This window comes from Callorhinchus milii, unplaced genomic scaffold (genome assembly GCF_018977255.1).
Source record: "Callorhinchus milii isolate IMCB2004 unplaced genomic scaffold, IMCB_Cmil_1.0 Scaffold17, whole genome shotgun sequence".
Taxonomy (NCBI): Eukaryota; Metazoa; Chordata; class Chondrichthyes; order Chimaeriformes; family Callorhinchidae; genus Callorhinchus; species Callorhinchus milii.
Genome location: NW_024704758.1, coordinates 11,038,273 through 11,101,461, shown reverse-complemented (window position 1 = coordinate 11,101,461; position 63,189 = coordinate 11,038,273). Strand labels below are relative to the sequence as shown.

The 63,189-nt window shown below is 39.0% G+C and overlaps 1 protein-coding gene across 1 annotated transcript; it reads right to left on the bottom strand.

Annotated features, from left to right (window-relative positions):
* Positions 1–18,369: 18,369 nt before the first annotated feature.
* On the bottom strand, positions 18,370–58,604 carry bbox1 (butyrobetaine (gamma), 2-oxoglutarate dioxygenase (gamma-butyrobetaine hydroxylase) 1). Its single transcript, XM_007887664.2, has 8 exons — positions 58,467–58,604; positions 56,313–56,822; positions 55,467–55,581; positions 38,842–39,040; positions 31,441–31,546; positions 22,415–22,611; positions 20,376–20,542; positions 18,370–19,763 (listed from the first exon to the last, which is right to left on the bottom strand). The coding sequence occupies exons 2-8, from the start codon at positions 56,682–56,684 to the stop codon at positions 19,603–19,605; spliced, it is 1,317 nt and encodes a 438-aa protein (XP_007885855.1). The 5' UTR covers positions 56,685–56,822; positions 58,467–58,604; the 3' UTR covers positions 18,370–19,602.
* Positions 58,605–63,189: the final 4,585 nt, after the last annotated feature.

Below are 63,189 nucleotides of genomic sequence, written 5' to 3'. Positions count from 1 at the left end.
TCTACATATTTATCACTTCTTAACTGTATAGAGCAATTTACAGGAAGTAATGTTCGGTTGAAGATTTCTGAGACTGATCCTGGATCTTATACATCTCATAAAGGTAAATCTACTTTACTTAGTAAAGTAGTCTTACTTCAATAGAAGCAGATATCAAACGCTTTTAATGCTGGAAAAAAAAGTCAACTGGGTTTGATGAAATCCAATTTTAAAATTTTGCTGAGGACCATTCTCGGTTTAAAAATTGTTTCTTACTGCACCACATTTCACTTATGTTGGACACTAGGAGGGCACTAAGCTTTGATCAATTTAATTGAATTGGCATCTAGGTCAACGTGTGCACAGTACAGGTTTTAGGTTTCATGGTTTGGCGATATGTACTGTGTGATTTATGTATTTACTATTGTTCAAGTGTAAAAGGTAACATGGTTATGAAGGGCATGCTTCTGGGTAGTTACATTAAATAAACTGCTTCCACTAACTTCCATAAGCAATTACAACTTATGTTCTGTAATGCTTTCACGTTCGTGTCACTGAAGTCAAAGATTATCATCATTATTTGTGTCAAATCACCTTGTTGCTATAAAGCTGCACTACTACTTGTGTCTGTTAGAGGGAGATTTACTTACTAATAGAAGAGGATATGATTCCCCTAATACTATATCAACCATCCACATATCCCAAGTTATTAGAAACGCAAGAACAAGAGAACGTTCTTGCTTTCCATAGATAAAAGGAATGTGCCATTATATGAAAAACTTTTAATTTATTGGTTTGAACTATATATTTTTTAAAAAACTAAAGGGATTAAGGGATACGGGGATAGGGTGGGTAAATGGAATTAGGTTAGAAGATCAGCCATGATCTAATTAAATGGCAGGGCAGGATCGAGGGGCCAACTGGCCTACTCCTGCTCCTATTTCTTATGTTCTTATGAGCTACTTTTCTACATATTCAAAATACACAGAAATCCATATAGCATGAGTTGAGAAAATTCTTTACCTTTTTCCTGGAATTAAATCACCCATCACATTTATTTCCCTTTGCTTTTTGGAGCCAACTCAGTCCCAAAGAAATCTCCCCCACCCCCACAGAATTGAAGTTCAGAATTTGAAAGAGTTAGTGTGTGCAAACCAAAGGAAGAAGTCAGTTGGTACTCTGTTTTGTACAATGATCTTACACGAGTCAAAAGGTCAGAATATTAATGCTGTTATTCTAGGTTTTTTATTGGCCCTGTTTACATGCAATGTGGTTTCAGTTATTTTCCATGGATTCGGTGATAAATTGGCATGCATGGGGAGGTGGGTGGGGGAGAGTCAAACAAGTTCATAAGTTCACTCGGTGATAGAATCATTCTGCTTGAGAGTGTGATTAATTAGGTCTAGGCTGCTTATTTTTTTTAGCCTCTTGAGAACCATACGCAAACTAATTTAGCACAATGCTCAGCAGAGAATCCATTCTCCAGTCAAATACAGATGAATATAACATACAGTAGATGACAGTGAATGGTTTAGCTAATTACCTTATTTACCTGAAAGCTATATATGTTTCTTTTGCTGTAAATTTATATACCTGTTACATTGGTGTAGAGAGATCACTGCAAAGAAACCATTGTTAAAACTGGCCCTTATCCACAACAACAACTTGCAGTTATATAACACCCCTCATGCAGGGTAGAGTCCCAGAGCGCTTAAGATTTAAAACAAATTTATCTAAAATGTATGTTGAATTCTATGACTGTTCCATGACAGCTTTCTACTACCTTTCTCAAGCAGCTATTGATGTGTGAGTCTCAACAGAATATTCCGTATGGAAGACATGTTAGCAAGAGAATTGAGGACGAGAGGCCATAGTCTTGAACTTGAGGCTAAACCATTTAAAAGTAAAATAAGGAAACTCTTTTTTCACATAGCAGGTGGTGTGAGTGTAGAATTCACTCCCCACAGGCCAGTGGAGGCAGAGGCAATTGAAAAATTTAAATAGTATTTGACTTTTAAATTTATTTTAAATAAATTTGAAAAGCAAATATTTGATAGACAGGGCTGTCAAGGGATATGGAGAGAGAGTAGCAAAGTGGAATTGAGATGCAATTCAGCCAGGGTCTTGGAAAATGGTGGGACAGGTTTGATGGGCCAATTGACCGTCTTCTCTTCCAATGCTCCTATTAACAGCTGAGCCTGATCCTACTCTCCCTTGACATCGACATGAGCACTCTCCATATCATCTCTTCTCTGATCAGGCATTGTAATCAGTCACTTGTGAATTAGATGATCCAATAGAATTCTGTCTACCAATTTTTAAAAAAATAGGCAATTTATTCCATCTGAAGTTCCAGGCCATCCTGAGTGAGTTTCTCCATATCCTAGAAACCGTGTCCTCCATGAACTACAAGTCTGTCAGAGTTGATGATAATAATTGGGTTGGCAACAGACACATTTATCATCTGAGAAGAAATTCACTTTAGGATGGAGTGCGTGGGTAGCTGGTCATCTAATTTATACAAGTGATACAATACGTGTTTGGCAAACTAAGGCCCTCTGTTTTCCTGTGGGAGCATCAGATTTCAAATATTGAGTGCCTTTTTTTCTCCTTAACTCTAAGTAGAGTATTCTGAATCTTACTTAGGTCTGGAATTTTAAGCAGAACCATATTTAACGTGTAACTGAACCCAGGGCTATCATTTTTGTATGGTTTTATATGATACAGGCAAGATTGAATGTTAAACATAATCCTTTTCATGAGGTTTGGATGGAATATGTGATACAATTTAAGCAATCAAATAGCTTATTTCCACAGAACACATGATACATTTTAAGCACTTCACTCATTTGTGTATGCTGTGAAACATGATGCTTCTGCAGGTTTATTCCTTACACAACATACAGTTTCAAACCGAAAGACACATTCTCAATGTGGCTGGGTGAGCCCACTTCATTGTATTGGTGTTGAAAACCTTCCTAAGGTGCAGAGTTGCTTATCCCTCCAGAACAGAGGAGAGACCTACACACACCTCCTCCTAATAACTTGTCTGAATCTGAGGGCAGCTGCTTGTCTCCCAGACTCAATGTCGTGTTACGTGAATAAGGCAATTTTAATAAGGCGCCTTTAGGGCACCGACAGACGAAACTCAATCCACAACAAACTTCCTCGACTGGTCTGAATGTATTATTTTAAATCATAGTTTAATGCATTTGCCCAGCAGACCCAAATCAAATTCTAATGCTACATTTATATTGCTGGGGGGAAAAAAGTTAATAGTTCACAACAACAACTTGCATTTACATAGCACTCTTCACGTGCGGTAGTGTCTCGGAACACTTATGTTTAATGGAAGTTTAAAGGACAGCTCCAGTTCCGGGGGTGGGGACGGGACATAGTATGAAAATCATGGTTGCTGAAACCACCTCTTCCAGGTGATGGCAGGATAAGAATTCCAGTTGGATTCACACAAGCTTAATACTGATTAATACTCTACATTTCAAAGCAAATTGCAACGATTTACCACCGACTGTAAAGTATAAATGCAATATTAAAAATTTGGAGCCTGGTGATTTTGCAAAGTGAAGTTGTAAGATGGTTTACTGTATTTCTGGGAGGGGTGGGTGGGGGGAGTTTGATTTTTCTAATAAAAAAACAGCACCAATCTCCAGCGTCTTTCCTGGAGTCCTGTTAGAGAAACAGTGAAACTGACCCCTTATACTCAAACCCATGCTGAGGTTTTATACTGTTTATAATTAGGCTTTTCTCAGTGAATAAGCATGTCTGATAAAAGTGCTTCATTGTTTTCCTTCTGATGTGTTTCTTAAATGCTGAATGTTAAGAATTTTCCATCTTGCTGAGCAGGCTTGCCACAAGCCTCACTGCTTTCCATATCCTGTGCCCAGTTTTATTTTATTAAAAAAAGTGTAATTTAAATAATGTTCGCCATTGCATGTACATTCAGTGCAGGAGACTGAAAAACCCAGTGTGAATGGCAAGTGCACCCCAGGCCAAGTGTAACAACACAGCCAGATTTGGAGTAAATCTCCCGTTACCGAGTTTAATGATGTGCCTTATTCCTCAACCTCCACAGGGATGCCTGCTGCATCTCTAGTGTGAATTTTTCCTTTCCCCAAACCAGCAATCTTTAAGGACTCTCCAAATTGCATCCTATTTCTGCTAGACCAGAGACGGTTCTGTGCTGTGAGCTTCCGTCCCCTGGAAACAGAGTTGAAACTGTGCAAAGTCCAGAGCACAGAAGTAAGGTTTTCATGCTATCCATCAGCTTGGATTGTTTCAAAGCCTAGAGGTGAAGGTGTGCTTGACCTGCTGTGTGACCCTGCCTCACATTTGATTCTATCAATAGTTTGTATCAGTGGAACTTCATGGGTGATCTTGTAAATAAGGAGAGGGAAACTCTGAACCTCTTTATCTTTTAGGAGTAAATATTCCATTCTTAACTCAATTTGGGTCCGTCTTTCACCCCGTTCACAGATTCCATCTTTGACCTTTTCCCGCCTGGTCTCTATTTTGTGTGGACTTTTTCGTCTGAGATATTATTCGAGTGCTTATGCTTCAAAGGACGAATGCCCATTTTAGTCAGAATCCAACAAAGGCTTGTCATTACAATGACAAATACTGCTGCTGTAGCTTGAGGATCGCCTAGACTTGGAAAATAGGCATTAAGAGTGTTGCACGTCCAGACATGTGATTTTTTTTACACACAGAGATAACTTGCTGTTGCTGGGGCTATGTGCTACTGCAATAGTTTTTGCTGGCTTGGGGTTAGACTACTTTATTTCTTGTGCTTGTCTTGTGGGAGTTGTTTTGTGTTTTCCACACCTAGCGCTACTTTATTGGTGCGTAGCCATGCTTCAGTCACTTACTTTTGTGCTGCTACTCCCAGACAGAATGAATTGCTGTGTAATGAATAAGGGAATCTGAGCACATAGGGCAGACACTCAATTTCAAAAATGTCACTCGGCTGCTGTGAAACACAAGTAATTCTTTCATGACCAGACTAAACAAGAATTACATACATCTGCTAGCAGCTAAATCAACAATGTCAGAATCGTCAAGTGTGTACCTTTCACATTAGGTAAAAAAATCACAGCAAAATATTACCAATTATTAGTGTATGCACCATTACAGAGTATTAGCCTGTTGATATAGGCTAATTTATTTACATATTTACATAACTCGGGTCAATTGTTTTTCATTCTCCAAGTACTGCTTCACTAATTATTGTCAGAATCAATAGCCAAGTTCCCTAAGATGGGTCAAAATTTATGTGAATTTACTTACTCCGCTATCTAAATATTAACAATCTCCTCACCAGTCTCCTCAACTTGGCTCACACATTTTCATACTCAGCCTGATCCAACACTTCACATAAGCTCACAGGATTACAACTTGCATTTATATATCATGTGGGGTAGCATCTTGGAGCACTGAATTTATGGGTAAAAGTGGGGGGAAAATTCCTAAATGTTGTAAATCAGACGATAGATGATGAAAATCAACATGGCCTCGGCTTCTTTTGCATCAAGCTTTGCCAAACATGCTCAGACCAGCCATAGTTACTCAATAACTGGTGCAGAGCAAGAGTCCAAAACCTATTGGTACATTCTCCTAGTTGGACTGTAACACTCTTCATTTGTGTAATTCTCTTACTCTTGGTGGTGATAATTCTTCTGCTGACTGTCTCTCTCACACACACGCACACACTCTCTCTCTCTTACACACTACCCACCTCTCCACACACACAAACACACACACCAAAAAAAATCCCTCTGTCCTTTATCTTAATGACCAAAGTTTATACGTCATCTGACAGTGTCGCAATGTTTGGTCAACTCTTGGCAACACCGAGCGCAATCAGTTAAGACAGAGTTTGCATTGTGTTTGAACAGAACATAGAGGTGTAGCTTGCAGATTGTTTGTTTTATGGAGAGCTGCCTGTGCTGGAGCCATCCTGTAGTGGAGTCCTGTAGCTCAGTGGTTAGAGCACTCGCTTTGCAAGTGAGAGACCTGAGTTCAATTCCAGGCAGGGCGAAACCTTGGGCAAGTTTCCTTACTCCACACGCCTAATAATAATCCCTCCAAAAACCAAAAACAATAATAAATTGGTCATTTTCAATCTACGACTGTTTGTAGGACATTGCTGTGCGCAATTGGCTGCCGCGTTCGCCCACAAATATACAGTCAATTCACTTTACAGTGTGTTCTGTGAAGCGCTTTGGGACGTCCTCCTGACGTGAAAAGCGCTATATCAAATGCAAGGATTATTATTATTATCCTGTTGCTCTTGTTCCTGTGACTTTGAGCTATGAAAGCACACAGACTGAAGTCTTCAACATTTTGAAGGTGGGTGTCTAATGTACCAAACGAATGAAGGTGATTAATAACGACAAGCAAACAAAGAATTGGCAGTGGGACAAAAATGTTAATTGAAGGTTAGGTTCCAGCATTTCGAATCTTTAGTGCATTGCACAATAAAAAATTAACATTTGCAGCCAGCAAACAGACTGAAACCAACAAATAAAGGCCTTACCTAACAGGAATTTTAGTACAATGTCCACATAAAACTATACCCACTGCATTTGCGTTATCATAACTAAGATTACAAATTAGTTAAATGAGAGCACCTCAGCTAGGTTCAGCACAAAACCTTTTTAGAAAGGCAAAAAGGCCTCCAAACCCTTTCTTTTTGATTGGTGTGACCTCAACTTGCCTGTTGTCTCACTGTATCCTGTAATCCTTTTTCTTTCCGGAAGCCCATCTATTTGCCTCTTGAGGCCCGTTCACACAGTTGGCTTCATTGACCTTCTTTGCCTAACATTCATTGTCCAAAAACGTGTCATCCAACATGCCTTTCCAATCAATTTTCAACCCGTCTCCTGGTACTTGAACCCTTTGTCACAGTGTAGAATTTGCTTGGATTGACGATATCAATCCCCTTCATAATCATGACATTCCACAGTATTTCAAAAATCTATTTGTCTCGTGCATGCTGCCAAAAAGCCATTTCAAGTTCTATCAAACTGGCAAGTCATGCAGGCAAGTGACTGTAATTATCACATGATACAACTTGCACTGCATTTTGCTGGTAAGTCCTCACAGTCAAGAGCTGAATTCTGTTGAATAATAATAATCCTTGATATAGCACCTTATCATGTCTTAGACGTCTCAAAGAACGTCACAGGATATACTGTCAAGTGAATTTTACAGAATATACTGTAAAGTGAATTGACTGTATATTTTGTGGGCAAAATATTATTAAAGACATAAAAATGGAATTTAAAAAAAATAATGTGCTGCCTCACCTACAAGTAAAATCTCAAACTGTTTCTTACAGAACTCCAATTCACTTTACCAGGGGCGGACCACAATGTCCCTCAAACAGCCATGATGTGAATGATCCATTTTATCTGGGGGATCCATTCTGCCACAAAAAGTAAAATTATACCATTGTTTGGTTACTGATATGAAAGATTTTAATTTCTAATTTGTGGCTTTGTTAGCGTCTACTCCTGTGTGGCCTTCAGCAGAAGCGTAAATATTCTCAGTAGTCAATTATCACAGGGACTAGCAGCAATCTGATTAACTGTAAGGCCCCCTCTGTTTGACTGGGAGCACTCTGGCACTTGAAGTATATACACACACAAACACACACACACACATGCCAAACAGCTGCACACTGACAATTCTCAGGGGCACTGTCTAATTTGTTGAATTACAGGGGTTGTGCTTGGCCTGTTACAGCAGCTCATGTTGAAAATTGTACTGCTGATGCCTTCCACATGCTGTTGTTTTTGCTTCAGTCCTTTCGGGGGGCTGCTTAATTGAACTTCTATCCAGCCGCCAAAGGAAGCCAAATCCTGAGCTGGAAAGACCTACCTGCGTTACCTGATTAGTTTATTTTTATTGGAACATTCTGGCTTGATTGACGCCAGCGAGGCTGGACCACAATAACAGGAAGGCAGACAGGTTCCTCTCTCAGTCGCTTGCCAGCAGTTGAGTTTGGAGAGATCATAGCCAGTTTATTCACTTGGTTGATATTCTCTTATAGTACTGCCTCCCTAAATGATGAATTTAGATCCTCGTTTAAGCTTTAGTGATGGAATAATAAGCCAGTTTGAACTTGAGTCACTTGATTAAATTACCTTTACCCAGCGATTAGTCTGAATTGTAACCAGCATTTTAAACCAAGTGATGTTAGTGGTTTCTTTTGTATTATGGTCATTCACGACTGGAATGATGATAAAATCTGCTTCCTTTGGGATTCTTTAACGAAAAATCTGGATGTTGATTACTACAAAGGGGAGTGTTCTGCAGATTTTAATAAAATTAAATGTTTGAGACAGAAAACCAGGTTATCACAGTCTGTACGGCCAGACTGCAAGGTGTGCCCTAACGCAACTCACACAATAAGCTTTGCATTTCACGTTGGGAGGATGTTTCAAAACGATTCTAAGAATTTACTGTAAAGTGTAGTCACTGTGTATTTTGTAGGTGAACATATAGATTTAATGGACCTGCTTTAATACTCTGCAAACTACGAGCATGGCAATTTAACATGCAAGGAGCCAACATGTATCAAGTAGTAAAGCCATCAGCATTGACTGATTGTCAAGCATCTGTATTTTTTTTATCCTTTGGCTTTTCCTCATCTGAAAATGGCTGTAGGAAGCATTGGCAGTCTGCAACAAGGCCACTTCTCTTTCATTTTAAATACCTAAAACCTCAATACTTTGCCCCCTTCAACACATTGCAATAGTATAAACAGACTGTGAGCAAACCAAGAACGTGCTTTCTAAACCATGGCATTTTCTATTGCTCAATCTGTCATTTGGTTGTATGACAATTAAATTAGTCACAGGAAGGCAGCACCAGAAATAATAAACATTTTGACAGTAATGCCTCCAAGTTTCATTCACATGTATCAATTAAAGTCTTGAGTGTTCTGTGAGGTTGCTGGGATCTTTCAATGGTGACAACTAATACTTACGTAAATATTTCTGTCAACTCATTGTGTGCCCTGTGGCATTTTGTCTTTTTTTTCCCCCCCACCCAAACCGTGTAAGAAGACACTTAACTGGCATGAAAAGCATACACTTTCACGCAAGAATAACTGAATTAAACTTTGATTAATTGATGTTCCTGATTTTAAAAAATTAGAATAATTGGGACTAATTGTTCACTGGGGATTCCTTAATAATGACTATTGAGTCACAAATGGAAATTCCTCCAGTTAAATGGAAATAGGACGTGCCAAAGCATGGGAATTCCGCACTGTAAATAAATGTTGGGAGCACAGTTCTGTGCATTGCACTGGGTCTGTTGTGGAGTTCTTCTGGTGACTGGAAACAGTTCCGATTTGTGATTGTGGAGTCTTTATTAGGGAATCGTGTTCGAAAATGACCGCAAATTTACACTCCAACATGCACAATTTGAAAACAAACTTGCTCAGAAAGGTCGCAAGGTTTTGTAATGCATGATCCACCAAAGCTGAAGGTTTGAGTTGATAGGAGGTGTTCATTATTATTTTTTTACTTAATGGCATCCGTATCTGCCGGTATGATCCGATGCCCCATGCAGAACACAGAATCCTTTTGTCAAGTACTTTTAAGATTGGTCTTTGGTTATTTCAAAGCAGAAATGAGCTCAGTGTGGTGATTCTTTTGAATACGTGTAGGAACAAATTACAGGTACTATAATTTTCTAGCAAACCTTGGCAGTGAAAACAAAACTTTTGCCAATCAGGGAAAGTTCACACCCTAATGTCACTCACTTCTTTCTTCAGTGGTATTTTAAGCTGGATTTGTAGCAGGGTGTGTAAGGATTTAATGAAATGTCTTCTTGCCATAACCAGTCTGACAGATTTTTTTAATTCTCATGACTGAATAAGCTCTTAATTACACATTTCCACACAACGGCACAAAAAGAAAATACATACAACATTATATGTGAGTGAACAATGCTGAGTCTAATCTTTGCTATAAGTTTAAATGAAAAATGGCAGTAATTGCAAAATATAGTATTGTGCTAGTCACCTTGAAGGTAGCATGTGAAAGGGAATCATGCAGATTTCTCTTGAGAGGAATGTGAACCCATTTCACATCATATTGTTTGTGTTTGATCTGTTTTCTTCACTAATTATATTTTGGATGCTGTTTCCTTTTACTGTGTGCAAATGTAAATCTGTGAGCAAAGTTGGCTATTTCTCTACACTTCTTAATAACGGATTTTAACATGTGTGGATTTGTAATATGTAACATAATTTGTGATAAGCGCTCTGGGACGCTACTCCAAGTGAAGGGCGCTATATAAATGCAAGTTGTTGTTGCTGTGCGTGCGTGTGTGTGTGTGTGTTTATGACTGTACCGTTGACCTGGCAGTTAGAATCCAGAGTTCCCACAGATCAGCCTGATGCACTCCCAGTGATCAATGGTATAATAAAATATATGCACTACTGACCACACACCAAACAGAAGTAGATGCAAAGTGTGGAGCTTTTTTAAGAGCTGAACGATGTACAGTACTTGATTTAGCTCCAAACCAAGACACAGATATTAGGCGCGGCCCAAACAGGTTTGAACGTCTTCTCAAATGTCGAAAGCATTAATCCTACATTGTGAGCAAAGTTTACAAATATTTAACTATTAATACCATGAGCTCCATTAGAGATACAATGCACTTCACAAATTTACGTTCATATAGCGTCTTTCATGTCGGGAGAACTTTCCAACCTGCTTAGCAGTGTCTTCACACAGAAGCATGGAGTAAATAAACTATCACTAAATAAATAGATTATCTATATCCTTTTGAAATAATGTCTGCTTTGCCTATCGCAAGTGTGCAGCTGTAAAGGAGCTTGCGAATATAAATACAGAACTTGTTTTAATTCTATTAACATAGGAGCTGGCAAGTTTAGATAAGATTTTCAAACTGGATGCTGAATGATTTAATTTTATCCCTTTTAACAAATGCTGATTATTTGCATAAGGCTAAGATGAACATTAAATACTTTGCACCACTGAATGTTTTTAAATAATTTCTTTTCCTCTCCAGCCTGAATATGCAACTCTTGAGACTGAGGTTTATTTTTGGCAAAGGTTTTCAAGGTAGTTTAAATTGTATGTCAAACGCGCAATTGTTTAAAATGCAAATTTTCCTTTTTTTAATGATAATTTACCTCCAAATGCAACCCTTTGCAAGAAGCATGCCCATCCATGGCAAAATTAATTGGCTGAAATTGTATCAAATTATGTTGATTCCTGCTGATTCACAACATGTGAAAGTGTAGAAGCAAACATGCCGTGTGACACGCCTTGTAATTTGAAAAGCTGAGCATGGCAGTTGTTTTTAAGTCAATTACCGTGTGATTTATGAACCCAATTAAACTCCTGCACTGCTGGTGGCTCGCTGTGCAACTGCAGTTGGCAGCTAACAGTTTGAAAGCATTAATGGCAATCATTGAAAATTGTTTTAAGTATAAATCAAATCATGGCATTTCGGAAATACTCTATGCATTGATCCAGTGGGCCATCCAAACTGGGAAGATCCTTGGTTTGATGTCTGTGTTGTTGGCCTCAGTACCCTAAATTTGGGAGAGGAAAATGAGCAAGGGTTCCTGTTCCTGATCAATTTCAGCAACCCCCAGGCATAGTTATCCATGTGAATCCTAAATGTGGATAGATTGGCGGTCAACTGATAGACTTCCTATTGAATCGAATATTTATTGGCAATCTTTGTCAAAGCCCCATTTAGGTGAAGTTTCTGCAACTTTTATAGCATTTGCTGGAACACCTAGATGATGTTATGAAATACACACAAACTAAGGAATGTACATGACTGGGATTGTTGATCTGGCTGTGGCCCAATGCAAAACCCGACACTGTTCTATCTTCAATGCTCCTACGTCTTATTTAGATAGACATAATCTTGAATTTGTTGACATAATCAGTCTCTCTGGCTGCCTAGCCTATTCTATATACCATATACTGAGGCTTGTATTGCTAATGTCAATTTAACTTGAATGAGTAACTCTCTGAAAGCAATTGAAGATGTATCAATAATAATCCTTGCATTTGATATAACGCTGCAAAGTGCTTCCTTTGAGATGATTGAAGAAACGTAAAAGTTGTGGAGATCTGTAATAATAATAATCCTTGTATTTGGTATAACGCCTTATCACACGTTCAAGATGTCTCAAAGAGCTTCACAGAATATACTGTAAAATGAATCTGGCATGTTTTACCTCATTTGTACAATTCCATAACACTACACACGGCAGGATTTGATTGTTAGTGCTGGGAAATAGAATTGAATTTGAAATTATGCTATTAATTAAAAGAAAACCTAATTATTTTGATTTAACTTAAAAGCTACACATTGTACCAAATCTCATCTGTGCTTGAAGTTACCGAAGCGACGTTTCCACTGAGCTCAATTTCTTTTTATTCAGTAAGTTTTTTTGTTTCTCTAACAGGTGACAGGAAAAAAAACATTTGGCAATAATTTAATTCAAATTAAACGGAACCTTAAATGCGCTATAAATTAAGACGTTTGCACACCATCAGTTTCCAAAGAGGCATGTTCTTACTTTGGACTGTTGTTTGACTTGAGTCAAGCTAGCTAATCCCCCTTGTGATCAGATGCTGTTAAAAAGAAAAAAACTGCTCTTGTCCATCAGTTTCTCACAGTGAAAAAGCTCAACACTGCCAGAGCCTGACAAATACAATCGTCTGTGATGCTTGATGTCTCCACTAATCTCACTGGAGCAGAACATCTGCAAAGCACTTTAAAGTAAAGTAGCAGTCATGGTTAGTGCTGAAATATTCGCGTCTCATTTGAAATTCCAGCATTGTTTTGTTCTCCTGTTGGGTGGATAAAATGAAATAAAGATTTTAATTCAAGAGGATGGTTTTATTCATTCCATAACAAATGGAAAGTTCAGCAACCAACAGGAAATCGTGTTGAGGGTTAAACAGAACAGTCGGGTTGCACAGAGTTCGAAGTGGCCAAACGCTTGCCTCCCAGCTGAACAGTAAGGGCTGGTTTGACTCCCATCAGCTGCCTGTTACTTCAACTCCATTCTTTATTTATCCCCTATTGCGTGGAATGAAATGCTATTCTTTCTCCAGACAAGTACAAAAACTAACCAATCCTACTCGAAGATTATCTCTTACCACCTAATAGTAGTGGTTTTGAGTCTGGAGGCAAAATGCATCTCCCTCAAGGAGGATGTGCTCTGAGATGTGACCTATGTAAGTGGAGGAAGTAAACAACCCTTACTAAACATTCTTGGAGAGAAAGATTTTCCCACTCAATGCTAAGGTAGCACCTGGATTGAATATTGGCTTATTTATTTAAATGTGATGGATTTTTTTTCGATACTACAGGAACCTACTTCAGCTGATGGATGAACGTGAATTGAAAAAAAAAAGTTGGGCCAATTGTTTTCCATGTAAGATCCCCTCCACCTGTGAACTTGAAGTTCGCCTCCAATACATCACTCTCTCTTTCCAGGTGAGAACGTATTCTTTCACTATACTGTATAGTGAAAGTGAATGCTTTTGAGAATGCTGCTGAGTTGCAGTGTTGTATGTTAAAGGACATTATCCCCCAAAAATTGGGGGTGGTTTTCTAGATGTTTTCATCTCTGAGCTGTTTGGATACAAGTTCTATTTCTAAAGCCATAGTATTAGCTCCTGAGAAAGTTTAGACCGCAGCAGGTGAGATATTTGCATAAAAGTCTATTTTAGGTTTTGAATCAACTTAAGAAATACACAGGATCTGCGTGACATGTTGCCATCATACAAGTGGATAGTGATGCTTTTGTTGGGCAAAAGATACACCTTCTTGCCTATCAGTGTGGACAAATGATTTGATGCTGGTTCAATAAAATATATAATTTATAGCAACCAGATCCAAATCAGTCTCTCTCCCAAGAGCAGATGGGTAAGACCTTCATTTGGATATTATATATTTTCTGTAGTTTCATTGAAATATCCAGATATTGGGCCTAAGCAGTTAGAGTACTAAATTTGAGCCTTAAGTTTGCTGGGGGAAATCTTGTGTCTGCAATATCCAAAGCAATCCATTCAGTCCTAGGAAACAATCTTTCTGTTCCCTATTAAAAGGATCTCATTCACAGAGTTGGACAATTTTATTCATGTAACCTCCAGCTGCCAATGTTAAGCTGTCAAATTTCAGGAGAGCAATTAGTGGCAAAGATGGATAGTCATGTTAAGAACCTATCAACAAGACTGGCCCTGTTGCTATAATCTGAATTTTTTTACCCTATGAAGTATTTCCAAAGTTAACTCACTGAGGCTATGATCTGGATTTTTAAGTTTACAGTTAGAGCAATGATTAGACACGCTAGTGCTCTTCCATTTTGAAAGGAATTGTCTCAGAGGCGACCTTACCAAGGTGTATAATAAAATTTTACATGGGATTGAGAAAGTAATTGCAGGAAAATGCTTTAGATGAACTGAGACAGCACAGCAATAGTAGAAAGGCTTAGAATTCCAAGGTGAATTTCTGGACAGACACCAGGAAGTATATTTGGAAAGATAGCAGGGGCGAAGCATGCTGGATATTCAAATAGTGTCGAATTTTAAAAAAAAATCATCAGAATATTTCTTTTGAGCACATTAAGACAATTGCTTTTAAAATTCTTTAGCTCCTTTTTTCAAGGACTTTTCAGGGACTTTTGGAAGCGGGGGTGGGGGTCTTTGACTGTTGAAGTTATTTGAGGACCTGCTTCCAATGGATAGTTTACATTGAAACAAGTCCTTTTACAGCATCATCTGCACCCCTACACATTTTAAAAGCCACGGGAATCACTTTCTGTAGGCTAGATTAATCATAAATGCCTCAGTTGAATTTAGCCAGTTCTTGTTATGGCATACATTGGCTTTACGGTAAGGTTGATGCATATTTTGGGAAATCATCAAAGGGAACATTTTCCTGTGCACTGTTCGTGCTGAGTTCAGCAATAGATCCAGAGGCTCCATTGGAATTATTAATTCCTTGTGTGCGCTGTAAGGCTCCTTCAACAAGTTCAACATCCGACAGATCATTAACCGCGGATCTAACTTCTGTATGTGGCACTGTGTCGAAAGCTCGAGGAGCCTGCAGGAAATGTGCTGATTGCTCAACCACTGATTTGTAAAGAGGTTTAAAGTCGGGACCACTGGTATTGGAGACAACTTTGTTTCCAGAAATCTACTTTGAGTAAAATATTAAGCAGTTAGGTTTTTTTTTGCTCAAGCTGTCTTGTAGACAAAAGTTATGTCTGAGGGATGAACATGTCCCCCCTGGGTATTGCAAGTACAGACAGCTTATTTTTCCTTTGCCCTCCCCCACCAACTCTTTCTGGATAAAATACATCATTCCTAATCTGTGTACCAAACCAGGTGCTGCAATAAGATTACATTTTGTAATTCATGCAGCATCTTTGGCCCTGTATTGCGAAAACTTGGCTGAATTGGTGATGGTCGAAAGTTACACCTTTGCTATTCTAGCCAATAAATGAAATGTGTTTGCAAATACTTATGGAACATGGTGCTGGAATTACAGGCAACTTATGCGATACATGTAATTTGATCATAAAATGTACTTAGTTTATTAATTACCATTTATAAGAGTCTCCTGCACATTCGATGAAACATGTTAAAATCCACTTACTTTTTTTAAAATAACTTGTAATAAATAATGTACCCTAATTTAATCTTCATAAGCAAGTACTTTTGGAGTTATAGTAATGAACGAGTGTTGTATGTAATTTTTTTTTAAAAAATGCTTCTCTTCAGCACTTAATTGGTATTCTGCACATACCTTCAGACGATGTTCAGTTGAAAGAACAGCTCATGCCACCGTGTGGCAAATGTATGCTTCTGCAAGTAATGATAATACATTAGCAGATCTTCCAGAGTTCAGCACTGTTGTTAGGTCCAATGGCTCACAGTTAAGTAACTAAACATAACACAGATGGAAGTCTGGGATGGTTCAAATGTCTGTCTCTGCACCACTGCTGATAATGGCTTTGGATGAAAAGGTCAAATCATGCAAACATATCTGCTTTGATTAGGCCAGTCTGCAACCAGGCTTTAACTGTCTTGCTTTGCATTCCTTGCACAAAACAAACTGATGTAAATCTCAGCAGTTACTGTGTTCTTAAAGAAATGTGAATCTAAACTGACAGAAGTCAGAAAACCCCCCACGGTTGAGCTGAATTATTAGTTTGTGCTTTTGTTATTGGATGTGAAAATCCAGTTGTATTAAAGGGTCAATTCTCAGTGGCCATTTGTATATACAGATAAGTATTTTTACACACTTTTTTAAATGCAGCAGGTGATAGGCTGGAAGCACACATTGAGTACATTATAGGAAAGGGGACTTTATGGATTGTTTTGACAGACATCTGGAATGGACACTATTCTAGATTGTACTAAAGTGCACCTAAATCAGTAGTGGGGTAAAACGAAGGCTTGAAGTGTTTTTTCATCTTGTGTTTTAGACATCATGTGGATCATGTTGAGCTTTGGGAGCCAGATTTATGGACAGCAGAGGAGGTGTGAGTAATTCCATGGATTGGTGCAAGTGTGAAAGTAGATCCAACACATTTCAAAGCTAATTAACTTTCAGTTCAAGACTGGGTCAGCTAGGGTTGAAATCAATCAAATTTGATCTATCTGTCGCTTTGTTCGGCCCCTCTCGAACCTGTACACAGCTCAGAGGTATCAGTTTTATCTTCTATCATTTATTCAGATAAGTAATTGGCTCATGGGCATGCTTATTAAGTGAATATAATAAGGACGTCTTTTAGCCCTTTCATTGGTAGAAATCTCTTCGTAGTTCGAACAAAAGATTGGGCACCTTGAAGGAGCAATACTACTGTAGTGTGGAACACATTTCAAATTATATAAATGCATTAAACAACTGAACAAACTTAGCAGGAGAGCCACATGTGAGCCCCTCCAAAGAAAGGGCTCTGAGATGCTACCCTGTGTGGAGGGCCCTATATAAGTGCAAGTTGTTGTTGTTGTTGTCAATCAGTTCTGCTCAATGTTGGCTGACGCCGAGACAGACAGCCGAGACAAATGTCTGCCTGAATGAAGCTTGATATCAAATGAAGGATGCATGAACTTTAAGGAGGACAAAGTCATGCAATGCTGGTTCTATCTACTTTATGTTAAAAGGTGCAAATATTTGAATGTATAGCAGGCACTTTTCTTATGTAGAGGGTGGTGAGAATGTGGAAATTGCTACCGGAAGCTGTGGTCGAAGCTGAATGCGTCAGTGTATTTAACAGGAAACTTGTATACATATATGAAGGAGCAGAGAATAGAGAGGTATGAAGCAGAGGCTCATGTGGAGTGGTGCAGACTAGATGGGCTGAATGGCCTATTTCTGTGCTATAGTGTTGTAGAAGTAATTCTAAGAACGTGAAATTGAACTCAAATGTTTGCACCATTCAAAGTGAGCTGATAGTTCTCGCATTATTGAACTAACATAATATTTTCCCCGTTAATATGTATGGCGCTGTAACTCAAGCCTTTCAGCAATAAACTGGGGGCTATATTTAAATAGATTAGAAACGACTGGATTCAATAATCGCAATTTACGAGACCTAGATTAAATTCTGTATTGTCAGTTTAACACTAAACCTTGAGGTTTCCGCAATTAATCCTACACAGACATATTCGATGTTGCATTAAAGCAATTAGTACATCAAACATCTGATTATAAATGTTTGTTAATCGGGTTGAACAGTGATTTTTGCATTTTTTTTTCTGGATATTGTTGATTTCAGTGGTTTTAAACACTAGGTACTGGAATCCTTTTCCCCCCAAAAAACGTGTGCTCATTGTAAATTCAACATATGAGTGGAATTACAGCAGGATGCTGAATTTCTAAGTCTTCATTTTTGGGTTAGACTTCTGTTTTCAATTTTGCATTTGGGGTGAAATGGTTCACAATTTGATTACACTGTAAAATGTAACCCAAAAAATTAGTTTGAATAATTGGTCTTAACTTTAAGGTTTGTTATGCAGCTTTGTACCCTTACAAGGATTTGTTTGAACTATCATAGATACAAATGGACAGTTATACCTCAGGAGCTTATTGATCTCTTGGGGAATTGAAAGCTGCCCTCTAGCTTTTGGGAAACAGATGTTTTGTCAAATCAAAGGTGTACAAAATTGCAATCTTATCTCAATTTTGATAGTAAAAATCTGTAGCCGGAGGAACTGATAAGAAAATTGTCCTAGAAGTTTGTTTTCAAGTTGGAAATTAAATGAATCCCTGAGACTTGGACACAATTTGATTGAAATGGAAATTACGCAGCAGTTGAATGAAACCTCAAAAAGTTCCTGATTCCTGTATTTACCCATTGATCTTTATTTTGCAATACGTGGCACAGCAAAATTTCTAAGTGGTACACATAACAATCATGGCTTTACATCAATTGGGAGCAGTTATATCACCGCAATGATAAACTGCCCTAGTCTTTGGTCTATTGATTGTTTTATTGTTCACATTGAAACGGATAAAACAATTAAAACAAGTTGTGTAACATATAGATTTTCAGCCCAATAGGAAACCATTCAACCCATTCTGTACCCTATGAATATTGGAAACCAAAAAAGGATAACCGGAGCCATGAAGTGAATGGCCAGTTTGATCTGGGAGATTGTTATTTGGGACACCCTCTATCCCCCTCCTACTCATTCTCCCACTCATTGAATCTCTTTGGAATGCTTCAAAATGTTTTACATGAAAGGTGCTATTATAAGTTGCAAGATGTTGATTAGAAACGAAATATAAGCAAATATGTGGACCATCACTGTACAACAACAAGCTAATAATATCTGATTTTTTGGGGGGTGAATTTGTATGAAAGAATAAATTGGGGAAAATTCCCCATTTCTTTGAAATATTGGTGAGGCAGAGGCAACCCTTCCTGTTGCCAAAGGGTTATAAAATCTACATGTAGAAATGATATACATGTAGATTTTACTACCCTTTGGCCACAGGAAGGATATCCCTTACCAAAGGGTTGTAAAATCTACATGTACATCATTCAGCTTTGATGTACACCTGAATTATAAGGCTGATGGGATCTCTGTTTTACGACTCATTCTAAAAAGGGATGCTCTGGAATTTTTTTTAATATAATGGCTTATCACAGTGATGTCTCAAGCAACTAGAGCTCTAACAGAAAGAGCTCCTTTGAAGTACGGTGAAGTAGGTAAATGCAAAAGTCAATCTGCGCTGTAAAATAAGTATTGACTTTCTTCGACCAAGCCTTCCACCACCCTCCTACCCTCCTGACCCCCAGCTCGGGTCCAAATCTCTGACTGTCCAGCACCTTAGGATGTCCTTCCGACGTGAAAGGTGCTATACAAGTGCAATTTGTATTGTTTTTAAACTATTTCACTAGAAGGCACTCGGTTGAATTTCTTCTACCTGAAGAAATTTGGATCATTTCTTTTCATATTTGAAAGCGTTAAGATCATTTGCAGTTTTTATTGTGAGCTGAAATCTCAATTCAAATCGATCGGTTCTCTGTCAGAAGACCAAAGGACTGATGATTCTTCAGCAAACTATTTACTTTGTTGCTTTGATTATTCGTTTGAGGCAACGGAGCCGTGACATAACCTCATCCCAATCCACGTAAGCGCCTTCCAGGTGTCGGGTAGAATCCTTCGTAGTAGTGTAACTCCGACGTCCATGAAGCAACCTCCAGTTATCAAAGGTCATCACATCTCCTATGAACAAAAACACCACAGAACAATTGTCAGCCATCTCATTAGTTTGGTTAAATAATCCACTTTCAACAGGAAGGATATCCCTTGCCAAAGGGTTGTAAAATCTAGATCCGAGTCCGAACAATTAATATTGAATCATCAATTACTGTTGTTGGTCTTAATTCGCCCCAATTTTTTTTGAAATACCGTTATGGAGCTGAATGGTATTTGAAACCCAAGACAACCGTAAGTCAAATGAGAAGCGCTGCCCTACACAGAGATGTCTATCGTAAGATTGTTTCTTGGTCTGTAGTTCAATTTGGGGTGAAATTCCAGCTAATTGTTTCCTTCCTTCCCCCTCATTGAAATTGCAAAGCTGAAACGGACTATCCTGTAGGTAAATCAGCTTTGAATCATCTTAAAAAGTGCAATCATTCAGAAACTACTTCAAACCAGTGCAGATTGAGATGCTGGACTTTGATTGGAGATAGGGTTTCTGATAGTTTATGAAGTAACAACATTCACTGCTCCTCTCGCTACACAATGTACAAAATGTTAAACATGCATTATATGTAATTGCTGAATATTGCAGTAATAGTCTGATAAGAACTTCTGTTCTCTGGGTTGGCTCACCTGGTTCCATCTTGAAGGTAACCAAATTCTCTGGCTTATAAATCAGATCCCAGAATTTCTTCAGAGCAGAATAGAACGGGTGCACCTGCTCCACGGGAAGATCGAAGACTGAGTCCCGAATGGCACTGCTATAATGAATCCGAACAACATTTCCTTTATGATCCAACCTGTGCAAAAACAATAAAATATCTTTTTAGAAATAGAGCCTTTTATTTTAATGTTAAAGCCCGTTGTTGGATCTCGTCTTTATAGAGTGTTGCAGAATAAAACTGCCCTTTGCAAGCAATAATTTTGGTGATAGTACATCTGGTAATGTTCTTATGGCCTTAGAAGCTTAATGGATATGAATGAGCAGCTTTTGGAACTGAATGAGACTATTTCTGGTTGCGGGTTTAATCTGACATTACGTATCATGTACTGGACAACCTTCTGAGATGAGGTTTGTATCATATCCAAATCTACATTTTTTTTGGGTGCTTTTTTCCATTTACTAAGGCGAGACGTGTCTGAGTCGGAGATGAATATTTCCCCTCTCATTTTCTGTGCTGAGTTCAGGTGAAGTACAGCACGGGGCAAACAGTCAGCAAAGCTTCCTCTATTTGCCTCAGCAATTGGCTTTAAAGCCCAAATGTACAGCATCTCTCTCCCACCCCCCACCACCACCCCCCATTGCAATCATGTAATTGTTCCGTGTAAAATCTGAAATGAAACTGCATTTGTTGACCTACTGAGGCGAACATTGCAGTTATCATGAAAAAAGGATAGCTTCTTTAGCTGACACAAGTAATCACAATAAAAACAAATCATTAAACTATTATACCACCAGATGGCAGTAACACTGAATTTTGTGAAGTTGCTGGTACTTCGATATTAAGTAGATATTTATGCTGAATGACTTTCACGTTTTAAATTTGTATTGAATAAGTTAATAGATGCAATTGGAATACTTTTAATGAGATCTGACCTTTAAATAAATGCAATTAAGAGTATTTTATCTGAAGAAATGCGCCTTTGGGATATAGTCAGATTTATCTTATGGTTTCACAAGAGATCCATCCGTACATTTGGCCAATCAAAATGTGAAATTTGAATAGAGAGTAATGGGAGAGCAACTGATCAGGGCTGACCTTCCAACCTAATGAAGTCAGGCGTAGGCAGGTTAAAAAGGCTGCTGAAATGGTCTGAAAGGATGCTAATAATAATAATAATCCTTGCGTTTGATATTGCGCCTTGATATCGTGTCGCAAAGGTGCTTTTAACTTTTTTTAAAAAGTGACAAAAAATGAGTACATCTTCAGCAGAGGCTTCTCATTTTGCAAGAGTACTTGTGCATGATTTTAAAGAATACAGAATCCAAATACACTGCTGGAGGATATTTGGAAAGAAAAGCATGGAAGGGACCTTAGCTCGTAGGTCTGTGCCAAAGGGTCTAAAGATGTCCTTGGCGTATCGTATTTCTACTGACTCTTGCATACCAATGTGCAGTGATCTCCCAGCTTGGAGGAGGCTGAAGTAAAGGAAATCTTTGTTTCTTCCAACAAACCACCTTCGTGGGAGGGGTTGTAAGCCCCGGTTTCCAGCACAGAGGCTGACACTGATTACTTGACTATTTAAGAAGGAGGCATTTATCTTGAGTAAATTTTTTGAAGAGGCCTTCTTTGTTTTCAATGGAGTGGAGAAGAGAGGGGAACTACCAAGGCACAGTGTTCCCTGAGCCTTGGCGTGTGTTCCAGCAGATTATTATGATGTAGTCATCAGCACTGATGGTCTGTTGCCTCAGACACCATGCCTCAGCCAGAAACAATTGTGCTCTATTACCATGAGGACCTCAACTGGGAGAAGGGCCAAGAAATTGGGATTGGAAGATTTGAGTATTGGATAGCATTGGTGCATAACTTGAGAACTCATTGTTTTTAAATTGCTTTGCTAAGATAAACATTAATTTCATAGTGCATTAGGACTTTCAGTATTTATTCTGTAAGTATAAGTGGCCACTTGCAAAAAGACACTATTATGTCATCTGTTTGTTCTGCACCTACATTATTGTCTTGTTCTTGGATTGCACAGAGAAATCACAGTAATCAACCCCGCTATCTGTGAAATCAACCAGTGTTGAGGTAAGGATTCGGAAAGCCTCCGGGTACTGTTGTCTGAGTTGATTAGCAAGGTGGAATCCATCAGCGATTTCACTTTCACCTCCAACCTCTGCTTGTTTGATGCAGTGGAGAAACTGTATCTGCGACAAAAAAAGTAAATGTTCACGTATAAAATATATTATCTTTAAATTAATATATCTTTCCATGGTGTCTGTGAAAGCTTCGGGTTTTAAAATAACAATCAAACCTTTGCCAAGGCTTGAACAATTTTCAAGGGTGGAGCTGCCCAAATAGCTTATTGGAGGCTTACAGCAGTGCATTGGAAACAAATCCATTCAGTCGATTTTTGCCTCACTCTTATGAGCCCCAAACCATTGGGTTGGACAGAGCGCAGAATCGTTAATTACACATATTAAAGTGTTAGGAATTCACAAAGCAAAATACATTATGTTTAGAACGCTCAGTACATTCATTTACTGAATACTGTGTCCAGTTGTCGTCATTGTACCGAGAAAAATATTCAGAGAGCGGAAAATTATTCTGAGAAAGGCAATGAAAATTATTTCAGATTTTTTTTAATTGAGCTATAAAGAGAGGTAATAATTGTTTTTTTATCCCTCCAGAGGTTGGAAGGATACATTTTCTTAAATGTACTAAACTGATCGAGTTGGTTGTACTTTAGGGTAGGGTTGCTACAGCTGTTGAACCTAATGCAGTGCTACCAATGACTGCAGCAAATACTAACCCAGTTCAAGCATTAAAATGGGAATTGGAAAAGATCCTAATTCATCAGTGTGTGGAAGCTTAAATGTCTACAGGTGCTTGTAAGTGATATTTTTGAGTCATTGGTGCTTCACACGTAAGGAAACACAGTGTTTACAACAATAGCTTGGATTTATATAGCGCCCTTTATGCAGGGCAGGGTCTCGGAGTGCTTAACATTGGCGGACCTTGAGCCATGGGGTGTGGGGAGGGGGAGGAGGTGATCGTAAGCATGGTCAAAGTGGAAGGTCGCAATTATCATTCGTGCTCTCAGTTTCTCAGTTGAAAATTCTAATGGGAAATGAATCCATTTCTATTTCAGCAGTGAGGATTGTGCCATCTGTGACATTTAAGGCTTATTCACTGGTATGTGAGTAATGATGTGCGGTTATTGTTCAATTGTCGGAATGCTTTTTTCTTTTGCCCTTTTCAATGGTAATTTACCCAAAACAGCTTTTAAGTCTTAAAATGAAAACCTGTTTTCAATTATTTTTTTCAAACTTTAGCTACCTGAAACTGGCATAGCAGTGCACACGATATCATCTTCCAGGGATATTGATAGAACAGGAAACCAAACTCCTCAGCAATGAGATGTGGAGGAAGTGAGACCACAGAAATAAACTAAAGTCAGAGCCAGTAGATTCATAGAATTCTACAGTGCAGAAGGAGGCCATTTGGCCTATCATGTCTGAGTCGGGTCTTTGAAAGAGTTATCCAATCAGTTCCACTCCCCAGCTCTTTCCCCATAGCCTTGCAAATATTTTTTTTCAAGTAAATATCCAATTCCCTCTTGAAAGTTATTATTGAATCTGCGTCCATCACCTTTTCAGGCAAGGCAGTACATTCCAGATAATAACAACTTGCTGCCTAATTTTTTTTGCCTCATCTCCTCTCTGGTTCTTTTGTCAACTGCTTAGAAGAAGCGGAGAAGCAGAGGAATGGACACCTTAGGAGAATCTCATACTCCGAGATCTCTAAGACAGGAACGATGACAGACTTTCTTCTGTTTGTTTGTGTTCCTGGAGAGAGTTGTTTCATGAGATGGGTGATTCCAGCCATAATTCTTTGACCACTATAATCACTGTTTCTTTTAGTTTCAGGTAAGGGGAATGTCCACCACAAACACAATCTTCACCATCTCAACTATAACATGACCGTTCTCATTCTCATCGCCATTCTCTAAGGCAGCACATGCATCCTTCAGTCCAATAGTGACAAAGCATTCAACTGGCAAGGGACTCGTGGACTCTTTTTGTCCTAATATTCAGCAGAATGTAATGGAGACCTATAATAATCCTTGCATTTGATATAGCGCCTTATCATGTTTTTGAGACGTCTCAAAGCGCTTCACAAAATATACTGTAAAGTGAATTGACTGCATATTTGGTGGGCGATGGAGTTTAATGTAGACATTAAACTCCAAGGACAAAGGAGACATAAACTAGATATGCTTTGCAGAATAACGAGGTACAAGACGCTTTAGTTGGATTGGACACTGTATTATAATCTTTGTTTGACGTCTCACATTCTGTAGCAGTGGCTTGGCTAAACTTTCAATCCAAGAATAGAAACCCATATGTTCTTCTGTAAGGCAGAGGGAAACTATTCTAATAACCCATAGTCTAATGCATCAATCAACTGCCCTGTGCCATCAATCTGCCTTAGCCTCACTTTCTTCACTAGCCATTTTATTGCTCGTAAGAGACCAACAACAACTGAAAGAAACACCCCAACCTTGTGGTATAGAAATAATGATTCAAAACTGTATGGTTCGAACTCAGACCTACCTCAAATCCCACTTGTATCTATAAACATTAATTCGCTCAATTCATTGGAATGTTCCTGCTAAGGATTGCTTCTCGTATATTCTCCTACATGTCACAGTTGCTAACTAAGTATACTTTGTGCGCCCATAACTATTATTGCCCCAGGTTACTGTGTTCCAGTGAAATATTGGACTCCTTTGGGGGGAAGGAAATCATATAATTCTTTCACATTGAGATAGTTTACTTGTACATCTTGACTTTAACAATGCATAAACAGGACTATGGGAAAAGCAGGTTTGAACATTATACAGGGGTGTAGCAGGAAGCGAAGCTTACAACCCTTTCAGAAAGTGCGTAGGCCCTCATAAACACAATGGAGGTCTTAAGCTATTGGTCTCCCAGTGTCATAATCATAGTCAACGCCTTTGATCAACTAGAAAATCAAAACACTGGCATAATTACATCACTTCTCAATTTGAATTGTAATCCAAATGATTTTTTTTTTAAAAAACTGGAAAGTGCTTAAGACCATGAGGTAAATACTTTCTTTTCATCGGGGAGCTGGCTGAACAAAGTCACAATCTGTCTTTCATTAAACCACAAAGAGGTTTTCCTGATGTTCTGCTGCGTGGAAACGCATTGTCCTTATATACGTCTGAATTCCCCATTCATCATTTCTGTGACTCTGAACCAAAGACAAGCTCATGAGTAATAAACAGCTTTATTCAATTCCTTAAAAAAAAATTCTAACCCGCTCTGTTTTTATTATAAACCTTACCAAGTGGTGCAATGCAGTTTGAAGAATGCAGACGTTATTGGGGTTTTTTAAGGAGAATTTTTTTTTTTTGCTATTCATCCATTGTACACATCCAGTACATACTGTCTACATAGTGTTGCCAGCAGAAACCTAAACATGTACCACACTATTCGGTAACACAGGTGAACTGAGAATGGATGGTTTCATTCAACAGAAGACTGGAGTTCGATGTGGAACAAGGTTTGCATTAGTCATTTATTTAGAGTTTAGACATTGAGGGGAGCTTGGTAAACTAAGGAATGCCTCTATAGATGCACAAGGACAGTATACAGTTGCAGGAAAAAAAAGCTTGTCAGGAAACTAAAGTTGTTTTTTTTTGCATACTTTTACAAATGTAAACAAGATTTTAAAAAATTTATAAAACTCCATTTTATGACCTGTTAAGTTTCCCCGACTGCCATAACTTGCTGCCAGGCTTCCTCCTTCAGCTGGGAAAATGAGACAGTCTAGGCCACAGAATTCCTGATGGCAGACGTCATTGGCACTGTACCGTCACAGCTGAAAGGCAAGAGGTCTGTGGAGCGTACGGTTCTTGCTACTGCTTGCTCATTCCAGCAAAGGTGACGTGAGCTGGTCCAAAATCTTTCAAAATGATCTGTGACAGAGAAGCAGACTAACAATATCTAACAGGAGTGGTATATTTTCTCAGCTTGTGCAATGCATGGAGTGATCTGCTACTGTGGAGCATTTGGGCTTCGAAGTTTCAGGAGAATTGAAATTTGGGCATTGAATAAATCAAATTTGGTCACAGAAGTCTCTCCTGACTGTCAGTATGCTTGTGAGACTAGGAGTTTTTTTTCCCCCAACCCTTTAGAGTAAAGCTATTGAGCAGGATTCAAACTTTGACCTTCTAATTTGGTGGATTTCACACCACTGCCATTTGAAATGGTAGGGCGTTGTGACGAATGACTGATTTAATTTTAAGTGCTCCGTCTAAGTAGTCAGCAAATAAAGCGTTCTTCTGACAGAGATTAATTTTTCATTTCTGTTTTGCTCTCAAAAGTATTACGCGATTAGGCTTGAACACGAGGAAGGTGTTGTTTTATCAAGCATAATGCTGGGCGGAACCAAATGGTGAAGTAATGGAAAAAGTTGGAATTTTTGTCAATCTTTTTTTTACGCAAGCGCTAAATGCTGGAAAGTATTTTTTTTACTAAACCGATTTTGTTGCACAATGTCTTTGATCTAGAACCACTTCCTTGTCATCTTGCATAACTGGGATACAGAATTTATCGCACATAAGTGAGAGCACAATGCACTGGGGCATTGCCTTCCTGTGAGCCCACAGCTGTGAATTACTCTCACATTTCATAAGTGCTGGATGTACCCTGGCACCCCTCTCTCTCACTATGACTGCACCTTGGTGTACTGAAATGTCCCCTGTAGAAAATCCCAAAAAAGTATAACAAACAACTATGGGATCATCATCAAAGTCCACTTGGCATGTATGATGTATGTATGTCTGGTCTACACATGTTCAAGGGTCTAAATCGTTTTATGAGCTAAGACGCTATTGTTTTTATGAATTTAAAATAGAAGCTGGAGAAGCAGCCAACTGTCCAATTTGGACTGGACAGCAGTATTTTTTTGATGGCTTCCCTCGCCCCCGAGTCAATGCTAGAGCTGTTTGTTTCCCTTGCCAGACTTCTGTTGACCTTCACTGAAGCTGCGGTCATTTCCTTTTCCAGGCCTGCAACCTTCTCTTTGCTTCTCTTCCATACAAACTTCATAGACACAAAATATTTCAGAATTCATCCTCTTCCATTGATTATGCACCTGTGATGCAGCGGCAATCAACAACTCACTGGCATTTTGTGTTTCAATATAGGTTAACGTGAAGACTTGGTTTTGGAAGGTGTAGGACTCTTCTACTCAAACATTAATCATCCATGCTTTACACGCACCAGATGTTGCTGGGCTTTGCAATGAAAGCTTTAATAACAAGGAAACAGATGTTGTGGAAAATCCTTTATCAAAGAAAATATCAAAATGATTAGCAATCCGATTCTGTTTGAATCAAAGCCTTACATTATGTTTAACTTTTAGAATGCTTGTTGCATTTTTTTAATTAAATAATTAATCTAATTAATAAATACACTCTCTGGCGGGAACATGTCTCATTGCAGAAGAATAGAGCTTATTGCAATTGTGCTTGTGCTATGCATCCAAATGTTGCAGAGATTTCAACATCTAACTCAAAGGGAATTGTGCAAAAATTGAATTTTCTGCAAAGAAGGATATCTTTCAGCCCATCATGTCTGTTCCACTGTCGTATGTTTTTCTAAATTGCTTCTTTTTAAAAAAAATCTTACTTCCCATCTCTCTCGCTCTATTGTTTAATTTTTTTTCTGCTTTAGTGATGATCCAGCTTCCTTTTGAACTAACTAAGCACCTGACACCTGCCTTAATGTTGTGGGATGCCATTTTTTTTCAGCTTGTGGTGAGGAAACTCACATCCTATTGTAGCTGTTTGCTCTTGGCATCAACTCAAAAGAATACACACTGATCCATAGTTCACCTGATAGGTTGCTGGATGCACTGCAAACTAATCATAGAGGCAGCCAGTTGTTTGTACACACCACTGTAGCATTCTTTATAGCAGAGGCTTTGTATGATAATATCCAATGTTCCCCTGAAAATGCAAATTCCCTGACCCACTTCCTCAACCTTTTGACTGTTGTGATGACTTTTTGAAGTAAGGACGTTCAATTTTGTGAAGGAGAGCTCTTAGCATCAACTCAAAGAATACATTGAGTTGACAACACCCTCAAAAGACCTTCAGATCGGGAGGGGGATGGGGGGATGTGAACAAAGCCCAGATAACTTGCTTTATCAGAAAATACTACATTATATCTATCTGAAGGTGTCAAAATAATTTACCGTTGGAGAGAATAGTTGCCTCTCCCCCGTTTGCAACAATTGTGAAAAAGTAGCACAAAGGACGTTGAGACTTGCATACAATGGTACAAATGTGCTGAGTGTGGCTCATTGCAAATGGGTAGGTAACCACCAGAATGAAGGTGTTGAATTCCGATGGTAGCATTATAATTATGGTTGTATGCAATTGCTAAATTGAATGCTTTCCTAGAAATACAATGCTGTAAAGACACTTTCAAAAGTGGCAAAAATAATCTTTCAAATGCGTAGATGTAAAACTTGTAGATAGCTGTGTGGTGCTCCACCTTATTGCTGTAGTTGTATATATTTTGAAGAACTGAGAAGCAAAGCAGACTTATGGCTTTTGTTTCCAGAAGCTGGAACAAAGGTGATCAAAACCATGCACACTTATAAAAGGGGCCCCTCAGCTGTAATTAGAAAGTTGGAAAATTCCAGTAAATTCTGTATCTTTAATAGTAAATTATGATGGTCATAAAGCTATGAGTAACTATTTTTAGTATAAACTGTAAGCTTTAAAGATGACTTAAATTGTGATAGCATCTCAGGACCAGATTAAACTCCTAAATATATGGGAATGCTAATGCTTTGTCAAAATTTCCTTGATATGATTAAGGTTATATTTCAGAGGCTCGTGTTTACTCTCCAATTTTCAGAAATGTGTATGTTTATAAGCGATATATATCGCAATACATTTCTTAGATTTTATGAATAATAAAGACTGGTGGATTAAAACCAAGTTTATATAGCAGGAACAATCTTCTGGTAATGCAGCTTATCTTAACTCCAAACAAGAAAATACATGCATTATTAGTCCATATTGTATCTTTTTTGCTTCCCATACAAATTTGTGTTAGAGTATAGTTGCACCTGGAATCCAGCGGCCCAGACATTACAAAACTCCTAATGTGCTTTTTGGCTAAATCCCAAATAGTGTATAAAATGTACTGTACTAAACAGAATGGATGATTGAAACAAAAACAGGCTGGAAATTGACATCAGATCAATCGGCATCTGAAAGGGAAATCTAGGCTAATGGTGAAGAGTTATGCCTGGAACACTCTTTCTCCCCCTCTTCCCCCCTCCCCACCTTCTCCGTGCTGACTGACCTGCTGAGAATTAACAGCTTTTCGGTTTGATTTCACACTTACAATTTTTTCCTACGTATGGACAACTGGTTGGGATTTCATTTCAGCATTCCAAAACTTCAGGAATTGATAAAAGTTAGAAGGCAAGTCTGTAAAAATTCAAGACTGGCGTGTGAGCTTCGAAAGACCGCAAGCATTTATCTCAATCGGTTCCCCAGAGATCTGATGTGCCCCACTGCATTATCAACAATCAGACAAATACTTGACATTAGACCCCAGTTAGGATGATAGTCTTCTTCCTTTGCTCTCTCTCTCTTTCTTCCCCTATTCATTTCCCTCCCTAGTTGACAACAGGATTAATCACTGGACCACATGGTAACATGCCCAAGTCTGACTGTCGGAGATCAGATACATATTCCTCTCTCACCACAACAGTATTCGTTCATCAAACAAAAGACTTAAACAGTGAAGAGTAAAGTAACCTGCCTGTATTGCTATGGCAACAAGCCTTTACCAGTGTACTAAAAGTGCAATCCACCAGATTCTCTCATCAAATTGCAAATAAGCTTTGAGCGCAGCTAGTGGTTGGTGAAATACAACCAGCTGGAATTGTGTCCAGGTGCCAGCAATTATAACTGAGTGTGCATGATTTGAGGAATGATGCGAGGGATTTCAAGCAGACAGTGTTTTGTGGAAAGGAGAACTCAGTGTACCGCAATAAGTGAGGGATTATACCAGAATCTTTTGTTTGAAAACCCTAGCGCCCACTAAGGCAGTCTTCGGATCACGCGGGAAGGTACCTATGTACCAGTTACAATTTAAGATGATAAAGTAATTGAGGGACTCGATTAAATACCTTGAATTTCTCCTGTTAGTACTATATTAGACGATTATCACAAGAATGGCAAAATAAATTAATTTTTTTATATACACTTAAAATTCTCAAAGGTTTTCTCGTCTTCCGTGATGGGAACTCTGAAACATTTTGGCTCATAAACCCAAACCTTCATTACGTATAGTGCAAGGACTTTTCATCAGAATGCCTCTCTCATTCCAAGAATTAGTCAACAAGTTGCAGATCATTTCCATTTCATGCATCTTGAAAGAAATTTATTCAAATTAACTTTCCATCTGGATATAATCCTGTGTCCCCAGCGGTGGAAGGCACCATTACATCACTTTCTCAATCTATTACAGTGAAATACCCTAACCTCTGATCCCTGCTATACTTGCCTTGGTGTACAACATTCTGCTATTCAGCAGTGAGAATACCAGCCTGTCCCTGTACTCCTGTAACAGCAACTGCTTTCCTCTCTCTTCCAACGTGATTGGAAACATTCACAGGACTACTTAGCATCTCTCTCGTGTGTTGCAAATACTCAATTTTACTTTATTTCTTTCTAAACCTTTTTGGGAATGATAGACTGAAGGGGATCGAACTTCTGGAGAATACAGACAAGCTGGCTAATGCTGTGTAAGCATTCACAGACAAATGTTTTCATTAAAAAACAAGAACAAGCTGGCTTTTAACCTGCCTGCCATGTATTGCTGTCTGCTACAGTTATTTTATTTTTTTCTCATTAACAATTTTTACAAGGTAATTTCAATGGAAGGATATCAGGCAACAGCAAAGGTTCTTACCCCCGGGGGATTGTGCAGTGATGGGTAGTCTGTGTGCAGGCTCAGATTCCCAGATGTGTAGGCCAAATTGTTGGCATTAATCTTATCCTCCACTTGCCAGGTATACCTTTTTTTCAAAATAAAAAAGCACATAAAATAAAGTTAGCCTGCAATATGTTCTTTCTATCTTCACCCTCTGAGATTTGGTGTTACTCAATTGAGTCCAAAACAGAAAGACGACAGCATTTCTGTCTCTTTCTTCTCTTTAAACTATTTCCTTCTTGTGTTGGTGCAATCATTTGTGTTGTACAAGATGCAAAGCAAATACATCATGTTAAAAATGTCAAGAAATGTTATACAAACATTTTGGACACGTTTACACCAATTGCATAGAAACTGTTTGAGAACTTCAATAGGGAATCAATTTTTAATTTTCTTATTGTTTTGTAATTTTTCAAAACTGTTGCAGTAATTAAGCTTTCTTCTTGAGAGAGTTCTTTTAACAATTTCTATCTCTGAAATATTTGTATACTTTTTGAGGCTTTTTTGAAGTTAATATTTCTAAACTTTACATTTTCCGTTTGTCTCTTTAACCTTTTCATTTGGTCAGGGTATTCATCCAAAGGAACACAATCTGGCAGTATATATTGTTAGGTAGGGTCAAAGGATGGCATGACATAACTGCAGTCATAAATCTCTGAATGTCAGCATTGCACAGTTCAGTTGATACGTCTTTCAACATGAGAATCAAGTTGATCCTATGTTGAGCCACCTTCAGTTTAAATTTTTACATTACATTTATAGAGCGCCTTTCACCTCGGGAGGGCGTCCGAAGGCGCTGGACAGTCAGGAGTCAGGACCCAAGCATGGAGCCTGGTGCGCGAGAGTACACGAGCTGCAGAGTTTTGGATGATTTGCAGCTTGTGAAGGGAACAGTTGGGAAGGCCGATGAGGAGGGAGTTTCCATAATCGAGCCTTGAGGTGACGAATGCGTGGGTGAGGGCTTCCGCAGCCTGAGGGATGAGGCAGTGGCGGAGTCTGGCAATGTTGCGGAGGTGGCGGTAGGCAGTGCCAGTCATGGCGCGGATGTGGGGGAGAAAGGACAGTTTAGGTCAAACAAGACACCCAGGTTCCTGACTGGCTTAGTGAGGTTGAGAATGCAGCTGTGGAGACTGATGCTGCCAGCGCCCGAGGCGCGGAGTTGCTGGCGCGAGCCAATCAGGAGGGCCTCGAGCTATAATGCGATTGACTGTGCAGCATTAAAGATCAGAGACCACAAAACTAAACTTGGCTGACATTGGTATTCCAACAACCAGAAGGCACAGTTGCTATAATTTAGATAATGTAAGAAAGTTTGTTTGTTCCATCAATATTTATCATCATTCACAGAGACTTCCCTTGTGGATTCCTGGAACATGAGTCTGTGAGGCATGTGTTGCAAACAGTCGAGCAGTTTTTTCTTCTTGTAGGAATCAGAGAGTTAAGCAATATAAAATGGGAAGACAAACCACAGTCCAATAAACGGCAATATAATTACTTTTTTTCTTATTTCAATACTTCTTGCTGGCGGAATAGCAAAAATTCACAAAAGTATTCATCTAAAAAGAGTTTTTTTTCAAATTAAATTGAATTATGATTCTTCAAGCAACATGTAGTGCATTTTGTATAATGACCCTTTCTGTTCAAGTTTGTATTACTAATGATACTCAGACTTGATGTAGCAGGAATGACCACTGCTCACCATGACATAAAGGGGCCACTCAGATTCCTAAGGTAGCTGAGCGATGAACAACTGTGTTGCTTAGCAGTGATTGACGGATGAGGTGCCAATAATAATAATAATAAAATTAATAAACCAATGCATAGCACTTTTCATACTGGGAGGATTTTTCAAAGTGCTTCAAAGGATTTACTATAAAGTGTAGGGACTGTATTTTGTAGATGATGAGGACTGAATGAATAATGTTGGGCTTTTAGCCTTGAAAATAAATGTATGATGTTAAATAAATTGTAGAAAGTAGACGTAAAACAATACTTTCATGTACAGTAAAGTTTTTGAAAACTCATTGCGTGTACTGATGCACAGGGTGGGGGAGGAGGCAAGAAACCAAGGTGGCTATTTATTTTAGTTCTACTTTGTTATTCTTTATGAAGCATAATGTCTGTCTAAAAGGCACTTTTGCTTCATTAAGCATGCTAAATGGTTCTTTCAGTAGTCATTGCAGCTGTGATACAGTATGGTGTATGTATAATGCAATGTCACCACATCTGCTGCACATTTCGAAACTAGACTGCTGCTTTATGCTGCAAAGATTAAGCTCCCAGTTGGTCATTAGTACCCACTTGTAGCAGTTTTATATCGATGGATTGAGTTTTGCACATCTCCCGACCACAGTTTTGTGAACTTTGGGTTTGGCTGCCTATTGCTCTCCAATTTGAATTGCCTCATTCAATGAATTGTACATTTCACAATATGTCTAAGTAGTTTAAAAAAATCATAAGCTACTGTTTTGTCTCCTTTTTCCTTGTAAGCAAGAGAGTAACCATCAACGTTACTTTATTACAAAGAATTTCTAATAAGGTATTTTCAAAAGGCAGGTTTGGTCAGGTCTCAGAACTTAGGTGAACCAAATGAGAAGCACCAACAAAGGGGGGGAAACAATTAGCAATGCAAGAGACCACTCCCAAATACTCTACTTTCTGCTCTTCAGCTCTGCTGCCATCCTGATTTAATGCCTACTCCTCAAGGTTCTCTTCCACTGTGAGGCTCATATTGATAGTACAGAAGAAGTCCATAGTCTTTTCTGTTCCCTCAAGAGCAATCCTTTCACCTGCCCTTTCTCATTCACCAGCACTTTCCCTACACCCCTATACTGAAGCTGTAGACTTGCCACGTAACAATAAAACTATTAATAATAAATAATCCTTGCATTTGGTATAGCACCTTTTATGTTGGGCGTAACTGTCAAAGAGCTTCCCAGATTTATTGTTAAGTGTAGTATTGTATTGACTGTATTTTGAAGGCGAACGTGGTAGCCAATTTGCACATTATGTTGATTAAACGCCATAATCATTATGTAAAGTTGGCAAATCAACTGATACATAATGATGACTATGTTGGGTTGTCTATTAGGATCTCTCACTTTATATATAATATATAACATCTATGCTAAAGAGCATAATCTCTGAGAGCCACCGCAGACTCGATGGACCGAATGCCTCCTTCTACACCTTAAATTTTTGTGAATTTATCAATTTCTATTTACTCAGTCAATATTGTATTTGGCATATATGATGAATTTTACAAGTAGCAATGGCTCATTTACTATCAAATGTGGGCTTCTATAAAAGCACAATACGGCTCAATTTCTATGTCCCAATCTGGAAAGAATGCATTTTTGTGCCAATTTCTTTTGGATTTTTTAAAGTAAAGACAAACAGGATTATTTTTGCTACCCACACTATAATTTTTTCAATTGAGGTGCCACAGAAATTACAAAATATGCTTACAAAAAATCATATCCTACAGAAAAATAGCGATAAAAGTTCTCTGGGAGACCCAGACATATTGGCTGAGGAATCTGGAAAAGATCATGCAAAAACATTTTTTTTTCAAATTTAGTAAATCCAGTCAAGGGGAGTATGGGGGGAGTGGGGCGAAGCGTTCCAATTGACCTGATAAAAAAGACTCGTTGAATCTATTCTAAATTGTAAAAAAAAAGGTTGCACTGCCAAATTCCAAATCTCCAGAGGAAAAGACTGCTATAAAGTATACATCCTAGCCAGACAGCTTTAATATAAAAAGGGAGTCTTATTTTCTGAAAAGCTAAAAGAGTTATGATTTAATTTTAATACTTTTATGCCTGTTTCCATTGCACTGTTTTACAGTTTTTTTTAAAATAAGCGTTGATTAAATTGTCAGAGAAACAAAGAAGTCAAGTCCCTGGCTGTACTGAAAGAGCTGAATCAACATTTATTGTATTCTTCTGTATTCATGGTAGATTTATACTATTATTTTATTAGTGTGTTATACTATTTGCTGCATACCACTTTCAAAATTGGGTTAAAAACACAAGCAAGACTTTCTGTATATGGGTCTTTGATTTTTAACCATATTAAAAGAGTTGGTCACGGTCTGCTCTTGGATAATGTCAAAAATACTCTCAAGGTTTCAAGGCAGTCTGTCCCTTGAAACCCAAACCTTTGCACAGAACAGTGGTGGTAAAGCAAAGCATGTTCTTTCCCTTTTGGTGGAATACGCGCTATGTTAGCTTCAGCTAGGTTCGAGATTTTTTTGAGAAGGAGTCGTCTCAAATTTACAGCGAGAAACCTTGATCAGTAGGTATGCACCTGAGCCGATCACCGCTGATTAAAGTTCATTGCGGAAAAATGCAACGTACTGCACACGGGAAGTAAATTCATTCCTTATAAATCTTGTATATTGGCCAATATGGTGTTTTTTTTTATTCAGGCTTTGTTGGTTCTAGGAAACGCCCTGTTCCAACTCCATCAATCGAGATTAAAACTGGAGGTGGTGGGGGTGGAAAGGACAAAAGAGCAAGTCAAATTTTCTTTTCACTTAGAATTTAGATTGAAGTATTTGTTCTTTGAATTCATGCTGTAGATGTTTAAATAGCTTTTACTGACTGTAATGCTACATTTTCAATGCCACTGTGCGTGTGCGCGTGTGTGTGCGTGAGCGTGTGTGTGTGTGGAAAATTTAAGAAACCAGCTGGCTCCCATGGAAATTATTATTTTCCAGGACCTTCCAATAGCCTAAGGTTTTAATAAAAGCACAGAGATTCATGTCATATAATGTAAATGTATATAGCACTCTCTCATGCTCTATTAGCCACAGATACTAGTACCAGTGAGTCTGGCAAACAGTGATAAGCTGTGAGTATGCAGGAAAAGACCAACTTTTTTGTAACTGATGCTGGCATACTCTATAGAATCATAGTAAGAAGCGATATATCAGTGCTGGTTCTTTCAATGAAGCTAACTACTTTTATCTCAATTCACTATATGTTCAATGCAGCACTAACATTTTCTCATTTTAAAATATTTCCATGTCTTAAAAGGTACCCTGTGTTTAACCTGGCAACAATGTTGGCCAAGAAGCCACAAGAGCTCTATCGTTTCATTCCTATGTAAACAATGGTTAACGTATGAAGCAGTCTTGCAAATAAATGTATTTTTACTGATGGCAATTTTATACTGCCCTACTGATGGGTTTACACAGTAATATAAGAATCAGAAGATATCTGATTGTCACCATATTCATCCAGTATAACCTAACAATACACATCTTTATTAGGACAGCCTCTGATATACTCAAACTTGTTTTTATTTGATCAATACTACAATGTTTCATAGTTCATGCATCTCTGATTCGGTTCACTGCCATTTAATTTTTGAAGTATATTAATCACTTCTGAATTATTTCTGTACATATATTTTACATATATAGCTGCCAGATACATATTTTGAGTTTGTCTTTCTCCTATTTTTTTAAAAAAAGTTTCTTTTGACTAAGTGGAATCCAAGCAACTTTGCAATGACCCTTTAAACCTAGCAATTCAGATGGAATGGTGAAGGAGGATAAGGAATTTTGAAAATAACATGTCTATAAACTGAGATATTCTACCATCTGGAAGATGTCAGCTCATATAATTCATTCTCAGACCTTAAGAATGCCACAAAGATGAATTTCACTTATAGCATCTGTTCACTAGGAGACATTAGTATTTTTTGTATGTCTGCAAGTATTATACGTTCAAGAAATAAGACCTATATTACTCATTACAGAGATCATTTCTAACATTTTCTGTTGAGCTTCATCGGCTCAAATTAATTTGTCTTTGCAATGGACCTCTCCCAACAATTCTCAAACTTAAACTGGCTGTGAACACTGGTTCCAACAAGTCTCACAATCAGTGGTCATCTGGGAGAATGCAGGAAAAATGTAATGTTCTTTCATTACTGATGAAGTATAAATACTCTTTAGGGTGCCATATATTCAATGTAGCACTAACTTGTATGGAGTGACAGAATGTGTCATCACTCATACAGCTTTGCCTTGGCAGCGCCACTGTGATTGAAACCATAGTGAAGGGGAATTCAATCAGAGTGTCGCTACCAACGCAAATATATGATCCTTACAAACAACAAACCCCTCTTCCCCTTCCCAAAACTAGTTGGGAGTGGGACTAATTTACAGGTTATATGCCCATGTTATCCACCCAGAACATAGCTGACAAAATGGTGTTTCAGCCCAGACTATGAACTCAAGTCCAGACATAAGAATGAACCCACAATCTTCTGATTCCGAGGCAAGGATACTACCAGATGAGCTAGGCTGACGCCTTTGATGCTAAATCATGGCTTAGGTATTAGGCAACATTTCTGTCAAATTAACCCCCGAGTGATTCTCTACTTGGTGAGATTCCAATTACTGATTGTGGCATTAGTCCAGGCAGTTCTGCCGAGACAGGGAGAAAATAGAGCAAGTAACCAGAGTACCATTCTCATGTACCTTCTATCAAGATTATAAGTAGTAATAGCTGAGGTTTCAGAATTCACTTACCCTGGTTAGTTGATGCGAGGCTGAGCACAGTAATATAAAATAATGGTATCCATGATCACTATTGAGCAATATAAACCCAATTATTTTTCGTTTCCACCAAAAAATATTGGGACTACTTGACTGCAGTCTGATTTCTTGAAAATAACTTTTAGAAAATATGCTGCAGATGTTAAATGGTTTATTCGTATATTTATTTATATATATATATTCTATGCTATATTCTATGTGGTGGAATACACCCAAGTTATAACTATACTAGTAGAATTACTTAGTAGAATTAAATGGATTATAAACCATTTTTCCTGCGTTATTAATTAATGTATCTTGTCTTACTGAAGAATGAATCCAAAGAAAAATAGCCTGTTGCTTACTACAACAACAACTTGTATTTCTATAGCACCTTTCACGCTGGATAGTGACACTAAGCACTTAACAGCCTGACGCCGAGCTGGGAGGAGGTGAGCGCAAACACAGTTGAAGAGGAAGTCTTCAGGCATATTCTGAAAAAAGAGGAAGAAGGGGGCAAGGCAGAGGGATTGAGGTCGAGAGTTCCAATTTGGGGGCACAGTGGCTGAAAGCACGAGACTATGAGTTCAAGTACCGAAGAGGAGCTTGATCCCTCAACAAAAAAAATTTGCATTTAGTTTTCAGTTAATTTGCATTAACTTGCATTCCAAGTTAAAAAGGTGGGCTGACTCCAAAAGCTGGATTTTTTAAAAAAACGTTTAAAATTTGAAAGAACATATAGATTTACCATTTCATCCAGTGTAAATAAAAGACAGGGTAACCAGAATACTTTAATATTTAATGACCAGTGACATTTTTGCTTTACCTACCCATAAAATGTCATCCTGTGGTAGCCAATCCTCTTGACCAGTTTGTTAACTTGTCCCTTTTCTTTCGGAGTATCTTTCAGCACTGCGATTCCTACTCTCCGAAGATTCCTGAGCCACTGATATGCAGCTTCATCATCACTGAGCACCGCATCAAAAGTGGTTGTAGGAATCTGGAGGTCTGAGCCCCAGTACTGCTTCTCTGTATAAAAATAGATTGGAAATCCAGATCAGCCTGTGCTGCACTATAAACACAAGATGGTAGTTATTACAAGAATCATAAAATACCATCAGCAAACAAGTTAATGAATTCAAAAGGGGAAAACGTACAATATATGAACAATAATCCTTGCATATGATAAAAAAAATCATTATTTTATTTGATATTTTTATTATTTGATAAAAATAGATAAAAATATATATTTTTTAAAAACCCCATTAGGGGTTTGAAATACAATGTTTGTTGGTAGAGAGCTACTGGTGATCCAATGACTGTGGCTTAATAAAGTGTTAGAATATGAATTAAGATAAGTTCTGGATTTTAAACGTTCTGTTCGAAGAGCCACTTTCTTATAGGAACAGAGAGCTTATTTCAGGGTCCTGTCACTCAGCGTTCAGTGGTCTGACGTACGTGCTAGTGGCCTGTTACAGAATAGCATTAACAGGAGGATGGTTTCTTGCCCAGGCAACAATAGGAGTTTTTAATTATGGACTGCTCATGAAGGTCTAACAAATCATTCATTGTGTTCTTCGGAGGGAAATTCCATTTTACAACAAAGAAAGAAAGACTCTGCATTTAGTGAATGGTACATTATAGTGACAACTGTTTACAGGAAGGAGAGTTGAGAAAATCATGTTTATTAATACAATCCTTTATGGCGTTTTAATATTCATTATGTAGTGTAAGAATGTTGCAGCTGACACTACACCTCTGAAAGCCATGGTGAAAATGATCTAAATCCAGGCCAACTATTACATTTGTGAGACTACAGCCCCAGATATTTTTACCAGTGAACCAGAAAGAGAGTAGGAATTCTTGCATCTGTAATGTGATATGTATGCAAAACAACTGAATAGCTTATTTAAGCTTGTTTTTAGCTGCCACCTGGAAGAAATGCTTCCTGCACCTTCAGATCCACATCACAAGCGTATGTCAGAGTTACACCAGTGCTAGGAATGAAATGTATCTAGAACAATGTTGTCACACATTGCAATGGGATTTTTTGGCAGACATTACAATGTGATTTAGCAAATTACAACGCATTACAATACTGCATTATAATAGGATCAATAATCCTTTTATTTATTTCAAGTGTTATGATAGATTAAGAGATAAAATACATCCTGGTAGAGGTTGAGTCTGGCAAACTCTGGAATTGTAGCCACTTTTATTTTTTGTTTCATCTTACATTTCTCCTTTATTTAATTTCACATGACACATAAAAGCAACAGTTCCTACGGACAAAAAGAACCATAGATGAAACCAAGCAGAGAGCAGGTGCGACTCTTAAATGGCTCCAAAATGGTTGCAATTGTGTTTGCTGTGTGCCTCCAAAGTATTCTCTTGTGGGTGGCCCAGTTTGTTTTCATTTGAGACGTATTATTCTCATCACTGCTTCCTTTGACTTGCAAGTAATCAGGATGACGTCATGGAACTCACAAGGTCATTGAACGTCTTTGACTCTGAACAAGAGGAGCTTAGCTCTAGGGATCATATTTGACTGTCTTAGTGCCAATGCAGCAATGATCTGTTTGCCTCCAAGAGCCAAAGAAAATGTTGGTTGGAGCCCGAGTTGGCTCCTGAAACTCCAGTTTGTTCACCTCAGAATGTGTGTTGGAAATGCTGAATGCATTAGGTAAAAAGTGGTTTCTGTGTATTGCAGAAATGTGGTGTGACTGGCTGATAGAGTACATTAGAGCCATTTATAACCTAGTGCAATTGGACATCCAATACATATTATTGAAAACTCAACATGTGACAACTTTTTCTTTCATTTTGACATATGTCAAACCATGGCATGAGGGCGTTCTGAATCTTTGACAGCCTCAGATAAATGATGTCCTGTTATTTATGACTTACACAGAATATGAAAGTTGGCACATTCCCTTTATAAATGTCAATCGCTGAAACTTCAATAAACAAAATTTAGCAAGCTTTAGTGAGTTGGAATAGTGTGGAATGTATACAACTGATGCCTCTAAAGCTGGATTTTTATACAGTACTCTTGAAAAATTGTAAAATAAATAAACGGACGCTATGAAAAATGTTAGGGAGGCCTACAAGCGAGGGACTTAATTGAAAATATTTCACGAGCATTGCAGGGTAACCTGTTCCTCAAAGACACAGTACTAAAATCACTCCATCGGCATCAATTCTTGCCACTTTCTCGTTGGTTTCATTGAGGGGACTTCTGCTTTAGAAGTGGACTGACTTACTGTGTGTTCTTATAAGATGAAATGTTCAATGTTCAATACGTTGAGGGACACCTCTATTGCAATGATCGCCAACCTTTATGGTTGGCCGACAAATACATTTTTCTTTATTTCTTCATTCCTGGCCACTCCATGGGTATTGCAGCTCTGTCACTTCTGTAACTTAGGCGCAACTGGTGAGAGTGTTTGACAAGCTACTTCTTGACCTTCCCCAAAAAGTTGATTGCAATCAACTGGATGGAGACCCCCTACCCTATAGGTTTTGTGAATAAATGTCAATGAAAGCTGTGAAGGCAATATGCGTTTAAAAATAGTTTCAGGCATGAACACATCACATGAATAAAGCTATTTTAATATCACCATTGTAAAGTAGCAATACTCCTATGATATTACATGTGCGTAAATATAGTGCAGTCAGAGTCGATGCTACTATATTTGTAGATCAACTGATAGATAATTTACTTATTTGCAGATGGCATCTGATATCACCACTATAAAGCACTCCAAAATCCTTTTGATTACAATTGGAAAAAGGGTAATAGCTTAACAACACTGGTCCTTTTCACTGCAATTTCCATCTGCTGTCAAATTCAACTGTTGTGAATGTCAGCCTTGTGGTGAGGATGATCTGATCAATTTAGAATGTTGGTCAACAGCCAAACGGTGCATTAAATATGACAAAGGATTCATATGAATATTGTGGCTACGTACACTCAGTTATTTATGATGTATCTTTCACTACAGATACATTTAAAGGACCATAAACCAAATATTTTCTTATCATTGAATCCAAGCTTTCCAGTTATCCAGCTTTTGAACGACTGCGTGTCTGAATTCCCAGAACCACTCGAATCTGGAAAAAAATCTTTCCACTCAGCTCATATAGTTTCTTCACAAACAATGGTGTGCATGTCATAATTTTCTGCATGGCAGACACAAATAAAACATTTTTCATTATTACTGTTCCTAACATTTGGGGAATACACTTCTTCTAAAATTGGATTGGAAACTTAAAAGATTGGCACTTTTATTGTGCCTCAAAAATAATCTGAAAAATTAGATTACTAAAGCTCACAATTTCCCCTCTCTATGCATTGGTTAAAAAAATGCCAAGTGCAACATTCGTGGAAGATCTGTGCCTTCAAGTCATAAGAAGAATGTTCTCTGCACACAAATCTACAGTTACGTAAAAACTCTGTATTTGGAAATGAAGAGCAATACTTTTGAATAACTCCAAACAGGACAATTCTGGCGAATAGATTTTATCCTTTCCTGTGGATATACAAGCAGGAATGTGCTAGTGAACTGTACTCGCTGCGCCATGTGTGTTAACAATTCTACTGTGAATCAGTTGTAAATTTAAACAAATGTGAACTGGCAGTTGTAGTGTAAACTGGGATTAAGTAAAATCTGGAAACCATTAAAGCACTGCAATAATCGCAGAAATAACTGACTATATTCCCAGATGAAGTAACTGATCACCAAGACGCTTCCTATGCTGAATTGTGAACTCACAGGATTTGGAAAACACTTATTATACATCTTGGGGCAGTCATACTGCAGATTTTATGTCAGTTGACATAAAATGCAGAGCAATTATGCAAAACTGCAGTGTAGTTTGGTTTATAATAGCAACCTCAGCATAAAATCTCCCTCCAATTTGGATCATATCCACTAATAATTCTCAAATGGTGCAATTTGAGATACAAATTCAGTTCAGAATCATTCTGGAAAACTAATCTAGTCTCATTTTACAAAGCAAATTAGCAAGAAGGTCACACAATTTAAACGGAGACCAGCATTCCAAACTTTTAAGCCTTTGCAAGCAGGTCAAATATCTTTCACTAACATGAAATTAAGTGTAAAGTTCATTTAGAAGCATGGAAAAGAAAAGTGGTTGCTTTGCACTGGTAGGTTTTATCTCTTCCCAATTCTGAAAAAATATACAAAATGTCAGCCATGGCCTTCCTCTCTCTCTCTGCTTTGCGGCAAAATGATTTATGTGTGAGCGCTGTATAAAAGAGCTACGTTCATTGCTTCATAGTGGCATTGTACGAGATAAAACAAATCTTAAAAACAATTTACATTTGATCTTGTGCACACTGTGGTGGCAGCCATTTTGTTCCTTTTCGACTTTCCTTTTTTTAAAAATGTTTTACCATTTATTTTGCTTTTCAAAAAAAAATACATTTCTTTTCAATGCAGCCCTCTCTTTCAATAACTCAAAATAGCTTAGCAGAAAAGAGACTGCTGCCAGCCTCTCCTTCAATTATTTTTAACTACATTATGTTATTTCTGCTAATAAGAGAAAAATTGGGTTGTGGGTTGTTTACTCAGCAAGCCAAAAGCCTCACTCATAGGGTGGTCCCAGCTCTTAGTTTGGTACACTTTCTCTTTCTTCCCCTACCCTCCCCCATCCAGACTGCTACCAGTCATTATGGTAGGAGTCAGCACCAAGGGAAGGGGAAAGGTGAGCTCAGTGAAGAACATTCTTCTTATGACATGAAAGCACAAATCTTCCGCAAATGTTGCACTTGGCATTTTTTTTTTACCAATGCACAGAGGGGGGAAATCTAGACCATCTGGTCTACATGGGATGTCTGTAATCCCAATAATTAACTGATTTACTTCAGTTCAATTTGCTTCTGTTTTGGCCAGCTTGGTGTCTCGACACACGTGGAAAGCCATAATCATACTTTAGGATCTGCAAATCAAACTCGTGAAAAGTCTACAGAGGTATCGTTTCCATTCTGGCTAGTATGGATTGTGCACTCTCTCTCTCACACCGGAGGGATGCACCATTCACCTCATCATGGAGATTACAGGTAAATCTGAAACAGCCATGGCTTGGGACCTCCAGAGTGTGCATTGAGTACTGTACTGAAGTTTATATTGGTTCCAAAGCGTTCCCAGCACTTTGGGACGTGCTCCTGATGTGAAAGGCGCTTTATAAATATAATTATGTTGTTGTTTAACCACCTCAAAACTTGTTTGCTATTGTGAAAACTAGGAAACATCCCGCTACTTTTCTGGATAGGACACTCCCTACTGGTAAGGGTTTGATTTGCTGGGTCAACAGGAGCTGAGTGGGAAGAATTGGAAGTGACTAGTCTGTTTCTCCCAAGTCTTGCTAATGAGCCAGGCTGTCTGGTCCATTATGATCAGTGATGTGGAATACCTCAGACCTGCCGAGCTCAGGAACTGGACTGCCAAAATCGCTGCAAAGGATTGACCTTAGATTGCATAAAACACTTATAAGCACTTCATTCATTACATTAGATGTCACATAGTAGCTGATTTGCAGTACTACATTTTTTTTTCAAGGATAGATTCAATTTGGATTTAACTTTGGAAAGCAGGATTGACGACGTGCTTATGGAAAACATAACGTTTCGGGAAAAAAGATATAATTGAGTAATGAGGAAGCTGGATGTGTTGCAGAAGGGAGGAGAGCTTGATAGACATGGTGAAAAGGTAGGTATGTGTGGTTGAGAACAATCAGTCAGGTTTGTTTGGCATAATGGTATTTTCCCCTTTCCTAAAAGCCCATATTGTAAGATTGGATTTGTACCAAATTACAAATGAACTTCTCCATCTGGTCATTCTCACATGATTTGACTTTGGAATCAATTCAGTGCAAATGCAGACCAAGAATGAATCTAAACTTTCTCCTCTGGAGAACAATGCTAGAATCATCTGTCAATGGATGGCAATTCAACAATAACAAAATTACATTTGTATCGCTCCTTTCACGTCAGGAGGATGTCCCACGGCGCTGGACAGTCAGAGTTTTGGACCCGAGCTGGGGGTCGGGTTTGGGAGGGTGGAGAGTGGGGAGGGAAGCAAGGTGATCAAAAGCATGATCGAAGAGGAGGGTCTTCAGATGGGTCTTGAAGGAGGCAAGGGAGGGGGCGAGGCAGAGGGACTGCAGGATGGGGTTTCGGAGGGTGGGGAAGGAGTGGTAGAAGTCCCGCCCGCCTATGGTGGGGTGGGCGAGGCAGGGGACGTGAAGCAGGCTGGAGCCCGCTGAGCGGAGGGAGCGGGCAGGATGGTAGGGGGTTAGGAGGTCGCAGAGGTAGGGGGGAACAAGACCATGGAAGGCTTTGAAGGTGAGAACCAGGATCTTGAAATGTACCCTCTGTATGATGGGAAACCAGTGGATGGGGGTGATAGGTTCATGGAGGCTGGTGCGGGAGAGGACACGGGCTGCAGAGTTCTAGATGATCTGCAGCCTATAGTAGGGAGGAGTTGGGGAGGCTGACAAGCAAGGGGTTTGCACAGTCAAGCCTCGATGTAATGAATGCGTGTTATGAGAGTTTTGGCAGCCGGTGTGAGACAGTGGTAGAACTGGGCAATATTGCGGAGGTGGGGGAAGGCAGAACGGATCATGGCACGGATGTGGGGTACATAGGATAGTTGAGGCTCAAACAAGATGCCAAGGTTCCGGACTGGCTTAGTAAGGTGAAGTGTGCAACCATGGATGGTGATGCTGTTAGCGCCTAAGGTGAGGAGGCGCTGACGTAAGCCAATCAGGAGAGCCTCGGTCTTGGCGTTCAACTGAAGAAAGTGAGCTCTCATCCAGGACTTGATGTCCGACAGACATTCTCTCATGACAGCAGTGGTCCTAGAATCAAGGGCGGAGGCAGAGAGGTACAGATGGGTGTAATCCTATACATGAGGAAGTTGACCCCACATCTACGGATGATATCACCAAGAGGGAGCATATAGATTTTGAAGAGGAGGGGACCAAGGACAGAGCAACAACAACTACTATAATAGTAGTATGTTTGATTGGAATATTAGGGCACAACTAATGGTTCATGCTTTGAAAGGTTTGAGATCTGCTGCTTCGTAAAATGTAGAAAGCCAAAGAGCAAAGTGGACAGTGGCACATTATTAAATGGGCTTGTGACCTGAGTGCAGAAGAAAGTTTTTGAGGTACAGCAAAGTGTTTAAATGCAGAGAATGCTTCTGTTGTGCATAGTATTTTATTAATTAGTGATTCTTAAAAAGTCTTCCCAAACCGTAGCAAGCTTTGCAGCATTTTTTCCTTCTATTCTTAACTTAAGCCTTCCTTAATAAGTTAACCTATTGGAGTTTGATGACATTTCAAAACAGCCTTTTAGTTTACATCTCCACTGCTGCTTCTTTTTCAACTGTGAACTAAATTGTGTGTGTGGGGGGGTGGGGGGGGGGGGGGGAAGGGACCTTTGGTTTGCTCTTTATCCCAATAATTTCTTGCGTTTTACTTGGTTACAATTTTTTATAATCTCACAATAGTATTTTTCCAACATCCATTTCAAGGAAACAAGGAACGTGTTCTTCAAGATGCTTAAATTGCTGTTTGTATTAAAGAGCGTTTCTAATGCTCTAAAAATTTCATTCCATATTGATGAATAACCTTTTGCCATAAGCCAGATATTGTATCACGACAACTCTCATGTAAGCCATTCCCGAAACCAATGTGTCTGGCCAATTCCTATACAGTTACACAATCCAGACAACCATGAAATAATATGGTCATTCATCTCCAATCTCTCTCCTTGGCAAAACAGACCCATAATGTAGTTGATCTTACAATTTCACAGTTGTCAATGGCTTATATATTTCTCCTAAGGAACTTTCAGAAGACAGAGACTTCAAGTAATTGCTCTGATAGAAAAGAGAGTACACATAACATTTTGGTAATCCACCCCCAGAAACAGCACATGCAAACCATGAAAGGTTTAACGTCTGAATAATAACTGCACAAAATCAAATGTGATTTCTAATTCATAATGTTTTACACAAAATCCCCATAAAAATAAACAAAAGCGGAAACTACTATTCATATTTCGCATATCTGATTGTAGAGGGAGGCAGATCAAACAATTTCCTCTATTTCATGCAGGACACAATTCGAATTGTTTGTACGCATTATACTGATTTCCAACAAACTTTTCTGTTTACCCAGAATTTGAGAACAAAATAGCTCTTTTTTTAAGTAAATATTTTGCACTTTTTTCTTCAGAACTAACATTTCACACAATTTCGAAGCAGATATTGTGTGGATGCTCTCCCCGTGTTGCCAAACAGAGCAAAGTTTATCTGGTTCAAAATACAGTTGGTTAAAAATTTAACACTATGTAGCATTCTGTAGCAAAAATAATAGTTTAGCTTTTCAGAAGAAAATAAACATTGTGGCTTTTTTTTTTGAACTGTAACATACTCAAATTTGTTTAATCACGCTTTGTTCCAATTTTCAAACAAAAGTGTTACCTTTCTGCCTTGAGGTTATGTTTAAGGTACAATTAGGCTGACATAAGCAATGATTATCTAAGAAAGGATATACTCGCCTTCGAGGGGGTGCAATGTCTGTTCACTAGGTTGGTTCCTGGGATGAGGGGGTTGACCTACGAGGAGAGGTTGAGTAGACTAGGCCTATTTTATCTAGAATATAGAAGAATTAGAGATGATCTTATAGAAACCTATAAGATTCTTAAGGGTCTTGACAGGGTAGATAGTGTGACACTGTTTCCCCTGGTTGGAAAATCTAAAACTAGGGGTCATAGTCTCCGGATTAAAGCTCAGGTGAACTTGGTTCCAGGGAAAAAAAATGTTTTACATGAGCAAATAGATAAAAGGAAAGGAGCTGATGCAGGGACATTAAAGTCTATGAATATTTATTTACATTTTTTGACATCTGGAGATGTTTCAAGTGAAACAGAAGTACTGTTCAAACAAATCTTTCTTTAATTCATGACAAGGTAAGGAGAGCTCAAGCCTGTCTAGACTGATTGGCACATCAGGGAAATGCAGTCAGACAACTGGCTGAATCTCAAGTAGAATTCGTTTCATTTGATATCACACATTATCATGTCTTAAAGCGATCTTAAAGTATCTCAAAGCGATTCACAGGATATACAGTAAAGTTCAATGACTATATGTGGGCGAACACAGCAGCCAATCTTTTCGCACAGCAATGTCCCACAAAATGCCATGATGAGTGTTCAGTATTATTTGGAGGATTGCTGGGCATAATACCTGAGAGATTCCAATCTCTTTTCAAATATTGTTACTGGATATTTAACATCCACTTGAACAGTCAGACGGTTTTAACATCTTCTCCGAAGGTCACTTTGTGAAAAGCAGTAAAGAGATCAAAGGATACGGTGATAGAAAACATTGATAGACATATATTGATAGAAAGCAACAGATGGGACTTTGTGATTGCAAAGTCCATGCCAGTCAGAATAGAATCACATGTACAGAATCCAGGCCAATCAGGATTATATTACATGTACAGAATTTTGTTTACACTGTGTACGATACACAAATTCCCCCAAAAGCTTATCCAAATAACTCTTTGCTCTACAAATACCATGAGCTGGAACTGCCACTCAGGCTTCTTACGCTGTCTGTTACCAACCATTAAGCGCTCTGCCCCCCCATGAAATTGTTGTTACGTATGCGAGAGATATTTGGACTACTGGCCTGCAGATTTTCCTTCCTTGCCTGACCAAGATGGCAAAGCTGAGGTGTTAGAATGAACCCATCTACAATCACCACTCAAAGGGCACATGCGACAAGTTGTCTCATTGGTGGTAAGAATTAGTTTCTCACATAGGTGAGAGTGCTATCAACTGAGCCAGGTTGATGCCTAATTATTTACATACACATACAGTACTTGATAAAGCATATGTTGTACAATAATGTTAGATTGCTGAAGGTTGGACTCCTTATGGAGAAATAAAAAAAACTAGTATAGTAGTAGGAGCTATAAATGTGGGAAAATATGGCATGTGAGAAAATATCTACACTCCATTTACAGGCACTTGGGATTCCTAGAGTACAGAAGGAGCTCTGTTTTATCTCTCATCATCAGTCAATTTATCAGTAACTCTTTTATAATTCTGTGAAGTTCCTTATTAAATTACTTATCGTAAATGTATGTGCAACAACGGAAAACAATGGTAATGTGAAACTCTACCAATTTGGACAAGGAGTTGTAAGGGTATATGTCTAGGGCCAAAGACAGAAGGTGGAAAATACACATGGGTGTGATTATTCAACATAGCGCCAGATCAAAAGGAATAAAAACAAGTAATCAATCAGAATTAATATTTTAATTTCTGTCATTTTATTGCTGCTTTGTATTCAATTCAGGAATGGAGCACTGGGCGATTACTGAATGTAGTCCAAGATTTATAAACCACTGCACCAATTGTTTCAATTATTTCCCCAAACTGGCTATTTTTAACTCATTCTCCAGTATTTTATTACAGACCTAGAAGAATGTTGAAAAGGACAGTTATGTGAATTGATATTTTTTTATTGCACTGAAATGCAGCCTAAACTCAGAGAAATAGGAATACAGTCAACAATAATAAATTGGTCATTTTCAATCTACGACTGTTTGTGGGACATTGCTGTGCGCAATTGGCTGCCGCGTTCGCCCACAAATATACAGTCAATTCACTTTACAGTATATTCTGTGAAGCGCTTTGGGACGTCCTCCTGACGTGAAAAGCGCTATATCAAATGCAAGGATTATTATTATTAGATTAAGATTGTGACTTGGAAATTTAATTCATTAATAGATCACGCATTTGACTGGACAAAGAGATGCACAAACAAGGGAGCGGATATGGTACCACAGGACCCTGGTAAAGGTGTCTATCTTACAAATGGTAACTAAAATATATTCACTGCAAATAACAACAAATTATATTTGTATAGCGCCTTTCATTCGGGAGGACGTCCCAATGCGCTGGGCAGTCAGGGATTTGGACTCGAGTTGGGGGTTGGGATCAAGAGCGGTGGAGGCCGGGGAGAGTTGTGATAAAAGGGTGACCAAAGGCACGGTCGAAGAGGAGGGACTTGAAACAGTGCTTTAATCATGGTGATGGACACCATTTTCATTCCTTTATTTTCTACCTGGAAATTTTATGCCACTTCATTTTGATTCCTTTGATTATCTTGAATAATATAACCATGGTTATCACAAAATATATATTTTTTTATATAGGCCATTTGTATAATAGAGTATGCATCAACCAGACATGGCTTCGGGTTAAATCAGCAAAAGCTGCAGTATAACAGTTTATTAGTCTGATTCACATTACAGGAAATGTTTTGAGACGCCCTTTAGGATGCAATCTCCAGCTGCTTTTTAAAGGTTAAAAAGTTCCTGAAACCTCAAGATTTTTAAAACAGCAGGCAATCCCACTATGGCTTTAAAATTGTAAATGAAATAGTACTTGGGTGTTGGTTAGAGATATATATAAATATAATTCTGCTTTCGGGAGGGGGTATACCCTTGCTATTGGTTGACATTCGCTAGTCATTGAGAACTGACAATTTAACTACTGATCATCAAATCATTGATATTTCATCACAGAAGATCATCATAATTGCATCCTCTTACCCCAGTGAATCTACTTGGAATTTCTCCTTGGCTCCAATATTTATTTTATACTGGAGTGCCCTAAATTATATAACATACTCCAGCTGCAGACTAACTAATGTTTTATGGCAGGGCTATTTATTGGCCATTACATTCCTTTTTAAACAAATGCTTAGAGCAAATAAAGCACTTCATTAAAAATGTATCGTTCTTTCTACATCTCCAAACGAGACAGCGTTTCAAGATTGGTCTCCTTCATTCCAGTGTTGAGGCTTGGTTTCTGCATTCATTAATATTTTAATTATATAACGACAACTAGCATTTAAACTGCACCCTTCATGTAGGATGACATCTCGAAGCGCTTCACAGTGGCATAATTGGACGCCAAAATAGGAGGAAGGCAGATGACCATTGGTATAGTCGAAGAGTTAGGTTTTAAGGTGGAATTGGAAAATGGAAACATATTTTGTCCACTTGTCCACTGAAGCTAACTCTAACCCAACATTCCTTTCCGCTAGCTATTTTCCACTGGATTAAAATGCTGTGATCCAGTGCAATGACTGGCCCATATGTTTGTGTGAAGTCAGGTAGACCTGGAAACTTTCAGAAACACTTATTTTCAATCTGGCATACACACACAACGTCCCAGTTGCTCAAGGCAGGCAAGACCCTGGCAGTTTCCTCAATAGTGTTCACAGCACTAAATCAATCTTGCATGTTCTGACAAAGGAAGTTGAACAAAACTTTCCATACAAGTAAGTTGAAGTCATAAGCCTGAAACGAATTTTCAACTAAGACTTTATTAAATATGAAGTGTTTTGGCATGTGAAATGTAGTTTTATAATCAACCACGGGGCACAGAAATTGCTTTTGTAGCAACCAGATGTAATGCTTTATATAGATTTAACGAAACCTATTTATTAAAATACTGACACTTTTATCATGAATTAGGGTACAATTTAAAAATCAATTCATTAATTGACTGCAAATTTGATCCAGAAGGATGGTGATTAAAATGATGGTGGCAGAAAATTCAGTTCTGAAAAGTTGCAAACCTTGGCATGTGCGCTTTTATAGAAATGAGGAAATCCCATTGAATTACACCCATTACACCACCAAGGTTAGTAATTTTCCCAACCATCAGAATATCACCCTATCATTTTATATACATATTGTCATTGATCATATAGCTAGAGGCATTATACTATCATATATCCTGATTTTTTGTTTCCAACTGGATCAATATTTGGTGTAATACAATGAGCACTGGCCCTGGGACCAGAAGGTTCTGTGTATAAATCTAATTTGCTAGGTTAAAAACTTGCTATTGATTTCTGAAATGGCTACTGTGTTAAGTTTCCAACACTAATCTTTGGTAAACAAAGTCCAAAAGTTTACTGCATATTAAAAAAAGCATATGTACGTAACTCACAAGAAGGTTATGCTGATAGGCTTAGTTGAGGAAGGGCAGGAAGAAGCTCATCTGGAGCATAAATGCTGGCATTGACCAGTTGGGCCGAATGGCCTATTTCTGTGCTGCATATTCTATGTAAGTATCAATAATAATTTAAAAAAATATGACTTAATGTTTGTTAAAAGTAATATCAAACAAATTGTTTGGATGTTAATTGGTAGATAGACCAAACTGTAATAATATTGTCTAACTTCCTAAGCCTTGGGGAAATTTCCTAAGTTGTCAATCAAGTAAAAAATGAATGGGACTATGTATATTCACGGATGAATACCTATCTGACCTTTTAAAATATCACCGTGTTTGTGCATTTAACCATAACATGGTTTGTTTAATTAAGTAGCAGAGAGAGACTTTAAATCAACAAATTTGGTATAACTCCGAAAACATAAAGGCTTTTGATTTCATCAGCAGACTGACAGGACGGTAATAGCTTGAGTGTACAACCAATGTTCCAACCTAATATTATACATCTTTTTCCCAAACAGGTTGGTATCCGATTAAACTCAGTGTGTTTTCTATATTACAAGAGTAAGCAAACCAGCCGCTACCTTCTTCCTCACCTCCAACATATACTTTAAAATCTTCTTATATACTTTTAAAAGGGTGCAGTCATTAACAGCAGCGAGTTTGCTTATTGCACAGTACCCAGTTCTGATAGTTTCCAACAAGAGGTTAATGCCTCATTTTTTAAAACTTTTATTTAAATGTGTTATTTTGTTTTATTTACTATTTGAAACTAATTTCTTTGAAAAAGGATATTAATAGTAATAATAATCGTTTGCTTGTAGTTTGTCCCTTAAACAGGGAGTCAACAACTCTGTACTGTTGAGCATCATCTCCAAAGAGAATATCACTTTTGACAAATATTCACTAGGTTTCTGATGAAGACGCGAAAGAAAGCTAAGTGAAACAACCTCCCATGAGGGTACAGGTATCGTATAGAAACGCTTTGCTGCGGAAGAGTCTTCGCACAATTGTTTATACAGAGAACACGTTAGTGATTCAGTTGGAAATGATGTATTGATGTCAGAAATAAAAATAATAAATATCTGGGAGACTATTTGGCAAAAAAATAGTTTCTTTTTACTTTTGGGACTTGGGTTCAAATCCGGCAGAGTAAGGGATGAATGTCTCCACTCTCCAATGGCTACAGAAGTCTTAAGTGAAGTAAATTATGGGCAGTTCAACACAGCCGCGTCCTAATTGGCATAAGTCCGTGGTACAAAAGTGCTTGAAAGCAGTACTAATTAGTGATAAATTGCCTGTCTCAAGCTGAGATGTACGTTTGAGAAATAAAATGTGTTGCATCAAAGCAGTAGGGGAAGCAATTCTGAATATGGGGTTAGAGTAAAATGTTGAGGAAAGTAAGGCTTGCTGAATTCACCATCCAGCCATCGACATAGCTGAGCTGAAAGCACTGTATACTGTATGATGCTGGGTCTCAAAACAGGAACAATTGTTCCATTCCCCAGCCTTGACCTCAGTAACTTTAATGAGCCCCAACATCAAAACACTGAAATGTTATACTCAGAAATAAAATTATTTTACAGCCCAGCTTATTGGACAGATCAGTTATACTGGATGCTGATATACGGACCAAACCATTAGCAAAGAAACCTATTGGGCTACATAATAATCATAGAGGGGAACGATTCGCCCAAAAAAATAATGACAATTTTTATCTTATAACAATTCTACAAAATAGTGCTGGAGCACATCCAATAGTAGTTAATATAAGTTAAGCATAATGGATTTCCAATATGGGTTATAGAAATAATGTGCAGCGGGTTTAGCAAAGCTGACATGAACTCAATGGCTTTCAAAGAAAGAAGGACCTTTGCATGCACAGGCACAGTAATAATAGCAATGACTCAGGAAGGAGGAAAAGAGATGTGTGAACTACGAATTTCACCAGAGCAGCTACCATTATTGTTTTTGATGGGTTACAAAGAAATTCATTTACATGAAGTGAACCGCCATCTCGATGTATATGGTCTATTGGGCTGAGAGTGAACAGGTGAAATACGCTTGTTTAAGTTGAACATCAGAATGAAGGTCACATCTTGGGCATGCTGAATTGAATACAATGTTCTATCACCAGAAGTCCTGTAAAAACATCTAGTTTCCTTTTTTATAACATTAACTGGTAATGTACTGTATTCATTCCTTATTGTCGTCAGTAAATCTAATAAGAATTGTATCTGGAATAACTGAAAATCTTGTGCCAGGTTTAACCTTGAACTTTATCCTTCAGAGTGGGAGTAATCCTCTGAAATTCCACTGTCTGTGATTTACATTTTCTTTACGGTCTATAAATAGAACCAATTGATTTACATGATCCTCTCCATGGAATATGGCCACGCAAAATATGTTTTACACTCACAGGGGTAGTAATTACAGTAAAGTAGAATGTGAGAATCAAACATGTTTACATTATATAAACACAACATCGTGGTTGATTAAGATTTTCAATAAATATTTTGGTTTGAGCATCAAATCATTTATCACTTTATATGTTACATAATAGTAGAATTATCTTCTAATTTAATATTTCTTGACATACTAGCAACACTGTCAGAAACCAGTTTAATGATCTTCTGTGAGTATCGTACTGTTAGATTTTACTGTTGGTTTAAATTCAACAATTGGCAGATCTAGAAAAGCGATACTTGAAGCTATTACAATTTATTAATGCTGGCAGGATTGTTTTGAATGTAGGCTTTATGGTTACTTGGCTAATAAAGGCCAGGCGATTATACATTTTACTGTCCAAGTGTTAACAATCAGTGATCGGTGATGACAACTTAAGCCTTCAAATGAAAATACATTTGGAACAATTGTTTGAAGCTGCTAAATTATTAGCAAGTATCCAATAAAAATTCCAGCTCATTGGAAATTAGGATCTTAACCCACATAATGTACCCTTGTCTGCCAGCCAAATTTTGTGCAAAATAACATACCTAACTAATAAGCAAGATGTAGAAAAAGTAGCAACTTCGGCTGATGCAATCTGAAAAATTATTAATGTCATTAAAAGCAATGTTCTGCTACTGGATTCATTAGACAGTGAGTTCAAAGTCCCAATGTAGGACGTTGGAAAAATGCTACCAACTGAATCAGGCTGACACCTTATTATGTACATGCAAATTTATGTCAAATGTCTCTCTCTATCTCAATCCTTACATGTGATTGTTACACATATGTATATATCTATAAAATGTTTCTTGTTATATATAATAATCAAATGTGAGAGAGATCAATAAGCTGATTCAGGGCAGAGCACCAAATCACTTTCTGTATGTGAAATGATTAATGATGATGCAATTACATTCTTACCTGTTAAAAAAAAGTCTTCCTGCAATTTTTCTCTTGTTGATTTGCCAAAACATCTATGCTTCAGCCAATCTGCATTAAATTCACTGATGTGTTTGTCAGGCCAGGTGACTGAAATCTGGAGATAAAGACCATATTTGCTGATTTAAAAAGTCGCAGTGAGTCAACCTGTCTGTTTTACATGTAACTGCAATAAGAACTTAAATTAATATTAGTGATAACAAATGTTTCAATTATTAAAAAAATAAAAACAATAAAGCAGCTCAGCATATTTGAGAAATTCTATGATTCTATTAGATACTTGGGGAGGACAAATTTACAGGGCTATGGGGAGAGAGCAGGGGAGTGGGATTAATTTGGACAGCTCTTTCAAAGAGCCGGCATGGACAGATGGGCCGAATGGCCTCCTTCTGTGCTGTCTAATTCTATGGTTCTATTCTAATTGATGCAACGCTAGCTCAAAAGGTAGGGTGTGGATTTTCACTGTGTTCACACAAAAACTACTGAGCTCTATTAGAGCAAATGACGGAGCGGAGTCGAGGAACAATCCACTCCTAAATTGAAGGCACCTTTTTGTTCTGAATGGGATAGAACTAACAGATATCAAACTTATTTTACGTTAACTCCAGTGAAAATTTTCAAACAATTTTAATATTTAATCATCTTAACATAACTAAACTAAAATGCAGAAAACAAAAACAGAGGCCAGCTTCATAAACAATTCTTCATTGAAAGATACCAATGGGGAAGTGGCTCAATTAATCTGAGTAAACACTACTGTTGTTAGTTTAACTTAAAAGCATTATGGTAAAGACCCACAGCTCTAGGAATTTTTGGTAGTGGAATTACCTTTGCTGAATTCGTTAGAGTAACTTTCTCTGCAACCACATTCACATCCAAATCCGCGATGGGAAACTTTCGTGCTTTGGCAGAATGCAAAAAGCACTGGGAACATTGGCAATTATCCCTTAACCACACATAAGGATATAGACTTTCGCTTCCATCTTCCCAACGGACTGTAATGCATCGATCTTTATCAAGGGCCTCCACTTGAATGATAGGTTGAATCATTGTATTCACTTTAAAAGCTGTAGATGTATGTTGTCTGTATCCTTGAAAGGGATGACTGAGCGCTTTCTGTGCAGTCTGTAAGCTTCGTAAAGCATTCTGGTTTCCCCTGCCATAGAACAAACTGACTGTTTTGATGACTGATCTCCACATTTTTCCCCCTTTTTGTAGATAAGTAGAAATATTTCCAGTGCAGTTGCCTCCGACAATGAATCTCCTCTGTAGCCTTGACAATATTCTGAGGTTGGTTAATGGATTAGAATTCTCCAAGCTCAGCAATCAATAGTGTTTCTATAAAAACAAACAGGGGAGGACTTTAGAGATTCTGAATAAGTTGTTATGTGCATCATTGTTGATTAAATATTTGCCTGTTGTAATCTTTGGGACTGGGCACATGAGTTGCATGTTTTTTTAGAAACCAGAGCAACAACGAGTTCAAAGTGACCAGAAAAATGTGCTCTGCAAATTATGGATCAGTGTTGTGTATGACAATCTAATTTGAGAACATTTATCAAGGTTTCTTTTCAATTAACTGAACAGGCTGTGGGCTAACTATCCACATTAACAGTTGCTATGCTACCCCCAAAAGTTGAATATTTAAACATCTTTTGTGACATAGTTCTGTGATCAAGTTCGACTCCCGTTGTTTCAGCAAATTAGAGGGAATTTGATAGCTGTAGATTCCAAGAAATTGATTTGAGGAATATGTAACAGAATACTGTATATTCAGTATATATGTATTTTACTTGCAAAATACAGTACTGTAGATTGCAAACAGCCATTTAATGTACTGTATATTCCCATGCTGCTAGACAGATTTAGATTTAAGTGTCAGCTTGGTTTAGTGGGTAGCATTTTTGCCTCGGGGTCAGAAGTGGGTTCAAGACCTGCATTTGGGACTTGGGAGAGCAGTCGAGCCTGACGCTACCACAAAGTGGTTGGATTTTTTTTTTTAAATTGCCTGACGCTGTGAATGCGAGGAGGGCAGGATGGCCACTCTGGAAGCACGAGACAACGATGTTGTCCGCGTTTGGCTGCCACGTTTCGCCCGCGAAATGTACGGTCAATTCACTTGACGGTATATTCCTCGAGACGTCCGGCAGCGGTGAAGAGTCGCTGCATCAAACGCCAGAATTATTACTGTGGACGAGGTAGGCTTCGCTGCAAGACGCAGGCAAGGAGGTGCTGCCCTCAGGGAGGGAGAGAAGAGAGCGAGCGAGCCAGCCAGCCCAGGGCCAGTGATTGACAGCTGTTAGTTGCTACGGACGGGCCCCATGTCTGATTAAATTTACAGCCGCAAGAGCCGACGGCAGGCTGTGCTTCCTTATCGCTTTTACCTCTAAGGTTGTTTTTTTCGCGTGTGTGTCTCTCTCTCTCTCTCTCTCGATCGATCACCGCGCAATATAACCTGTGACGTCTGAGCGCTGACGACGACACACGTTTGCATCGTGGCCTTCGCCTCGGGAGGAGAGTGAGAGAGAGAGAGACAGAGAGAGAGAGAGAGAGAGAGAGGAGGATTGGGGATCGGGAGAGGGGTGGAAGGCGGAAGGAGTGTACTTGTGGTGGTGGCGGTGGGGGTTAAGGAGGGTGACCAAAGGCACGGTCGAAGAGGAGGGTCTTGCGACGTGCCTTGAAGGAGGCAAAAGAGGGAAGGGTGGAGGGAGGGAGAGAAAGAAAGAAGGGAGAGAGGAGAAGGATGGATTCCCAGAGGGTGGGATGGGGGGGGGGGGGGGGACAGAGACAGCTGATGGGGGGGGGGGGGGGATGGTGAAACAGGCCGAAGCCTGTGCTGAGCTTGTTGCTGATCTCTCCCCAGCTTCTCTCTCTCTCTCTCTCACTCTCACTCTCTCCCCACAATAAACAAGTGGTGGCAGAGGAGACAACACACACTGGGAACCCACGGGCTGTGGGTCACTCACTCACTCACTCACTCACTTCAGTGTTTCACCAGTGCTGAAGCCTTGGTCTGTCCACAGTTTCCACTCTGCGCTGTGCTGATCTCTTCCTCCCCACCAGCACCTCCTCCCTCCCTCCTCCCTCCTCCTCCACCTCCTCCTCCCCCTCTCCACCAGCACAGCCGCGTCTCCGACCTCACCCACTGTACACTGTGGGGACTCATTAACACAGAGAGACACAGAGAGAAAGAGAGCAGCGTTTGGTGTAAACTGGGGCTGTGTTTGTGTGTGTGTGTGTGTGAACAGGGAAGTCTCTGTATCTGTGCTTTGCGACTCCGAGCATTTTAATCCCTTCAAATCTAATAATAATAATAATAATAATAATTAATAATAAGGAGAAGAATGTGGTCGCTCGCTCCGTGCCCGTGTGTGAGACGCCGCTCCGCGGAATTGGCTGCCGCGTTTCGCCCACAAAATATACACCGTCAATCCACTTTCCAGGTTGTTCTGTGAAGCGCTTTGAGGCGTCTCGAAGACCTGATGAGGCGCTACCCGCAACCGCCCTTTATACCTCACATCGATGCCATGACACTTTCTGCCTTCCCCCAACTCCGCAACATTGGCCGCCTCCGCCACTACCTCTCTCCTGAAGCCACCAAGACCCTCATCCGTTCTTTCATCACGTCTCGGCTTCACTACACTGACTTCCTGCTCACCAGACTTCCCCTCCATAAACTGCAGATTATTCAGACCTCTGCAGCTTGTGCCCTGTCCCACACCAAGCTCCATAAACGATCGACCATCCTGACGTCAGTTCACTGTCTCCCAATCCCCCAGAGGATCGAGTTTAAGATCATTGTCCTCACTTTTAAAGTCCTCCACGGTCTTACTCTTTGATACCTGTGGCCAAACCCTTGACTGTCCAGCCCCTTGTGAGGTCCTCCCAATGTGAAAGGCGCAATGTGTAGTTTATTGTTGTATTTGCCTCTACTCACTGAACTTGAGAGCAATTCCCTGTTTCGTGCTTTGAAATGTTTTGATATTATAAGCGTTATGTACAATATAATATTTAAGGAAAATCAGCACCTGAGTCATCTGATTATTGTATTGCAACAAACTATTGTGCAAAACAGTGTATGTTTTTATGTGTATGTGTTTATTTTTCACTCATATACACAAAACAAACTGACGTTTTGATGTTGTCATAAGCCAGTTTGAATAAATATACACAAGACACAAAATATTGCAGATGCTGGAAATCTGAAACAAAAAACAGATGTCGCTGGGAACACTCTGCAGGTCAGGCAGCAACTATGGAGAAAGGAAAGCAAGTCAACGTTTCGGGTCCAAGACCCTTCGTCAGAACTTCACCCCGTTTTTAAATCGGTGTCCTCGGGTTACTGACCCACCCGCCAGTGGAAATAGTTTCTCCTTTTTCACTCTATCGAAAAACTTCTATTAAGTCTCCTCTTAACCTTCTGTGCTCCAAGGAGAATAATCGTCACTTCTCTGGCCTCTCCTTATAACTGAAGTCCCTCATTCCTGGTACCATCCTGGTAAATCTCCTTTGCACCCTCTCCAATGCCTTGACATCCTTCCTAAAGTGTGATGTCCAGACCTGAACACAGTCTCTCGCTGAGGCCGAACCAGTGCTTTATAAAGCTTCATCATAACTTTCTGACTTTTGTATTCTATGCCCCTGTTTATAAAGCCTAGTATCCCATATGCATTTTTAACAACTTTATCTCCCTGTCCTGCCACCTTCAAGCATTAACTTACGTGAACCCCCAGGTCTCTCTGTTCCTTCACCCCCTTTACGATTGTACCATCAGCTTATATTCCAGTTCCTCATTCTTCCTCGCAAATGCATCACTTTGCATTCCTCCACATTAAACTTCATCTGCCACGTGTTTGCCCATTTTTACCAGTCTGTCTATGTCCCTTTGCAGTCTGTTACTATCCTCCACCCTATTTACTACTTTTCCGAGCTTACTATCAGCTGCAAACTTGGAAATATAGGGTACTCCCTATACCCAAGTCCAGGTCATTTATTATAGATCAAAAATAAAAACCATGTTTAGACTCTTGCCAGACTTTCATGATTGTTCAATCACAGAATGTCGCCCTGGCACTGTTGATAGTAGTCTCACATGTTGAATCTTTGAACTTGTGGTCTGGGTTGACACTAATACTGTGCTGGAGGAACACTTCGTTGTTTGGAGATGTTCTTCAGATGAGACTTTACGCCAAGATCTGTCTGTCCTTTAAAGATCATGTGCCACTGCTTAAAAAGAGAGTTTCTACTGATGTCCTGGCCAATAATCCTGCAAATAACTTTGTGGCTGTTTGTGGTACACAGCTGGTGCAAATTGGCTCCCACATTCACCTATAAAATATAGTGGCTACTTTACAGAAAAAATCCTCTGAGCAGTTTTGAATTGTATCAAAGATTTTAAAGGATTATTATCGCCAATAAATGGTTGATCATAGCAAAGGAGCTGTCATCAAAACTCCTATTTAAACATCAGGATTTGTCATTTCTTTAATCTTTTTATTCTGCTTCAGTTCAGTTTTTGTTCTTGCAAACACGGCCAATGCTGATGTCAGGGGGGCCCCTGACTTGCAAGAATTGGAGCTGACAGCATGAAGATCTGACTTCAACAGCGATAGTTACACAATCCTTAAAAACCACACATGCGCAGGAGATCTTTCCCACTCCATATGTTAATTCCAGTTCCTCTTATCCGTACTTACAAGTTCAACTGCAATTACACAAAGTCAACAAGCATGTTGCTTAAACGCGGTTTTTAAAAACACGTTATTTCTGATGGGAAGGGTTGGAGTCTGAAGAAGCAATGTTTCTTTTAAATACACAAAAGCACTTGGCAGACTGCATGTCTAATGCATGTAGGTACAGTCCAGGATTAGCGCTGCACAAGGCAACTGAAACCCACCAGGATAAGGATGTCCCCGACATGTCATTTACACTATATTATTGCTATCTCACTACAGTATATCCTGTGAAGCGCTTTGAGACATCCCGAAGACGTGATAAAGCACTGCGTCAAACGCCAAGATTATTATTGCGATCATCCGTAACACGCTTTCAATCGCGTCTTCAAAAAAAAACGTGTGCTTTCAACCTGCGTCCCTAAAATCCTGCCGCCAACTTCAAAAGGTGGAGATCGTACCACAAGACACGTACAGAAAACAAACTTAGAACTGAGTGCACGGTTGCTGCTATTTCACTTGGGTGTTGGGCGGAAATTGTTACCGAAATCCAGACTTTTTCAGGCGTATCATCAATCAAGGCTGTCAGATTTGTTTTTTTTTGTATTATGGAGCACTATGGCATATGTGCATTTGTGTTAAGGCTTGTGCAGTTCGAAGGCAGCAGAAGAAAATCACAGTGCGAATAGACAGACCCCCCCTTTTTTTTTTCCCCCAATGACCTGGCGCATTTTTTGTCGTTGTTCATCATCATATATATACAGTCCAATCCACTTTACGGCATATTCTGCGAAGCGCTTTGCGACGTCTAGAAGACGTGAAAAGCGCTATATCAAATGCAAGGATTATTATTATCATCATCATTCCAAGAAATAAGAAACCGCAGATAACAGGATGGGGGGGGGGGGGGGGTGGATGTTTCATTTCAAAGACACCTCAGACAGACATAGAATATTTAAAAGGGTGTAATTTCCAGCTTTTGTAGCAGATCGTCTTTATTACAAATATATAAACCATTCTGTATAATTGATGTTAACCCCCCCCCCACACACACACTTAAAAAAAAACCTTTATATCTGTATTAAAATACTTTGTACCTGCCTGCGGTGTTTGCGAGTCAAGACATGATCTATTTTAAAGAGGCAACAAACCAGGAACCAACACACAATACTCGAGAATACTGCAAAATATCTCTTAGGGGCAAGAACAAAAGTTGAACAAATTCGATTTAAATAGCCCCAAACCGGTCACTGGGTGGGGGGGTGGGGGGGGGAGGGGGGATGGGGGGTGGGGGGGAACTGAACTTGAAATATATGTTAATTAAAATTTATGTTCAATAACGTGTGGGGGTGGGAAGGAGGACAAAATAATAATAATAATAATAATAATAATAAATGTACACATGGAATATTCGCATCCGATCTCACGTTAGACTAAGAGAATCTGATAAATATGCTGTGGAATTGGCAAAATATTTGTTGGGGGAGTTTTTTTTTGGGGGGGGGTTTACACTCACACACACACACACACACACTTTAAACAAGTGGGGAGAAAAGGAGGGGGAGGGGGGCGGGTGGTTTGGTCGGTCGGAAGAGGGGTGTGGGGGTGTGGGGAGATGGGTGTGGGGTGTGTGGGGTGTGGGGGTGTGTGGGTGGGGGTAGATGGGTGTGAGGTTGGGGGTGGTGAGGGTAGATGGGTGTGGAGGGGTGGGGGGTGTGAGGGTAGATGGGTGTGGAGGGGTGGGGGGTGTGAGGGTAGATGGGTGTGGAGGGGTGGGGGTGTGAGGGTAGATGGGTGTGGGGGCGTGGGGGTGGGGGTGGGTGTGGGGGTGGGTTGGGGGGGTGGGGGCTGTGGGGTGTGTGGGGGTGTGTGTGTGGGGGGGTGAGGGTAGATGGGTGTGTGGGGGTGGGTGTGGGGGTGAGTGTGTGTGTGGGGGGGTGAGGGTAGATGGGTGTGTGGGGGTGGGGGTGGGGGTGTTGGGGGGTGTGTGTGGGGGGGTGAGGGTAGATGGGTGTGTGGGGGTGATGGGTGTG

Bases quoted from the DNA above. Each gene is read 5' to 3' on its own strand.
- bbox1 (XM_007887664.2), bottom strand. From the start codon at position 56,684: ATGTGGAGATCAGTCATCAAAACAGTCAGTTTGTTCTATGGCAGGGGA. The intron at 31,547-38,841 runs GTAGGTAAAGCA...TTTGAAAAAAAG, and splicing joins CACAGGATGACATTTTATGG to GTATACCTGGCAAGTGGAGG. The intron at 20,543-22,414 runs GTAGGTGCAGAA...GTTTTTGCACAG, and splicing joins TCCAAGAACAAGACAATAAT to GTTGGATCATAAAGGAAATG.